This window comes from Ranitomeya imitator, chromosome 6 (assembly GCF_032444005.1).
Source record: "Ranitomeya imitator isolate aRanImi1 chromosome 6, aRanImi1.pri, whole genome shotgun sequence".
Lineage (NCBI taxonomy): Eukaryota > Metazoa > Chordata > Amphibia > Anura > Dendrobatidae > Ranitomeya > Ranitomeya imitator.
This window is the reverse complement of record NC_091287.1, coordinates 299,139,334-299,211,422: the sequence shown is the minus strand read 5'-3', so window position 1 is coordinate 299,211,422 and position 72,089 is coordinate 299,139,334.

Here is a 72,089-nt window from a genome sequence, read left to right as displayed (position 1 = left end):
CTTGGAAACGATTTACAGTGAATCATCTTAGCCTCTCTGTAAAATTTTTACTTAATGGAGTCCTGGCATTTCTGATGAGCTGGGTGCTTAATTTTATAGAATAACCTATTGAACAAGCTGTTCTTGGACATTCCCATCTCAACTAAATGTTAAAAGTATTAAAATTCACATTAGCGTACAAAGAAATTTTGCATGGGTAATCCTTTAATACAGTGTTTTATGGGTCTATTAGCTGCACAGCAGCTGGTGACATGATGAATTTAATCCATTAAAATATTCAGTAAGAGGTTTAAAAGTCATCTTTTTCAAACATAATCATGCTGCAGGGGAAGTGAACTTCTCACAGGGCAAAAATCAAGGTGCCGGCTTCACACTGTCAGGTGGAAAAAAGTGCCACTTGGAAAATATACAGTGGAGATGAACAGAGTTTAAAACTAATGAAACTTTACTGCTACTTATTCTATAAATTACACATGGACATGATTCCAGGAAATGTTTTCAGCCCTGTAAATATGAATTTGAAATATGTTTGTTATTTTTGTTTTGCCAGTTAATTTGATGATTATTAAAAGCTTGTGTTATAATTAGATGCTCTGGTAATTTAATAATTCATTCTTGTGAAGAAGGGCATGGCAGAATTGAGATACATTGTATACACAGCTTATTTTCATAGTTTTATATATAAATGTTATTTGTTCTTCTCGAAATCAATATCCATTGTAGGGATGAGGAGTCGGTATAATAAGGTTCATCTGGGGTATCACTGAGAAAAGATGATATAATAAAAAATTCTAACATGAGTGAAGGATGGAGATTAGTGTCAGTTGCGAGAGGTGCATGTACAGTACTGAGAGAATGTTTAAGCTGGGGTGCTTAAAAAATAGAAATGTTAATTATTTGTATCAATTAACAAAACGCAAAGTGAGTGAACAAATGATAAATCTAAATCAAATTAGTATTTGGCGTGATCGCCCTTTGTCTTCAAAACGGCATAAATTGTTCTAGTTATACTTGCACAAAGTCAGAGATTTTGTAGGATTATTGTCAGGTGTATGAGTAACCCATTACACCAAACAGGTGATAATGATCATCATTTTCATATGAACAGCAATTAAATGAAAAAGCTCTATGGGAGCCTTAAAACTGGGTGAGGAACAGGCAAACTCTGCTACAAAGGTGAGGTGGAAAATAGTTTCATATCACAGGTCATACACAATAGCAAGACACACGGTAGTTATACTACATCAGCAAGGTGTCTCTCAGGCAAAGATCTTAATGCAGACTAGAGTTTCAAGATATGATGTTCAAGCTCTTTTGAAGATGCACCAAAAAATAGGCAACGCTGCGACCTATAGACACAGTGGCTTGCCAGGAAAACTTAGTACAGCAGATGAAGCACACATCATTCTTTCTTTCCTTTGATATTGGAAGATGTCCAACTGTGTCATCAGTTCAGAACTGGCAGCAACCAGAGGGAAACAGAAGGGTTTGTTCAAGCCTACATCCACAGAAGATCTGTGGTTAGTTTTCAAAAATGTTTAGAACAACCTCCTTGCCTAATTTCTTAACATAAAGGTTGTAAGTGTACATACATGAATTGATGCTGTTTTGAAGGCAAAGTGGGGTCGTACCAAATACTGATTTGATTTAGACTTTTCTTTTGTTAATTCACTTAGTATTTTTTTATTAACAAAATACAATTAACACTTCTACTTTTGAAAGCATTCTTACTTTTAAATTTTTTTTTGTCCACACCTACCTAATTTTTTTATAGTACTTTATATGATTTTTTATAGTACTGTATATGAAGTAAGGTGCAGTACTGCATATATTTTTAATCAGAAAGTTCCTAATTATTTGTAAAAGGGAAGCACAATTGGAAGTAATTAATGAATGTTTATTAACATTTAGGCATCAAATGTATAATTCCTGTCTTGGGCAACAAGAGAGTTTGTCCCACCTCTGGCAATGTCTTCCCATGTCTAAGAAGTTCAAGCTGTACTTCCTAAGTGTATAAAAGCTAACAAAAATACAGTTGAAATTTGGAGAATATTGACAAAGTCCAACATGACAAACCCTCACCCGCTAATAAAAGGATATACTTTGTTAATACCATTTAAAAGTACCACAAAAATAAGTTTACACTTAAATACACAAAAAACTGGCACATACAATGGTATGTAAAATTTTGGGCACCACTGGTCAAAATTACTGCTTTTGTGAACAGTTATGCAAGTTGAAGATCAAATGATCTCTAAAAGGGCTAAAGTTAAAAATGACACATTTGCTTTGTATTTTAGGCAGAATGAAATATTGTCATTTTTTAATATTTTAAAAATTACAAAAAGGAAAATGGGTTTATGCAAAAGTTTGGGCACCCTTAGAGATTTGTGTGGTTAGATAACTTTGATCAAGGTTTCATATCTTAATTAGCCTGTTAGAGTTATGGCTTGGTCCACACAGTCAGAAGCGGTGCACTCACTATAAATTGGTGCTCAGAGGTAAAAAAAATAATCATATAATAGAAAAACCTCTAGCACTCAAAAGTAATACAACACTTTTTACTTTCTTGAGAAAAATATTGTTTATTGATCTTCAACATTCAGCCGATATTTGTCATAGACATCAGAAATATCCCAACGTTTCGGCACACTAGTGCCTTTCTCAAGGGAGTCTACAATATTAGAAAGACAGCAATGTAAATAATGGCATACATAGTAATCAGCAACATAAGTTGAGAAGGAAAAAGAAAAGTGAACAAGTCCACCCAGGACGTGAAGAAAAAACAAAGAAAAATAGAAAAAAATAAGTGTATAATAAATGAAAGTCCAGAGGACCAAGAGCCCTAATAATACTTATAAAAGTACCGGTGCAAAGAAACACGTAATCTCCACCAAACGAGAATAAGACCCCATCTTATAAACCGTCAGGAGGTGCATCCTATTAGAGAGTGTGACTATGAGGAAACCACATGCAAAACCATGTCATAACCACAACCATGCAGCGGAAAAGCCATATCTACCTATTCCACAGAGATAAGTTGCCAAAAAGAACCACGGAGCCCTCAGGCTCATCCATATACTGGCACTACATGGAGGAATAAGGCACCAAAGAAAACACTAATGAAACAGGGGAACTCCATACCAATGTGCACAAACACTGCGGAACAAACCTAGACATACCTGTAGTAATGTATGGAATCGGCGTGTGTCACAAGAAGACAGGAAGTAACGTGCAGTAAGTAGCCGCCCCGCGGCGTATAAATGCTAAAAGAACGCTAACGTCACATCCGGTATATGCTCGTTACAGGGCACGGAAAGACCCGACGAAAAACGAAAGTGCGCACCTGCGCACATCACCGCTGAAGGAAAAGAAAGCCCGGAGTCCTGACAAAACCGGAAGCACAGGTGCGCACTTTCGTTTTTCGTCGGGTCTTTCCGTGCCCTGTAACGAGCATATACCGGATGTGACGTTAGCGTTCTTTTAGCATTTATACGCCGCGGGGCGGCTACTTACTGCACGTTACTTCCTGTCTTCTTGTGACACACGCCGATTCCATACATTACTACAGGTATGTCTAGGTTTGTTCCGCAGTGTTTGTGCACATTGGTATGGAGTTCCCCTGTTTCATTAGTGTTTTCTTTGGTGCCTTATTCCTCCATGTAGTGCCAGTATATGGATGAGCCTGAGGGCTCCGTGGTTCTTTTTGGCAACTTATCACTGTGGAATAGGTAGATATGGCTTTTCCGCTGCATGGTTGTGGTTATGACATGGTTTTGCATGTGGTTTCCTCATAGTCACACTCTCTAATAGGATGCACCTCCTGACGGTTTATAAGATGGGGTCTTATTCTAGTTTGGTGGAGATTACGTGTTTCTTTGCACCGGTACTTTTATAAGTATTATTAGAGCTCTTGGTCCTCTGGACTTTCATTTATTATACACTTATTTTTTTATTTTTTTCTTTGTTTGTTTTTTCTTCACGTCCTGGGTGGACTTGTTCACTTTTCTTTTTCCTTCTCAACTTATGTTGCTGATTACTATGTATGCCATTATTTACATTGCTGTCTTTCTAATATTGTAGACTCCCTTGAGATAGGCACTAGTGTGCCGAAACGTTGGGATATTTCTGATGTCTATGACAAATATCGGCTGAATGTTGAAGATCAATAAACAATATTTTTCTCAAGAAAGTAAAAAGTGTTGTATTACTTTTGAGTGCTAGAGGTTTTTCTATTATATGATTATTTTTTTACCTCTGAGCACCAATTTATAGTGAGTGCACCGCTTCTGACTGTGTGGACTATTTCATTTTTTGAGCTGGTTGCACCGCTGTGGATCAAGAATTATGGCGTTTAATACTCTCTCTTATGGCCAAGCGGAGGTCGATGAAATCATGTCACATGTTAAAATTCCTGGTGAATTTCTTCACACTCCAGCAGAGGAAATCCGATCTAGAGACTGGGAAAGGGAGCTCAGGAAGAAGACTTCCCTGGAACTACACTATGTAACTTTGGCAGAATACCATAAAGTGAAACGTATCCCACGTGGTTTACGAGTGTCGTTACGTCCAACTTTGTTTCAAGATAAATCGGACTATTGTGTAAAATTTGAGGGGATCCTCAATAAGTGTTCAATGGACATTATCATACTTACCATAGAATATTTACAGAGAGAGATTACTGAGGTTGATAAGCAGATAGAGGGTATACAACAACAACTTAGTAGTACACTAGCATCTGATAAATTTGATACCCTCAAACAGAAGATAGATAAATCTATTGATGAGTTTAAAAATGTGTTACAAGAGAGGAAACGTAGTAAATTCCTCCGAGATACGGAGGATTACCATCGTAATACAGTGTATCGATGGCGTGATATTAATACCCAAAAGGATCGGCGCCAGTTTAGGCGCGATAATAATTTTTATACTACATCCTCTAGTTCTGACAATGAATCCGGTTCCCGCACAACCCTTCCTTTTTTAGAGCAAAGGCGAGGTCGGTCCAGCAGAAACCGACGAGGAGGGGCTCCGGATCACGCAAACGACATCTCCAGAGTCAGAACTCGGTCACAGGTAGGGATATGCTGGTCTACAACATCTCTTCCTACAACCTCTCACCACCAGAATTGACGGTATTGCAAAAGGGCCTTTCATTTTGTCCTACGCCATCTTTTAGAGAATTCCAATTAGATCAGGAGCTCCAAAGGTTTTTTAGGAACCTGAGGTTGAAGGCCCATTTTGCTACTGTCGATTCTGGTGCTGTCCACTCGAGTTCTATTTCAGTCTCCGATAGGAGTGTCTTCAGTCTTAAAGAGCTTAATCTGGCTTTGTCTAGTAATTACAATCCCCCAAAGACTTACCACCCAGTGGAGACATATATTTCTTTTGTCTCACATGACATACAGAGTAAGTGTGCTCTGATTAATCAGGGACTACTATCTATCAAAAGGAATTGTACCCCAATTGAAAAGAGGGCCCTGGAAGATCTTAAGAGTAATAAGTCTATTACTATAAAACCGGCGGATAAAGGGGGAGCGGTGGTGGTTATGGACACTTCATTTTATATTTCTATGGTCCGCCAGCATTTGGATGACGTGAATACATATATGCCAGTGGACAGGGATCCCACGAGGGAGATAACTCAGGAGATCAAACAGATAGTAGATTCCTTTAAGGAACAGAATGTTATTGATTCCAAATTGGCTGAGTACTTGATAAATAAACATCCAGTGGTTCCCGTCTTTTACGCACTGCCTAAAATTCATAAACATCAGACTTTACCTCCGGGACGGCCTATCGTGGCGTCGACAGATTCACTATTGGCACCACTAGCAAAAACGGTCGAGAAAATCCTTACCCCCCTCCTTGGCAATATAGTGTCCTTTATTAAGGACACTCCAGATTTTTTAGATGGACTTAATTCATTGGGTACTCTACCTAAGGGGTGTTTTCTTGTAACAATGGATGTAAACAGCCTGTACACTAATATTGAACAAAATAGAGGCCTTGAGGCTGTTAATTGTTTTTTGAATACATATACCGATTTCACATCTATTCAGACCAATTTTTGTTTAACATTATTACGGCTTATCCTTACCAAGAATTTTTTTCTTTTTTCTGATCAATTTTTTATTCAAAGAGTTGGGACCGCTATGGGGTCAAATATGGCGCCACCTTACGCCAATATCTTTATGGCTTTTTTCGAGGAAAACTGCGTATATACCCATACCCTGTTCCAGAGACATTCGTTGTACTGGAAGAGGTTCATCGATGACGTGTTTTTCATATGGGGGGGAGATGAGGTCTCTCTTACTCAATTTTTTCAGGATATGAATACTCAGATACCTAATTTGACATTTACGATTTCTAAGAGTCAACAGAGTGTTAACTTTTTGGATACATTGGTAACAATTAAAGATAATGGCCTTTTGGATATTGACCTGTATACTAAACCTTTGGATAGAAATAATCTGTTATTGTTTTCTAGTTGTCATCCTATTCATGTTAAACAGTCATTACCCAAATCCCAGGTGCAGCGAATCCAACATATTGTTACTAACCCTGGGTTGAAACTTCAACGTAGTTTAGAGATGACCAATAAATTTTCGGACCGCGGTTACCCATCCTCGGTTTTACAAAAAGCTTTGCAAGATACGCCTCGTCGTGTGGAGAGTTCTAAGAGGGTAGCATTTGTTACTACGTACCATCCTTATACGAATTTCTTTAAGAAGTGTATACTTGAACATTAGCCCATATTGGGTAAAGCTTACCCCTCTGTTCCTGAATTCTCCCTCCTTTATGGTGTTACAAGCGACCTCAGAATATTAAGGACATGTTGGTAAGAGCCGATATTGGTTCATCTCGGATGACGCAACGGCAGTCCCTCTTGGCGACTCAGAAATGTGGTACATTTCCTTGTTTACATTGCCCCCAGTGTTCCAATATTACTAAGGGCAGTACCTTTTCTCACCCAAGATCCGGGAAACTTTTCCACATAAAAGGTTTTTATACGTGCGATTCTACATTTGCAGTATATTTGATCAAATGTCCATGTGGTCTCGGATATGTAGGGGAAACCACCCAGCATATCCGGGACCGCATTTCTCAACATAAATCGACCATCAGATGTCAACGCACGTTACTACCTGTCCCTGCTCATTTTATCTCAGCGGGGCACACGGTTGCCCAACTGAGATTTCAGGTACTTGAATGTATTCCTGTTTCCAGACGTGGTGGTAACAGAGTCCAGAAGCTGAAGGAGCGGGAAGCTTTTTGGATATACACACTTCAGACACTTCAGCCACATGGGATGAATAGAGAGTATGATGCCTTGTATAGATAAATATATAGTTATGTGGTTCTGTTGTATTTTATATGATACTAACTGTGTATATATTTTTTGACTTTCCCTTATAGATGCCTTCATGACACTAATACTTCTCCTCAAGGTGGTTCTTCTACTGGGTGACACCCCTTTTCTTCTTCCTTTATTCCTATCGGCTGTGCAGCGTAGAGATCTATCGATGTAATGATTCTGAATGTTGTCATGTGTTCTTTTTTTCTTTTTGTTTATTTGTTATATATAATAAAGATTCTCCATGTCTTCTATGTGTATGTTTAGCGTATATGTATGTATGTATATATATATACATATATGTATATATATATGGAGTACCATTAGATGTGTGTTCCCCTTGGTCTGTGTCATTATATGTATCCCTGAGTGTTTTTTTGTATTTGGGATTGTTTACTCTGCCCTATATGTGGCTGTTAGTTCTTTTCTTTCCCTTATTTTTCGTGTTTACTCTTTTTTGATGGCAGGATATACGTGTTTGCGAGCTCTCTGTCGACCTGTTTCATTTGCCGAGTATATGGATTGGTTCTCTGAATGTTCTCTGAACGTTGCTTAATCTTTAGTACTGGTATACCTGGTACGCGGTGGTCTGGTATATTAGGAGAGCTTTGCGGCGCAGTGCGCATGCGCTGTATGTGCTTCCGGTTTTGTCAGGACTCCGGGCTTTCTTTTCCTTCAGCGGTGATGGGCGCAGGTGCGCACTTTCGTTTTTCGTCGGGTCTTTCCGTGCCCTGTAACGAGCATATACCGGATGTGACGTTAGCGTTCTTTTAGCATTTATACGCCGCGGGGCGGCTACTTACTGCACGTTACTTCCTGTCTTCTTGTGACACACGCCGATTCCATACATTACTACAGGTATGTCTAGGTTTGTTCCGCAGTGTTTGTGCACATTGGTATGGAGTTCCCCTGTTTCATTAGTGTTTTCTTTGGTGCCTTATTCCTCCATGTAGTGCCAGTATATGGATGAGCCTGAGGGCTCCGTGGTTCTTTTTGGCAACTTATCTCTGTGGAATAGGTAGATATGGCTTTTCCGCTGCATGGTTGTGGTTATGACATGGTTTTGCATGTGGTTTCCTCATAGTCACACTCTCTAATAGGATGCACCTCCTGACGGTTTATAAGATGGGGTCTTATTCTAGTTTGGTGGAGATTACGTGTTTCTTTGCACCGGTACTTTTATAAGTATTATTAGGGCTCTTGGTCCTCTGGACTTTCATTTATTATACACTTATTTTTTTATTTTTTTCTTTGTTTGTTTTTTCTTCACGTCCTGGGTGGACTTGTTCACTTTTCTTTTTCCTTCTCAACTTATGTTGCTGATTACTATGTATGCCATTATTTACATTGCTGTCTTTCTAATATTGTAGACTCCCTTGAGAAAGGCACTAGTGTGCCGAAACGTTGGGATATTTCTGATGTCTATGACAAATATCGGCTGAATGTTGAAGATCAATAAACAATATTTTTCTCAAGAAAGTAAAAAGTGTTGTATTACTTTTGAGTGCTAGAGGTTTTTCTATTATATAGAGTTATGGCTTGTTCACTATCACAGTTAGGAAAGGCCAGGTAATACAAGTTTCTCAGTTTTAAAAAAACCTAGCCTCCTCTAACTTTGTGCCAAAAAATAGCAGCTATGGGTTCTTCTAAGCAGCTGCTGAGCACCCTGAAAATCAAAATGGTGAAGGCCCACAAAGCAGGAGAAGTCTATAAGAAGATAGCAAAGCATTTTCAAGTTGCCCTTTCTTCAGTTCAAAATGTAAATAAGAAATTACAGTTAGCAGGAACAGTGGAGGTCATGATAAGGTCTGGAAGACCAAGCAAATTTTCAGTGAGAGCTGTTCCTAGAATTGCTAGAAAGGTAAAACAAAACCCCCCCTTGACTGAAAAAGGCCTTCAGAAAGATTTAGCATACTATGGAGTTGTGACACATTGTTCTACTGTTCAAAGACACCAGGATAAATATGGCCTACATGGAAGAGTCATCAGAAGAAAAGATCTCCTGCATCCTCACTATAAAATTCAGCGTCAGAATTATGCAAAAGAATATCTAAACAAGCCTGATGCATTTTGGAAACAAGTCTTGTGGACCGATGATATCAAAATAGAACTCTTTGGCCACAATGATCAAAGGTATGTGTGGATAAAAAAGGGCACAGAATTTCAGGAAAAGATCATCTTGCCAACCAAAAAGCATGGGAGTGGATCAATCATGTTTTGGGGCTGTGTTGCAGCCAATGGCATCGGGAGCATTTCAAGGGTAGAGTGAAGAATGGATTCAATGAAATTTCCACAAATTATTGATGCAAAAATACACCATCTGTAAAAAAAAACTGACATTGAAAAGAGGATGCCTTCTTTTTTTTTTCCTAAAATACAAAGGGAATGTGTTATCTTTAAATTTTCACCTTTTAGAGATCATTTAATAATCTACTTGCTTAACTCTTCATAACAACAGTATATTTGACCACTGCCCAAACTTTTACATGCCACTGTAGGCCACAAGTATAAATACCCTTTACAAATTAAAAAACAAGAGACAAATATGGTAATACACTATGCTTTCTCTATGAAAACACACCCTAGGAATTGAACTGCCTTGTTGTGGAGGTTGGCACCCTAAAAGAAACAACACCCAATATGGGTGGCCCTCTCACCAACGACAATCCCTATGAGACATTTGGATGCCCTAATTGTCAAAAAAGGACTTCTCATGTCAATATAAATCCCATCAATGACAGGCATAGATCTGCCAGAAAGATAATACATCAGCCACATGAATTTCAAAAGAAACCCATGTTTTCATTTCACATTGGGAGGTGCTGCATGGGGGTCCAAAGTAATCTTATGACAGACCCATATTACGGCAATGTGCATAAGGCAATGTAATGACTGTCTATATTATTTGCAGAACATCCTGAAATTTATATTCACAAATAAATTAATGTTCTTACATTACTTTTTACATTTATCCTTTTTTGGCTCATTCTGTTTCTGAATTCTGTAATTTGGGAACATGAAAAACATGCTTCTAATAATATTCTATTATGTGCCAATGTTTACATTTTTTTCTACTCCTTTGAAAGCCATAAATGATTGTCAAAAGAAGATTATAGCAGGAGATATTATAGTAAACTTTGTTTCACTTTTATGAATTTGTTCCAATGCAGTAACATTTTAGTGTGGTTGGATATGTAAAATATTTTTCTTAAATGTAGTACATAGTATTGTAGACCAGAAAATGAAGCGCTTTAAAAATGCAAAAATTCTATCTGGTATCTAACAAGCTGCAAAATTAAATGCAAAACTATGGTTGTAAAAAAGACAGCTTTTCAATTTTAAGTTTTAAATATTTCTCCAATATGCCATATGTCACTTTACTCATATCTCTTGCATAAATAATCAATTTGCACACATTTGGGACTGAGTATAACTTTAGCCCTTAAAGCAGACCCATCATTTCAGGAGATTTTTTCAGGAGAAGCTGAGGTGAGAAATAACACTATATCTGGTCATTATATGACTTGTATCCTATGTTTTTTTTTTTCATCAGTATTCCCCTCTGTATGCTCAATTGCTAACTACTCGTTTTTTATGAGCTAAGCTCCAAAGTGGGCAGAGACTAACTGCAGGTTGTGGAGACTCATTACATAATATGTTTTCTTTAGGGCTTGTGAATGGAGCCAAATTACCGCACTGATCAGTGTTGTCCATTGTAGATGCATGATCCGAAAGTGTTGGACCACAGGAACCAGAAAATACAAAATAATGATCCAGGACGGCAGCATTCTTCCAAAACCATTAATGGTTTTATGATACAGAAACATGCACGAAAAAATGGCTGAGACGGCAACGTTTCGAGCATGTCAGCTCTTTCTCATAGGCTCAAAAAAAAGCTGGTTTTAAAATGTAAAAAAAAATGATTACCCATTGAATTAGTGCAATCATTTTATACATTTAGTTAATAAAATCCATGTAAAAATTAATAATGTCAGATTATATCTTGTGTTTTCATGCCTACCGGTAGGAGAAATTCCAATATGCCTCTTTATGTAATATTTTACGTTGCTTGTCCCCATCTCTTATTCGTCTTGTGACCCTCTCATTTCCTGTACATCTTTAAGGAATATATTGGTCATGCTTGTACTTTCAATCCATCTACAGTTGCACATCATTTTAAAGATGTACAACTAGAGGAATATCCTGGTCCCAGGTTCAGAGGAATTGACAGGGTCATGAGAGAGATGGAAACAACCACAGTAAGTTATTTGATCGGGAAGCATATAGGATTTTCAATTTAGCAATTATGAAAATTTCATCACCAGGTCTCCAGTTTCTTGCGTATAATACAAAACCCGGCACTCAACTTTGCGGTGTGAAGAAACGAAAGATTTATTATCCCAAATCAGAAAACGTTTCGGTCCCACAGTTGGACCTTCATCAGTAACGTTTACTGGTACAATGTATAGATTCAAGTGGCTATATGGCCTGCCAGGAGGTTGCTACCAATATCGTATTGGATACCCAGAGAGAGAAGTTACAGCCTATATAGGTGCTGTCATCACGGCGTTCACCGCTGAATAGCTTTCGGAATTCCTTTCTATCAGAGTGAGCCTGTCAGCACTTTATGTTGACAGGCCAAAGCGCCATTCTGTTATGACCCACACGGTGACATTAAAACCCCACTCAGACAAGACACTAGTGGCAGGGCCCTCCAAGGCATAGAGGGACAGCTCATGGCAAGTGTCCAACTTTGAGACTCAATAGCTGAAGGTTGCATAGGAATTAGTGAGTATGCTGGCTTTGTCTGCCAGGTATTGCTTGACCATCTTTTAAAACTTTTCCCTCCTTGTCAGAAATACCTGGTCATCAGGCCCTGGACTCTCGGATGGTGTCATGAAATTGGCCCAAGCCATTCAAAGTGTACCCCTGCCTCTGCTGTGTGTCTCAATCGCCTTTAACCCCTTTACCCCCAAGGGTGGTTTGCACGTTATGGACCGGGCCAATTTTTACAATTCTGACCACTGTCCCTTTATGAGGTTATAACTCTAGAAAGCTTCAACGGATCCCGGTGATTCTGACATTGTTTTCTCGAGACATATTGTACTTCATGATAGTGGTAAAATTTCTTTGATATTACTTGCATTTATTTGTGAAAAAATGGAAATTTAGCGAAAATTTTGAAAATTTCGCAATTTTCCAACTTTGAATTTTTATGCAATTAAATCACAGAGATATGTCACACAAAATACTTAATAAGTAACATTTCCCACATGTCTACTTTACATCAGCACAATTTTGGAACCAAAAATTTTTTTTGTTAGGGAGTTATAAGGGTTAAAAGTTGACCAGCAATTTCTCATTTTTACAACACCATTTTTTTTAGGGACCACATCTCACTTGAAGTCATTTTGAGGGGTCTATATGATAGAAAATACCCAAGTGTGACACCATTCTAAAAACTGCACCCCTCAAGGTGCTCAAAACCACATTCAAGAAGTTTATTAACCCTTCAGGTGTTTCACAGGAATTTTTGGAATGTTTAAATAAAAATGAACATTTAACTTTTTTTCACAAAAAATTTACTTCAGCTCCAATTTGTTTTATTTTACCAAGGGTAACAGGAGAAAATGGACCCCAAACTTTGTTGTACAATTTGTCCTGAGTACGCCGATACCCGACATGTGGGGGTAAACCACTGTTTGGGCGCATGACAGAGCTCGGAAGCAAAGGAGCGCCATTTGACTTTTCAATGCAAAATTGACTGGAATTGAGATGGGACGCCATGTTGCGTTTGTAGAGCCACTGATGTGCCTAAACATTGTGCATCCCGCCCACCATTCTTAGGAGTAAGAAGCAATGAACATGAGCTCCTGAATTTCCATCACTTTATACCTTGTAATGAGGCAACTGTAAGACAAAACCTGGAAAAACTCAACTCCGTGGAACATAAAAGTGATCTGGACTGAACTGGACTTTAGTTTTTATGAAAAAAGGAAGAATTGGAGGACTTAAAGGACAAAACAAGAATCTCCTCGAGGACACAGACTGGAAGCAGCCGACATCATACATCTGACATCCTGATACCTGGACCTATAGAAGGTAGGAGAATTCTTTAACTACAACACAACCTATAGACTTGCTACAAATTAACCTCCTTAGAAACAAGGATTATAATTAACATATAACTACAAAATGGAAAGCACAAATTTAGAACAAGTAAATGAACAAAGCCCAGAGCCAGAGACACAGGAATGCTGGGGGCCAGATCAGGAGATAACACAGGGGGGCAATAAATCCAAGATGGACTACGTTAGAGAGAATCCAGAGACTCTTTATGCAGATTTCACAAAGGAAGAACGAAAAAGAAAAACCAATGTATTATTCTATACAGACCAACCCTCAACCTGGCACACTGCGCTGTGCAAACGATATAAACATGTATCTAAATCCAACGCTAATGGTGTCCAGCGGATTAAAATTACCAGCCAAGCAGATGAGGACACCAATGCGCTCACCATAAGCCTATACAAAAATGGCACAGTCATGGCGCAGGGGACGGAGGAGATTCTGCAGCAATTTGAAAATTGTTTCTCTGATATCAAAGAGCAGGCACAAACCTATAAAGGACTACAAGCCCCAGCAGCTACCTCTAATGCGACCTCTAATGCTCACATAGGGATTCCCAGACAGAGCTGCCTAACCCCCGACACTTCACACCTCTCGCCTGATAACATCAGAGACTTCTTATCTCAACTAGAAATAGACTTGGTCCAACTGAAATTAGAATGTGAAAGAAACTCACAAAGCAATGCAAATTACCAAGCAGCAAATGACAGGGCCATACAGAAAATAAGGGACGAAATGTGTGAACTGAAATGTCAACACAAGGCAGCACTACAGGAAATGGGGGAACTGAAAAAAGACAATGATCAACTCCGAAAGGAGATTACAGAATTAAAAGCCCATAGCCCTAGACATCTGAACCAGCAGGGGGCAATGGGCACAAGCGAGAGAGCAGACAACATGGCCACCACTGAACAGAATGTAGAGACACCAAACAGCATTAAAATAATAACCAACAATATGATGGAAGAGAGAAAAGAACCAGCCACCAGCAAAACCAGCACCACAGACCCCCATCAGCAGCACCGTAGCCCACCCAAGACATCGCAAAGTCCTGATATTGTCCTAATAATGGACTCAAATCCTGAAACCAGAGAGATGGAAGAGAGAAGAGATCCAGCCAGCACCACAGACCTCCGTCAGCAGCACCTTAGCCCACCCAAGACATCGCAAAGTCCTGATACTGTCCTAATAATGGACTCAAATCCTGAAACCACAGAGATAGAAGAGAGAAGAGAACCAGCCACCAGCAAAGCCAGCACCACAGACCCCCGTCAGCAGCACCGTAGCACACCCAAGACATCACAAAGCCCTGATATTGTCCTAATAATGGACTCAAATGGGAAGTACCTAAATACACAGCGGCTATTCCCAGGAAAACAGGTCCGTACAATCCGCTGTGCAAGTATTGAACAGGTGACAGAGGTCATCAGTAGACCACGGTTTACCAACCCAAAGCACATTATTATACACACGGGTACAAACAATCGGCCAGACCAGCAGATCGCAGAACAACTGATCAAACTGGCAAAGATGGCAAACCTAAAATTCCCGGACAGTAAAATCCTTCTGTCATCGCTGCTCCCAAGAAAGGACATACCCAGGCCAACCACCCAAGCCATCAATGCAGAACTGACTGAAAGGATCAAGACTGTGCCAAACGTGACCTTGGCACAACACCTCTCCATAAACATCAGTCACCTGCACGATGATAAACACCTCAACAAACAAGGGGTCAGCCTCCTGGCCAAAGAGCTGAAGGACATCGTGCTAAACAGAGACCCCGGGCCTGGATTCAACAGTGGCCATAATCACACTGAAAGACCCCCGAGAACGATAAAGCAGAAAACCCCAAGGCTACCTCCTGAAGCTGGAAACAAAGCTCTTCACCCAGTGTCGGACCATCGGAGGTGGAGACCTCCACCGAGGAGACCACCAAACCCACACAGATACATGCAGAGCAGAGATAGGGATGAGATAATAAACCTGCTCAATGCACTGCGCAGAATAATAATGTGACTGGATGGAACCAAGCACTTCTATAAAACTGTCAGAAATCCAGTTTGCCCACACAGCCATACTCATTACAAGGTATATACACACAAACCACACAGAAGAATGTCTTCACTTACAATCAGCAGCTGGAATATCCAGGGTCTCAACGCCTCAACCTTCGGATCTAAAACAAAGGACCCTGATTTTATACAAAGTCTGAAAAATATAGACATTCAGATCCTCCTGGAAACATGGACCAGAGCCGAAAACGAATCCCTGGTGCCTATTGGATACAAGGAATTCTGGGTCCATGCCCAGAAAAATAAAAACATCAAACAGGGCCGGGGCTCAGGAGGAGTAGCGATCTGGTATAAAGAGGAGCTCCATCAGTACATCAAACCGGTGAAGAAAGGAGGCAGCCACATATGGATCAGAATCAGCAGCTCCATCCTCTGTGCCACCTATATACCACCACCAGAGTCCCCCTACTTCAATCCAGACTGCTTCGAGATCTTACAAAGAGAAGCCGCCCATTATCAGGCCCTGGGCAAAGTTCTCATCTTTGGAGACCTCAATGCAAGAACAGGGAGAGAGAGAGACTTCCTGACCACGGATGGAAACATCTACATACTTGGAGCAGAGAATGACGGCCAAGACCCTGTACACACTGAGAGAAACAGCTATGACATTACAGTCAACAAAAGTGGCAGAAAGCTCCTGAACGTATGTAAAAGTTTAGGACTTCATATCCTCAATGGACGAAGCAAGGGTGACTCCTTAGGAAGGTATACACTAAACTCCCATGTAGGGAGGAGCGTAGTTGATTACGCCATTACAGACCTGAACCTGGCAGATGTCAGCGCCTTCATAGTCACCCCACAAACGCACCTGTCAGACCACAGCCAACTTCTTCTGTACATGAAATCTACAGAGAAACCATCCACTCAGAAGCCACAGCAGAGCGGCCTCTTCACCCAGCCTCCATCCTACAAATGGTCCAAAATGTCGGCACTAAAGTATAAAGAAGCTTCCAGCAGACCTGAAATACAGTGGATGCTCCACCACTTCTACAACCTCGAGTACATGCCAAACCCAGAGGGAGTGAGCCAAGCCGCAAAGGACCTCAACAATATATTCTACGCAATGGCCAGACTGTCCGACCTTAAAAAAGTCGACTACAAGAGACCAAAAGAAACACAGGTCAATGGCTGGTTTGACAAAGAATGCAAAGCTGTACGGAAGACCCTGAGAACAGCCTCCAACAAGAAACACAGAGACCCCAACCACCTGGGTCTGAGGGAAGCCTATGACTCCATACAAAAGCAGTACAAAACCATCCTCAGGAGGAAGAAGCAGAGTTACATCTCTACCAAGCTTAACCAACTCCAAGACGCCCTCCAAGACAACTCCTTCTGGGATCTATGGAACCACATGGGCACCAAAGACAAGAAAAACAACAACCATATCCAAAATGGCAACCTCTGGCTCCAATACTTCAGAGACCTCTATAAAGACATTCCAAAGGAAGGACTAAGCCAAGAACAGGAAAACATAATGGCGAAACTAAAAGCAATGGAGGAAAAAATCAAAAACTTCCAAAACCCGGTGGATACACCTATAACACTACAGGAAGTAACCGAGAGACTCTCCTCCATAAGATGTAGAAAAGCCGGTGGCCTGGATGGAATCCTACCAGAAATGCTGAAGTTCAGCCCACCAGAAATACAGGCTGCAATGGTTAAACTCTTCAATATTGTACTGAGTGCCGGCTACTTCTCTCGTACCTGGAACCAAGGCCTCATCACACCCATCCACAAGAGTGGGGACAGGTATGACCCAGCCAACTACAGAGGCATATGCGTCAGCAGCAACCTAGGAAAACTGTTCAACAGTATCCTGAACAAGAGGATCCTCACCTTCCTCATCGAGCACAACGTCCTCAGCAAGAGCCAAGCAGGGTTCATGCCGAACCACCGCACCACTGACCACATCTATACTCTGCACAGCCTCATTCAGAAACACGTCTACAATACAAAGAATGGGAAGATATACGCCTGCTTTGTGGACTTTAAAAAGGCCTTTGATTCAGTGTGGCACCCGGGCTTATTCCTGAAACTGCTGGAGAGTGGAATAGGAGGAAAGACCTACGATGTCATCAAAAGCTCCTACACCGAGAACCGCTGCAGCGTGAGTGTGAACGGCAAAAGAACGGCTTATTTCCAGCAGAGCCGCGGAGTCAGACAAGGCTGCAGCCTAAGTCCAACGCTCTTCAACATCTACATCAACGAGCTGGCTACCGCCCTGGAATCCTCCTCAGCACCAGGTCTCACCCTCCACGACGCTCAGGTGAAATTCCTGCTGTATGCAGGTAACCTGCTGCTGCTGTCACCAACCGAGAAAGGCCTCCAGGACAACCTGAAAATCCTAGAGAAATTCAGCTCCACCTGGGCTCTACCGGTCAACAAAAGAAAACCAACACCATGGTGTTCCAGAGGAGAAAGAGAAGATCAGACCAACACCCACCATTCGTCCTCAACAACTGTGACCTCACAGGAACTGACAAATATACCTACCTGGGCCTAGAGATTCACCGGTCAGGGAGTTTCAAACAAGCCATAGAGACCCTGAAAGACAAGGCCTGCAAAACCTTCTATGCCATCCGAAGGACACTCTACCATCTGAAGCCACCAGTGAGGGTCTGGCTAAAAATCTTCGACTCCATCATCACCCCAATCCTCCTGTATGGCAGCGAAGTCTGGGGTCCTCACACCTACCCAGACTGGTCAAAGTGGGATTCCAGTCCAACAGAAATATTCCACCTGGAATTCTGCAAGCACCTTCTCCAGGTCCATCGGAGCACCGCCAACAGTGCTTGTTGGGCCGAGCTGGGCAGATTCCCTCTACACCTAACAGTTCTAAAGAGGGTGCTGTCATTCCGGGCTCACCTGCATAGGAGCAATCCAAGCTCCCATCACCATAAAGCCATGATACATGTAGGTGAAACAGAAAAACCAGAACCCTCGGAACAGCCCAGCCAAACCCAACCGGACCAGAACACCAATCACAACAACCTGACAAAAGCCGGAATTAGGAAGATGGCAGACGAAGGCCAGGAGAGGTATGTCAGTGACTGGAAGAATGATATCATCAGCTCACAGAAACTGACCATGTACCGGAGCCTACAGAGAGACTACAGACTGGCCCCATATCTGGAGAAACTCCCGGACCCCAGAGACCGCCAGATCCTGAGCCGATATAGACTCAGCGCCCACAGTCTGGCCATCGAATGTGGCCGACACAGGCAGAGCTACAAGCCCAGGGAGGAAAGACTGTGCCAACACTGTGATCAGGAGGCCATAGAGGACAAAACCCACTTCCTGCTACACTGCTCCAAATACTCAGCAGTGAGGGACACTCACTTCAGGAGACTCGCACATCTCTTCCCAGACTTCATCACCATGAAAGAGGAAGAGAAAACATATATCCTGCTGGGAGAAGAAGAGAGCGCAGTGGAGATAGCAGCGCGGTATGTGAGCGAATGTCATAGACTGCGAGAAAGAGAACTATGATGCCATGGACTATAGCCCCCAACCTGGACCTGCCCCATCCACCTCCCCTATGCCATGGACTATAGCCCCCACCCTGGATCTGCCACCATCCACCTCCCCTATGCCATGGACTATAGCCCCCACCCTGGACCTGCCCCATCCACCTCCCCTATGCCATGGACTATAGCCCCCACCCTGCATCTGCCCCATCCACCTCCCCTATGCCATGGACTATAACCCCCACAATGGACCTGCCCCATCCACGTCCCCTATGCCATGGACTATAGCCCCCACAATGGACCTGCCCCACCCACCTCCCCTACAGCTCCTACCCAACATCCCCACAGTCCCTATCCCTATTGCCTTTATACACTTGCTTTGGCAAAACTGATGTGTATTTGGTCCTGCCAATAAAGCTTCTTTGAATCTTTGAATCTTTGAAACCCCCCACAAGTGACACCATTTTGGAAAGTAGACCCCCTAAGGAACTTATCTAGAGGTGTGGTGAGCACTTTGACCCATTAAGTGCTTCACAGAAGTTTATAATGCAGAACCGTAAAAATAAAAAATCGTTTTTTTCACAAAAATTATCTTTTCACCCCCAATTTTTTATTTTCCCAAGGGTAAGAGAAGAAATTGGACCCCAAAAGTTGTTGTACAATTTGTCCTGAGTATGCTGATACCCCATATGTGGGGGTAAACCACTGTTTGGGCGCATGGGAGAGCTTGGAAGGGAAGGAGCGCCGTTTGACTTTTCAATGCAAAATTGACAGGAATTGAGATGGGACGCCATGTTGCGTTTGGAGAGCCACTGATGTGCCTAAACATTGAAACCCCCCACAAGTGACACCATTTTGGAAAATAGACCCCCTAACGAAAATATCTAGATGTGTGGTGAGCACTTTGACCCACCAAGGGCTTCACAGAAGTTTATAATGCAGAGCCGTAAAAATAAAACAAACATTTTTTCCCACAAAAATTATTTTTTAGCCCCCAGTTTTGTATTTTCCCGAGGGTAACAGGAGAAATTGGACCCCAAAAGTTGTTGTCCAATTTGTCCTGAGTGCGCTGATACCCCATATGTGGGGGGGGGAACCACCGTTTGGGCACATGGGAGGGATCGGAAGGGAAGGAGCTCCATTTGGAATGCAGACTTAGATGGGATGGTCTGCAGGCTTCACATTGTGTTTGCAGAGCCCCTAATGTACCTAAACAGTAGAAACCTCCCACAAGTGACACCATTTTGGAAAGTAGACCCCATAAGGAACTTATCTAGATATGATGTGAGAGCTTTGAACCCCCAAGTGTTTCACTACAGTTTATAACGCAGAGCCACGCAAATAAAAAATATTTTTTTTTCCAGAAAAATTATTTTTAGCCCCCAGTTTTGTATTTTTCCAAGGGTAACAGGAGAAATTAGACCCTAAATATTGTTGTCCAATTTGTTCTGAGTACGCTGATACCTGATATGTGGGGGGGAACCACCGTTTGAGCGCATGGCAGAGCTCGGAAGGGAAGGAGCATAATTTGGAATGCAGACATAGACGGATTGGTCTGCAGGCATCACGTTGCATTTGCAGAGCACCATATGTACCTAAACAGTAGAAACCCCCCACAAGTGACCTCATATTGGAAACTAGACCCCCCAAGGAACTTATCTAGATGTGTTGTGAGAACTTTGAACCCCCAAGTGTTTCACTACAGTTTATATCGCAGAGCCGTGAAAATAAAAAATCCTTTTTTTCCCACAAAAAGTATTTTTTAGCCCCCAGTTTTGTATTTTCCCAAGGGTAACAGGAGAAATTGGACCCCAAAAGTTGTTATCCAATTTGTCCTGAGTACACTGATACCCCATATGTTGGGGTAAACCCCTGTTTGGGCACACGGGAGAGCTCGGAAGGGAAGCACTGTTTTACTTTTTCAATGCAGAACTGGCTGGAATTGAGATCGGACGCCATGTCGCGTTTGGAGAGCCCCTGATGTGCCTAAACAGTGGAAACCCCCCAATTATAACTGAAACCCTAATCCAAACACACCCCTAACCCTAATCCCAACGGTAACCCTAACCACACCTCTAACCCAGACACACCCCTAACCCTAATCCCAACCCTATTCCCAACCATAAATGTAATCCAAACCCTAACCCTAACTTTAGCCCCAACCCTAACTGTAGCCTTAACCCTAGCCCCAACCCTAGCCCCAACCCTAACCCTAGCCCTAACCCTAGCCCCAACCCTAGCCCTAACCCTAGCCCCAACCCTAGCCCTAACCCTAGCCCTAACCATAGCCCTAACCCTAGCGCTAGCCCTAACCCTAGCCCTAACCCTAACCCTAGTCCTAACCCTAACCCTAGCCCTAACCCTAATGGGAGAATGGAAATAAACAAATTTTTTACATTTTTAATTTTTCCCTAACTAAGGGGGTGATGAAGGGGGGTTTGATTTACTTTTAAAGCAGGTTTTTTATGATTTTAATGAATGGCAGCCATCACACACTAAAAGACGCTTTTTATTGCAAAAAATATTTTTTGCGTTACCACATTTTGAGAGCTATAATTTTTCCATATTTTGGTCTACAGAGTCATGTGAGGTCCTGTTTTTTGCGGGACGAGTTGACGTTTTTATTGGTAACATTTTCGGGCACGTGACATTTTTTGATCGCTTTTTATTCCGATTTTTGTGAGGCAGAATGACCAAAAACCAGCTATTCATGAATTTCTTTTGGGGGAGGCGTTTATACCGTTCCGCGTTTGGTAAAATGGATAAAGCAGTTTTATTCTTCGGGTCAGTATGATTACAGTGATACCTCATTTATATCATTTTTTTATGTTTTGGCGCTTTTATACGATAAAAACTATTTTATAGAAAAAATAATTATTTTTGCATCGCTTTATTCTCAGGACTATAACTTTTTTTTATTTTTTTGCTGATGATGATGTATGGCAGCTCCTTTTTTGCGGGACAAGATGACGCTTTCAGCGGCACCATGGTTATTTATATCTGTCTTTTTGATTGCGCGTTATTCCACTTTTTGTTCGGTGATATGATAATAAAGCGTTGTTTTTTGCCTCTTTTTTTTTTCTTACGGTGTTTACTGAAGGGGTTAACTAGTGACATAGTTTTATAGGTGGGGTCGTTATGGATGCGGCGATACTAAATATGTGTACTTTAATTGTTTGGGTATTTTTATTTAGATAAAGAAATGAATTTATGGGAATAATATTTATTTTTATTTTTTTTCATTATTTAGGATTTTTTTTTTTTTTTTTTTTTTTTACACGTGTGGAAATTTTTTTTTTAATTTTTTTTACTTGGTCCCAGGGGGGGACATCACAGATCGGTGATCTGACAGTTTGCACAGCACTCTGTCAGTTCACCGATCTGACTTGCAGCACTGCAGGCTTCACAGTGCCTGCTCTGAGCAGGCTCTGTGAAGCCACCTCCCTCCCTGCAGGACCCGGATGCCGCGGCCATCTTGGATCCGGGCCTGGAGCAGGGAGGGAGGTGAGCAGACCCTCGCAGCAACGCGATCACATCGCATTGCTGGGGGGGTCTCAGGGAAGCCCGCAGGGAGCCCCCTCCCTGCACGACGCTTCCCTGTACCGCCAGCACACCGCGATCATGTTTGATCGCGGTGTGTCAGGGGTTAATGTGCCGGGGGCGGTGCGTGACTGCTCCTGGCACATAGTGCCGGATGTCAGCTGTGATAGGCAGCTGACACCCGGCCACGATCAGCCGCGCTCCCCCCGTGAGCGCGGCCGATCGCGCTGGACGTACTATTTCATCCTTGGGAAGTAGGGCCCACCCCACATGGACGGAATAGTACGTCCATTGGCAGAAAGGGGTTAATGCTTGGCTGGGCAAGGAACCTTGCCCACTGCCGCCAGCACTGTCTAATGGTAATTTTTAACATATTCACAATGGCCTTCTGGTATAGCACCACTTTACAACACCTCTACGCCTCAAAAAGAGATGCAGTTCTTCTTGTAGCTTGGGACAAGCGAGGTGAACAACCAGTTGTCTTTTTTTAACCAAAATAAATGCAACGCGAGGGTCATGGGATTGGCAGCGAGCGGTACATAAAATCAGCCATATGTGCCAAGGTCCCTAAAGCCAACTCTTCCCTGTCTCTACCATGATGACTACTCTCTATCTATGCCTCCTCCTCCATCTCCTCCTCATTCCAATCCTCCGTCCATTCATGTAGGAGAGATAGGACGAAGGTTATGTGGGTACTAGTCTCTTTTTCAGCCAGCTCCTGTTCCTCCTCCACCTCCTTAGTCTCCACCTTCTCATTGTTCAATCTGCGCTGAACAGATGCGATGAGACTGGGCTGGGTAGTGTCTCCCTGTCCCATGTCTTCCTCCATCTCCACATGGTCTGCATACAAAGCTTCATATTTATTTAATTGCAGTGACTGTTTAAGTAGGCACAGAAGCAGAATCGTTGCAGTAATGATGGCGTCATCACCACTTACCTTCTTTGTGGAGTCCTCAAACTCTTGTAAAACCACAAAAATGTCAGACATTCATGCCCATTCTTCAGTTTTTATGTGTGGAGGCTGGTCAGAATACCGATGGGCATGTTAAATCTTTTATTCCACAATGGGGCTCTGCTTCTTACAAAGCCTTGCCAACATGTGTAGTGTGGAGTTCCAGTGCGTGATAATATCGCATGCCAGTCAATGAGCTGGCACTTGCATGTTCTGCTGCAGTACTGCCAGAGCAGCGACAGTTGTGCCCGATTTGTGGAAATGGGCGCTAATGTGGCGTAGCTTGATCAGAAGCTCTGGCAAATCTGGGTATGTTTTCAGAAACCACTGAACTATCAAGTTCAGCACGTGGGCCAAGCCTGGTACATGTGTGAGCTTGCCAAGATTCACAGCGTCAGCCGCCACCAGATTACGCCCATTATCACACATGACCATGTCTGGTTGGAGGTTCAGCAGCAAAAGCTACAGATCTGTCTGGTCTATTATTCCTTTAATTAACTCTGCCGTGATGTGAGGTTTGTCTCTTTACAAATTATCTTCAGAAGAGCCTGTTGTCGTTTCACTTAGGCAGTGCTGCAGCGCTTCCAACTTCTGGCTGATGTGGACTACGTGCTCTGAGTAAACACATTTGAGATGGAGGATGAGGAGGAGCAAAAGGGAATGCAGGAACTGGTGTATAACATGGAGGAAACCCTCAAACAAGTAGGGCCATCAATCTTTGGCGTCAGGAGCACATGTGACATGTCAGCCTCCACAATGTTCTCCCAGTGTGCCATCAGGGAAATGTAGTGTCCCTGGCCACAAGGGCTAGTCCACATGTCAGTCATTAAGTGGACAATCCCAGTAACTGTGTTGGTAAGGGTACAGGTGATGTTCCTGGACATGTGCTGGTGGAAGGAAGGGATGCCACACCAGGAGAAAAAGTGGTGGCTGACTATGTACAGATGGATGGCTGCTGCCATGAGTTGGCGGAAATCCTCCATGTCAACAAGCCTAAAAGGCAACATTTCTATGGCAATCAACATGGAAATGTGCCATTTTAGACTGAGCCTGTGGGTGAGTGGCTGGAAACTCCCTATTTCGTTCCAAGGCTTAGGATAGGGCTGAAAGTTGTGCTGGGACAAGGATTTGGAAGTGTCTGATGATGTTGAGTCAGAATGAGCAAGTACAGGTGCAGGGCATGAGGACTGTGAAGCACCTAGCACAGGGGAATAGGTAGTGGTGTCACCCGCTGGCAGTGCTGGCACCAATCGTGGACCAATTCTTTCGAACTATTGAATTGGGTGCTTAGATGACATGAGCCTGATCATGCTGGTGGTGGTTAGGCTCTTATTGGTCAGGCCTCAGCTGATCTTGGTATGGCACACGTTGTAAATTACCATTTTATTGTCTCAGATTGGGGAACACCTGACTCTTTGATGGATAAATTCCGTAGTGTCTTGCTCGGTGGAAAAGTTGCCCCTCTTCTCCCTCTGGTTACCCCACTGCCTCTTTGGTGTTGCCGACCCCTTCCTGTCAGCACTGCTGGCCTCACTCTGCACACCAGATTCATCATCCACCATCTTGTCTTCTACCGCTGCACCCTGGTCCTCCTAACTTGGTGATTTAACAACAACCTGACTTATTGGCAACTTTGTCTCATCACCATCTTCTTTATAAGAGACAAAATGTGCTGTTCTCCACTATCATTTTATTGTGACCATGGCTGCTCTAAGTTTTATCACTAAACAGCATCTTCTCCTATCCCTCTTGGAACATGCAGGATGAGAGGCCACAATTAGTATTATTTATTATTATAGTGCCATTTATTCCATGGCGCTTTAAATGTAAAATGATGCTGTAAAGAGCTCTTTGGAGTGTCCTACTGTGGGATCACTAGTGTCCTGGACTCAACATGGTGAGAGGAAGGAGGATCAGGGTGATGACTAATTGATCGAGACTGTTGGCTGTTGAGACTGGGCCACGGGGAAGACTGGGTGGTGCTGCTAAGCATGCTGGAAGCATTATCTGCTATCCAACAATCCATCTGTTTGCACTGCTCTGGCTTCAGAAGTGGTATACTGTGCCTTCCTGAAAAGTTGAACAGAAACTTATGTTTCATGGATCGGTGTGTTCCTTTTGCTCCAGCAACAGGCGCAGTCTCACCTGCCCTATGTCCTCGGTGTCTGCATGCACCATCATCAGCACTTCCACTTCCCGATCCTTTAAAGCATGCCTTATGAATTTTCTAAACCAAGTTAAAAAATGGTCACCTGCAGCAGTCAAAGCGATTTTTTTGGACTTTAATATCACCATTATGTGCCAAAAATCATGTAATGCTCTATGGATGAGTATTTGAATACAGAAAAAATTTCAACGCTTTTTTGGACTGTTATATAACACCAAAATGTACCACAGACCATGTTATAGTATATGGATGAGTAACTGAATACAGAAACATGTTCAAACACTTTTTTTGGACTGTTATGTAGCACAGCAATGTACCACAGACCACGTAATAGTATATGGATGACTAATTGAATCAGACAAATTTTTCAACAATTTTTGGAGTGTTATATACCACCTTAATGTCGCAGAAAGCACCTAATACTCTATGGATGACTAATTCAATTAAATGTACTTGAGCACATAATACTCTATGAATGAGCAATAAAAAACCAATACATTTTTTAACGCTTTTTTGGAGGGTTATATACTACAGAAATATACCCCAGAGGATGTAATACACTATGCATGAGTAATCAAATAGTGAAAATCTTTTGAATGCTTTTTGTGAGTGTTATATACCACAGAAATGTACCACAGATCACAAAATTCTCTATGGATGAGTAAGTGAAAACAGAAAAAAATTTCAACGCTTTTTTGAATGTTATATGCCACAGAAATGTATTCCAGAGCATGGAATACTCTATAGATGAGTAAATGAATACAGAAAATGATTCAATGCTTTTTTGGACTGTTATATAACATTGAAATATACCACAGACAATGTAAAAGTATATGGATGAGTAATAGAAAACGGTTACAACGCATTTTTGGACTGTTATGTAACACCTGAAATGTACTACAGACCATGTAATAGTATATGGATGAATATTTGAATACAGAAAAATGCTTTAATACTTTTTTGTACTGTTATGTAACATCGAAATGCACCATAGGCCATGTAATAGTATATGGAGGAGTAATTGAATACAAATTTTTTTAATTTTTTTTTGTCTTTTATGCCACAGAAATGTCACTAAAAGCAGCAAATGCTATATGGATGACTAATTGAATCCAGACCATTTTTTAAATGATTTTTTGGATTCTTATATAGCATTGAAGTATCACAGAAAGTACCAAATACTATATGAATGACTAACAGAATGCTTGTTTGGAGGGTTTTATACCACAGAAATATACCCAGGAGCATGGAATTCTCTATGGTGAATAACAATCCAGCAGCATTTTTTTAACCCTTTTTTTGGAGTGATATATGACACAGAAATGTACCCCAGAAAACGTAATACCATATGGATGAGTAAGTGAATACGAAAAGATTTTTCAACACTTTTTTTTAGTTATATACTGCTTCTCACTAGATTAGAATATCATCAAAAAGTTAATTTATTTCAGTTCTTCAATACAAAAATTTAAACTCATATTATATAGAGTCATTATAAGTATAGTGATGTATTTGAAGTGTTTATTTCGTTAATGTTGATGATTATGGCTTACAGCCAATGAAATCCAAAGTCATTATCTCAGTAAATTAGAATACTTTATAACACCAGCTTGAAAAATCATTTTAAAATCCGAAATGTTGGCCTACTGAAATGTATGTTCAGTAAATGCAGTAAATGCATTCAATTCTTGGTCGGGGCTCCTTTTGCATCAATTACTGCATCAATGCGGCGTGGCATGTAGGCGATCAGCCTGTGGCACTGCTGAGATGTTATGGAAGCCCAGGTTACTTTGATAGCAGCCTTAAACTTGTCTGCATTGTTGGGTCTGGTGTCTCTCATCTTCCTTTTGACAATACCCTCTAGATTCTCTATGGGATTATGGTCAGGCGAGTTTGCTGGCCAATCAAGCACAGTGATACTGTTGTATCATCGATGATATAGGACGGTAATGTCTGCACAAATGGACATGATACTCATCCACATAAAGACCTACTGCATGTTCCAAATTAAAATACCTCTCCTGACACAATGAGTCTGCCTTTTAAAGGGGTGACACCCTTGTGTACTTTGCGGATTGAGCAGAATTTTGCCCATGTAACAGTAACCTATATAGAGGTATTTATTGGTGAAGAGTGAGTATACTCGTTGCTCGAGATTTCCCGAGCATGCTCGGGTGGTCTCCGAGTATTTCGGCATGCTTAGAGATTTAGTTTGTTGATGCAGCTGCATAATTTGCAGCTGCTAGACAGCTTGATTTCATGTGGGGATTGCCTAACATGTATACAAGCTGTCTAGCAGCCGCAAATCATGCAGCTGCATCGATATAAACTAAATCTTTGAGCACGCCGAAATACTCGGAGACCATCCCAGCATGCTCGGGAAATCTTGAGTAACGAGTATACTCACTCATCACTAGTATTTATATATTTGTTACATTATTAAATTTGGCACACTGTTTTCTTAGATGAGTAATAATTTTGGTGACAAAGATCCATATTCCTTTATCTAGTTTTATTTATTAATTTGAATTACTTGTACGTATTAATACAGTGAATTTTGCAATTTCTTAAATATTGAATATGAATAATAGTGTGTCATTACAAAAAATACATGACCTTTGTTCTTTGTCATTCTGTATTTATAGAAATTTATATTCTTAAGGGCATGATTAATACTGCTTTCTATGGGCTCATTTGATCAGTCATTAATGCTTAAGATTTTAATATTTTTTTGTGCATATGAGGAAAAGCTGAGAAGAGGCTCAAGATGCAACCACATCAGCCATTGGTTTGTATGTAGAAATGAGCGAACTCAAAAGTTTGTGGTTTGTAGTGGATAGTAAAGGTACCGTCACACTTAGCGATGCTGCAGCGATACCGACAACGATCCGGATCGCTGCAGCGTCGCTGTTTGGTCGCTGGAGAGCTGTCACACAGACCGCTCTCCAGCGACCAACGATCCCGAGGTCCCCGGTAACCAGGGTAAACATCGGGTAACTAAGCGCAGGGCCGCGCTTAGTAACCCGATGTTTACCCTGGTTACCATCGTAAAAAAACAAACAGTACATACTTACATTCAGCTGTCTGTCCCTTGCCGTCTGCTTCCTGCACTGACTGCTGGCCGTAAAGTGAAAGCACAGCACAGCCACAGCGGTGAGTCACCGCTGTGTGACTCACCGCTGTGCTGTGCTTTCACTTTCACTTTACGGCCAGCAGTCAGTGCAGGAAGCAGACGGCAAGGGACAGACAGCTGAATGTAGGTATGTACTGTTTGTTTTTTTACGATGGTAACCAGAGTAAACATCGGGTTACTAAGCGCGGCCCTGCGCTTAGTTACCCGATGTTTACCCTGGTTACCAGTGAAGACATCGCTGAATCGGTGTCACACACACTGATTCAGCGATGTCTGCGGGGAGTCCAGCGACGAAATAAAGTTCTGGACTTTCTTCCCCGACCAGCGACAGCACAGCAGGGGCCTGATCGCTGCTGCCTGTCACACTGGACGATATCGCTAGCGAGGACGCTGCAACGTCACGGATCGCTAGCGATATCGTCTAGTGTGACGGTACCTTTAGTGTGAGTGTCCAATGTTAAACGCTAAACGCCAAACACAGACTTCTCCTGGAAGTCCGATGCAATGCTCGGAGTTCTAGGGGAAGTTCGTGAGGAGAGAGAGAATACTTTCCAGCTCAAAAGCTTGGGTCCTCATTGTTTTCAATGGGGTTCAGGTTCTGGTTCAAGTTCTGGTAACCAAAATGAACTTTGGAATAAAGTTTGGGTCGGGTACCCGAATCCAAACTTCCACAGGTCCAATCTTCCCTAGTTGTATGAGTTCCTGTACCAATGGGATAAAATACATTAATGGTTTTGCCAGAATGGTGCTGGGCTGAGTGCATCTTTTATTTGTTTTTCATAGAAACCTGGTTGCACGGTATCTACACCCTTTATAATGCAAAATAGCAGGAGGTCTGTATCCCATTGAACGCAGCTCTATGCAAATGGCCATGTGCGAGAGGCCTCAGTGGAAAAGTGCTCAAGAGCTCTATAGCCATATGTCTTAAATTATGCTGATTAGAACCAATAAGGGTCAGGCTGAAATGAACAGGCCGTTAATGTCTATGACAGAACAAATGTGAAACAACCAAGTACCAAATTAATGTTGGAAAAGTTATTGGAGCTTAACTCTAAACCTGTTTTGTAATCCTGTGGTTTAACCGTTTCCGACAAATTGCTGCCAGATGAGCATTTTCCATGGCATCGTTCATCAGCGCTAGAGAAAGGACACTTACATATATTGCACTGAAGTGGGAAATCACTGCACTGTTATGATAGCCCAAAGGCAAATGACAAGGGAGAATCTTCGAAGCATAACATGTGTAACTAGGGAATATGAACGCTTCCACCTGGATATGTGTAAAGTAATCATCAGAAGCCCTCTTTGTGATTACATCTACGCTCTGATACTCACTGGATTCGCTTATGAGATCTATACTCCTGACACTGTTGTATTGCTATTAAATATTATTATCCTCAGTCTGTATTGTTTGTCAGATACGCATTACATGCCGTGTGAACGCAGATGATTATTGTAACTTTAGAGGCGCATAAATACATATCTAGGATTTATTCTACATTTAACCCTTTCTGCTGCATTACCTTCATTTGTTCCTTGGCCGTTACCATTAAATGGAATTTATGTGTGTTCTGGGTGGAGGCAATTGCAATCTCCCGTACATGTCTGATTAAATGTAACATTTTTAATGGCGAGTTCCATTCAATTTGTAAAGGGACAAACCGTTATAAATGCTCTGAGATGTGTCAAGGGCATTTTATCCCTTAATGAGCAGATCGGAAAAAAAAGACATTGTTCAAGTGCAAAGGTTCAGCCTGAAACCAGCCACAAATCACATTTCACATTTCATTTATCAGGACCAGAGATGACAGGATATCATCTGATCCCCAGGGAGCCATATTCATTAAAAAGAAATCTTAAGTAATTACAACAATTAATTGACTTGAAACAGATTCGGATGGGGAAGGTTTACATAATTCATTTGCCAGGCAAAACAAGCTTGAAAATATATTTTCCCTTACTCTCTGTGAATATGTTTAATTACAGTCACACATTACAGTACCATCCAGACAGTGCACAAATACATCGTACACACAGGCACATAAAGCGCCTCAACTCTGGGAGCAAGTGAACATTGCTTATCGAAGAAAAAGAGAAAATGATGAAAAGGGGACAAGAATGTCAGAGCCTGAAGGGTAGTATTTATCCTTAAACATAATATCATTTCCTTAATCTGATGTTTGATTATCTCCTAATTCTGGTAGTACAATACTTGTTTTTACTCCATAACTACTTGATTATTTTTAATCTTGATCAAGCGGGATAGCAATTATAAGAACTGCTTAAAAACAAAGCAGTATGGTATTATATAATAAGTCTACCGGCATTCCTGCTTTATTTTTCTGGCTTATGATTGTCTACTGATTGACTGTGATGCTGGATTTAGAACAATGCATTAAAGTGCACTTGTATCTTCTGACAGGTCTTTGATACACAATAGAAGATAGCATTAGTCAATGAGCTGGAAGCTTCGCTGATCACAAAAATAATGGGCGGGCACTAGTGTTATACATAGAAAAGAGAGGTCCCAAAACAAAAATGAAACTGGGAGGCCCAATATATTTGACATTCAAAACTGAAGAGTCTAGTGATTGCCTCCTTCTTCATGCCCTTAGGATAAATAATTTGTCCCTTTGTTTTTCTTTAACTCCTTGATGACAGATGACACATATTTACGCCATCAGCCATGTCCCTGCCTCTAATGCGAACTCACATGCTGAGCCCACATCTTTCCCTGCACTTAATAAGCCATCAAGTGCCTCTAACAGCCACGGGTGGATCCAAGATCCACCTGCGGCTGTTAACTAGTTAAATCACTGACAGCGGCATTTAACATGTGCAAGCCAGAAGCAGATTTCTAGTCCTGCAAATTGGAGCTCCTGTCACATGATCACGGTGCGCCAATGGGTTGTCATGACAGCTGTGAGTCTGCAGAAGACCCCCGTGCCTGCGATCTCAATACTCCTGTGAAAGTCAACCTGTGGCTGGTGTTCACAGAAAATCGTGATTTTTGCGACACATAGTAATTTTTGCTACGTATAGAACAGAAGATTGGATCATCACTGCTTCAATCAATTAATTAATTATTGAAATGCAGTAGTTTATAAAAATCCCAATATTATCTGGCTGGGCTGATACAGCTTTACAATTGAATATGTACTTTTATTTGAATGCCATCCTGGAATTAATCCTAATGTATATACTATAAATGATAGGAACAGTTTTCGGTGCTGTGACCAATCTTTGCTTTGGCATATTAAAAAAGTCATCAGAAACAAAAAAAATAAGAACTAAAATATAAAGACAGCGAAAAATCTATTGAAAAAATGGTTATTTTCATGGGTTCTAACTAATCATTTCTAATCATTAACAAATGTATATCTACAGTGGGGCAAAAAAGTATTTAGTCAGTCAGCAATAGTGCAAGTTCCACCACTTAAAAAGATGAGAGGCGTCTGTAATTTACATCATAGGTAGACCTCAACTATGGGAGACAAACTGAGAAAAAAAAATCCAGAAAATCACATTGTCTGTTTTTTTAACATTTTATTTGCATATTATGGTGGAAAATAAGTATTTGGTCAGAAACAAACAATCAAGATTTCTGGCTCTCACAGACCTGTAACTTCTTCTTTAAGAGTCTCCTCTTTCCTCCACTCATTACCTGTAGTAATGGCACCTGTTTAAACTTGTTATCAGTATAAAAAGACACCTGTGCACACCCTCAAACAGTCTGACTCCAAACTCCACTATGGTGAAGACCAAAGAGCTGTCAAAGGACACCAGAAACAAAATTGTAGCCCTGCACCAGGCTGGGAAGACTGAATCTGCAATAGCCAACCAGCTTGGAGTGAAGAAATCAACAGTGGGAGCAATAATTAGAAAATGGAAGACATACAAGACCACTGATAATCTCCCTCGATCTGGGGCTCCACGCAAAATCCCACCCCGTGGGGTCAGAATGATCACAAGAACGGTGAGCAAAAATCCCAGAACCACGCGGGGGGACCTAGTGAATGAACTGCAGAGAGCTGGGACCAATGTAACAAGGCCTACCATAAGTAACACACTACGCCACCATGGACTCAGATCCTGCAGTGCCAGATGTGTCCCACTGCTTAAGCCAGTACATGTCCGGGCCCATCTGAAGTTTGCTAGAGAGCATTTGGATGATCCAGAGGAGTTTTGGGAGAATGTCCTATGGTCTGATGAAACCAAACTGGAACTGTTTGGTAGAAACACAACTTGTCGTGTTTGGAGGAAAAAGAATACTGAGTTGCATCCATCAAACACCATACCTACTGTAAAGCATGGTGGAAACATCATGCTTTGGGGCTGTTTCTCTGCAAAGGGGCCAGGACGACTGATCCGGGTACATGAAAGAATGAATGGGGCCATGTATCATGAGATTTTGAGTGCAAACCTCCTTCCATCAGCAGGGGCATTGAAGATGAAACGTGGCTGGGTCTTTCAACATGACAATGATCCAAAGCACACTGCCAGGGCAACGAAGGAGTGGCTTCATAAGAAGCATTTCAAGGTCCTGGAGTGGCCTAGCCAGTCTCCGGATCTCAACCCTATAGAAAACCTTTGGAGGGAGTTGAAAGTCCGTGTTGCCAAGCGAAAAGCCAAAAACATCACTGCTCTAGAGGAGATCTGCATGGAGGAATGGGCCAACATACCAACAACAGTGTATGGCAACCTTGTGAGGACTTACAGAAAACGTTTGACCTCTGTCATTGCCAACAAAGGATATATTACAAAGTATTGAAATGAAATTTTGTTTCTGACCAAATACTTATTTTCCACCATAATATGCAAATAAAATGTTTAAAAAACAGACAATGTGATTTTCTGGATTTTTTTTTCTCAGTTTGTCTCCCATAGTTGAGGTCTACCTATGATGTAAATTACAGACGCCTCTCATCTTTTTAAGTGGTGGAACTTGCACTATTGCTGACTGACTAAATACTTTTTTGCCCCACTGTATATGTAATTTACCTATCTTTAACAATAAAAAATTGAGATAGAATTGTGCTTCTAAAGTACTTCCAAGGCTCCTTTCATTCTATAAAACTTCATATATCCTTGAAATTGGATTGAGAAATACCATTAGAGGCTGAATCGTGCCTTTTTAAACTACTCCTAAATGAAGGTTAGTTATGTTTTATACAATGTATGGAGTCTTGGAAGATCCTCTGTTCCTTTTTACAAGAACATGTCTAGTCAGTGAGTCAGCATAACTCTATTATACTGTCTAATGTTACTCAGGTCTTCAGCAGAAAGATCCCGGTCTCGTAATCTCCATTATTTCATTCATTTTCCACCATATCCATTTTACAAAATTAGCTTTATTACGTGTTTTACTAACAGTAATAGATGGTGGACATATGTTTTCTAAATCCAGAAAGCTTCTTCCTCATTCTACAGACACAGATCTTTGGCTCACATGTATTAAGACTTGCACTTATGATTTGATTTGCACAAAATTTATGGAAAGGTGCTCATTGCTTCATACATTTGCCTTATTTGGTAGTGTATGAAATTCACAAAAATGATATCTACCGTAAGCATGTTATGAGCAGTTATAGATTTTTTCCTAAACTTCATTATCATTTTCTAGCTTTTAACTTAAAGAGCAACTAAAGTTTTTTTTATATGCAGGCATTGATCAGCCTTTGTAAAGTTATGAATCTTTGTAATATGCTCCATTGCCTTATTTTGCTTCCTTCTATCCTTATCGCCATGTTTAAAGCGATGGCTTATCTACATAGTTCATGCTTTCTTAGTAGCTAATTTGAACTTGAGCTTTAGCTCTGTGTGTGCTTCCTCGCTCCCCTCCTTAAGGCCACGTTCACACTAGCAGTATTTGATCAGTATTAGACATCAGTATTTGTAAGCCAAAATCAGGAGTGGAACAATCAGGAAAAATAATAAAAACACGTCACCACTTCTGTATTTTTCACTCATTCCTGGTTTTGGCTTTTCAAATACTGATGTAAAATACTGACCAAATACTGATCGTGTGAACGTGGCCTTATACTCAGACACTGTGCACCAAAACGCAGCTTGTCTGAGCACATGTGATGGGTGAAGGGAGTAGAGAAGCTGACACTTGAGTATGGATTTTGATGGACCTACAGTTCAAATCAACTATAAATATAGCATGAACTAGGGAGATAAGCCAGCAATTTCAACATGGTGATAAAGATAGGAAGTAAATAAGGTAATAAAATATATTACAAATGTTTGTTGCTTTACAAAGGCTAATCAATCAGTAATTAAATTAAAAAAAGTTCAGATACTCTTTAATAAATCTGTGTTCAATTTATAAACAACAGTCATTCCTTAGCAATCAGGCAGTTTCACTGTACCTGTGATAAATGAGATCACGTCACCCAATGACTACCATTGAAGCCTGCTACAGATTAATTGTGGCTTCAGTGACTGCGTAACATGGTCATTATAGATTCAACATTTCTATGGCCTAGTCAGCATATGGAACTGATGGGGAATGGTGACAAAGAGCAAAAAGAATTTAGTGGAAACCTATTTTAAGTGTAAGACGTTACTTAGATATTAATATGACCCTTTGTTAACTTGACGTTAACCCATCTTCCATGAAATCATTTATTCTTTAAGTAACATTTTTAAATCAGGTAGTGGGACAAAATTACAACCAACAGAAATAAAGATATTGAACATCAAAGTGACATATTAAGGAAATACAATAAAAGGAGATGTCCAGCATTTGTAACACATGGCTCTTTTATTTCAAAGCAGCACATACCCTGTACATGTGATTTATCCATACATTAAAAAAAAAAAAATAATATATATATATATATATATATATATATATATATATATATATATATAAAAATTACAACAGAATTTGTCTCATCACCTCTTTCTTCAATAAACCCAGTAGGAACTTTGAGTCAGTAAGACTTACTCCCATTGAGTACCTTTGAGCAAATACCTACAAACAGTTCAGATAGATATAAGAATCTCAAATTGGATTTCAAATTGATAGCAGACAGTGAAAATGATAGTGTTATTATTGCCTCGTTAGGAAACCCACAGCAAGCAATGCTATATTGGAAGCTCAATCGTGTCATCCGCCACATATAAAGTAAAATATCCCCTATGGAAGATTAGTTAAAATCAAACGTAATTGTTCAGATGATACTATTTTCCAACAGGAGACTGGAAATACATGTGACAGATTACCCAGACGAGGATATCCAGAAGGGTCTCTCATAAAAGCTAAAGCTAGGTTTCTAATATCAATTGGGAAGCTCTTCTACATAAAAACAAAGATATAATAATAGAGAAAAAACAACCTACCCCTATCGCATTCTCAACGGAATATAGCCCACAATATAAAAATATAGTCTCCAATATTCAAAAATACAATCCTATATTAAATCAGGATGACAAATTAAAACATGCGTTAAACTGTGGCATTCGTTATGTAGCAAAGAAAAAACCCACACTGGGTTCCTTACTGTGCCCGAGCTTTTTCTGTAGTGACAATATGTAGGGAGCACTACATGTCCCCTAAAAGTACGTATCCGAAGAAATGTCTCAGACACGGGTAACTCTCCAGCTATATCTTCTTCTGCAATATCTAGACATTTTGCGAACACTCAAAAGAGGATGTCAGCGGTTTAAAATTCTGTGGAATAGAGAAGGTCTAAAGACCTCGCAGAGGTGGAGACCACAGATGCAAACTACTAATTAGAGAGTCATACTGGATATTCACATTGGAAACCAGAATACCACTTGGTCTCAACCAAAGACAAGACCTCATACTGGAACATTGAATTTGTTTACAGTTTTTGTACATTTTATGCTTGTATCTGTATACATAGATTTTTCTTCTTTCTTGCTGTTCGCGCAGCTGCTGCTTTAATATGCTTTGAACACCTCCTAATTGGACCACCAAGTGCAACACACTATGGTGGTTATATATACTTTCCCAGTCACCTTGAGCTCAGACGCAAGTCGAAACGTGTTGGTGTGAAAACTGCACCTGTACCTTTGTGCTGACTAGAGTTGAGCGACCTTGACCTTTTTAGAGTCGAGTCAGGTTTCGCGAAACCCGACTATCTCAAAAGTCGAGTCGAGTGGAATCGGCCGATTATCGCGAAAAGTCGGGGATCGACCGAAACACGAAACCCAATGCAAGTCAATGGGGGAGCATAGTCGGCAGTGAGTAAAGGCCAGGAAAACATGTACAGAGCCCATTGTATTGGCAAAAACATCCATTCTTGCTACTGAAGCTTGTCAATCGTAATTTAGCTTATAATAATTGCAAGGCATTTGAAATTGGGGGTCATTTGGCTAAAGTTGTGGGGGGTAGGGCTGGTTCAAGTAATTAGTGTGCCCAGTAAATCTGGACCACTTCACGGCAGTGGAGCAGGGAGAGGTAAGTATTTCAACTTTGCAAGTGCTGTGATCCTGAGCAAGCAGGGGGGGCCCACTCGTTGGCATTGGCACTGGCACAGGGCCCCTCAAAGTACAGCGGTGTGTTTGCACGGCGGGGGCGCCTCCCACCGGCAGCAACACTTTTGCGTACTATGAGAGGCCCTGTGCCAGTGACGTCGCCAACGAGTATTCCTCCCCCCACCTGATGAAGGAAGCTGCACCTTCATCTGCACCTTCCTTTTTGTCCCCGTGTAATGTGGTATGGTATGCGGGAAGGGGGACCTGACTTTCAGCAGGGTCACAATCTTGCAGTGTAGCGTGCACGGGGAATGTTGTGTTATGGGTCAATGTACCAGCAGACTAATCTATCACTGGCTGGGCAATGGGCAGGATGAGGGGGAAACAGATATGGGCCCAAAGAATAAAGTGGGCTAAATGCAGTTCAAAATTGGTAACAGGACTAACCAGGGGGCATTGCTTTGTTCAGTGGAGGACAACTGGAATGAGAGGCTGACACAGAGAGTAGGCCCAAATCAGTAAGTATTCTAAATGCAGTTCAAAATTGGCAACAGTAGTAAACCGGCGGCACAGCTTTGTTCACTGGAGGAGAACAGCAAGGAGCAGCAGACACAGATAGAAGGCCCCAACCTAACTAGTAGGCCTAATGCAGTGTAGTTTTCAACAACTACTAAACGAGAGTCGGAAGACCGAAGCAATGGAGAGGAAACCTGGGGAACACCTTGGAGTGGAACACACCGTCTCTACACTACATACCCAATGTGCAGGCCTAATGCAGTGTAGTTTTCAACAACTACTAAACGAGAGTCGGAAGACCGAAGCAATGGAGAGGAAACCTGGGGAACACCTTGGAGTGGAACACACCGTCTCTACACCCCATACCCAATTTGTAGGCCGAATGCAGTGTAGTTTTCAACAACTACTAAACGAGAGTCGGAAGACCGAAGCAATGGAGAGGAAACCTGGGGAACACCTTGGAGTGGAACACACCGGCTCTACACCCCATACCCAATTTGCAGGCCTAATGCAGTGTAGTTTTCAACAACTACTAAACGAGAGTCGGAAGACCGAAGCAATGGAGAGGAAACCTGGGGAACACCTTGGAGTGGAACACACCGTCTCTACACCCCATACCCAATGTGCAGGCCTAATGCAGTGTAGTTTTCAACAACTACTAAACGAGAGTCGGAAGACCGAAGCAATGGAGAGGAAACCTGGGGAACACCTTGGAGTGGAACACACCGTCTCTACACCCCATACCCAATTTGCAGGCCTAATGCAGTGTAGTTTTCAACAACTACTAAACGAGAGTCGGAAGACCGAAGCAATGGAGAGGAAACCTGGGGAACACCTTGGAGTGGAAAACACCGTCTCTACACCCCATACCCAATGTGCAGGCCTAATGCAGTGTAGTTTTCAACAACTACTAAACGAAAGTCGGAAGACCGAAGCAATGGAGAGGAAACCTGGGGAACACCTTGGAGTGGAACATACCGTCTCTACACCCCATACCCAATGTGCAGGCCTAATGCAGTGTAGTTTTCAACAACTACTAAATAGTGTTGAGCGATACCGTCCGATACTTGAAAGTATCGGTATCGGATAGTATCGGCCGATACCCGAAAAATATCGGATATCGCCGATACCGATATCCGATACCAATACAAGTCAATGGGACACCAAGTATCGGAAGGTATTCTGATGGTTCCCAGGGTCTGAAGGAGAGGAAACTCTCCTTCAGGCCCTGGGATCCATATTAAGGTGTAAAATAAAGAATTAAAATAAAAAATATTGATATGCTCACCTCTCCGGCGGCCCCTGGACTTCACGCTGGTAACCGGCAGGCTTCTTTGTTTAAAATGAGCGCCTTTAGGACCTGCGAATGACGTCGCGGGTTCTGATTGGTTGCGTGCCACCAATGTGACCGCCACGCGACCAATCAGAAGCCGCGACGTCATTCGCAGGTCCTTAATTCCTAGAATTAGGAGTTTAGTGAATGAGAATGACGTAGCGGCTTCTGATTGGTCGCGTGGCGGTCACATGAGCGGCACGCGACCAATCAGAACCCGCGACGTCATTCGCAGGTCCTAAAGGCGCTCATTTTAAACAAAGAAGCCTGCCGGTTACCAGCGTGATGTCCAGGGGCCGCCGGAGAGGTGAATATATCAATATTTTTTATTTTAATTCTTTATTTTACACATCCCTATGGATCCGATACCGATACCCGATACCACAAAAGTATCGGATCTCGGTATCAGAATTCCGATACCGCAAGTATCGGCCGATACCCGATACTTGCGGTATCGGAATGCTCAACAGTACTACTAAACGAGAGTCGGAAGACCGAAGCAATGGAGAGGAAACCTGGGGAACACCTTGGAGTGGAACACACCGTCTCTACACCCCATACCCAATTTACAGGCCTAATGCAGTGTAGTTTTCAACAACTACTAAACGAGAGTCGGAAGACCGAAGCAATGGAGAGGAAACCTGGGGAACACCTTGGAGTGGAACACACCGTCTCTACACCCCATACCCAATGTGCAGGCCTAATGCAGTGTAGTTTTCAACAACTACTAAACGAGAGTCGGAAGACCGAAGCAATGGAGAGGAAACCTAGGGAACACCTTGGAGTGGAACACACCGTCTCTACACCCCATACCCAATTTACAGGCCTAATGCAGTGTAGTTTTCAACAACTACTAAACGAGAGTCGGAAGACCGAAGCAATGGAAAGGAAACCTGGGGAATACCTTGGAGTGGAACACACCGTCTCTACACCCCATACCCAATGTGCAGGCCTAATGCAGTGTAGATTTCAACAACTACTAAACGAGAGTCGGAAGACCGAAGCAATGTAGACGAAACCTGGGGAACACTTTGGAGTGGAACACACCGTCTCTACACCCCATACCCAATTTGTAGGCCTAATGCAGTGTAGTTTTCAACAACTACTAAACGAGAGTCGGAAGACCAAAGCAATGGAGAGGAAACCTGGGGAACACCTTGGAGTGGAACACACCGTCTCTACACCCCATACCCAATGTGCAGGCCTAATGCAGTGTAGTTTTCAACAACTACTAAACGAGAGTTGGAAGACCGAAGCAATGGAGAGGAAACCTGGGGAACACCTTGGAGTGGAACACACCGTCTCTACACCCCATACCAAATGTGCAGGCCTAATGCAGTGTAGTTTTCAACAACTACTAAACGAGAGTCGGAAGACCGAAGCAATGGAGAGGAAACCTGGGGAACACCTTGGAGTGGAACACACCGTCTCTACACCCCATACCCAATGTGCAGGCCTAATGCAGTGTAGTTTTCAACAACTACTAAACGAGAGTCGGAAGACCGAAGCAATGTAGACGAAACCTGGGGAACACCTTGGAGTGGAACACACCGTCTCTACACCCCATACCCAATTTGTAGGCCTAATGCAGTGTAGTTTTCAATAACTACTAAACGAGAGTTGGAAGACCGAAGCAATGGAGAGGAAAACTGGGGAACATCTTGGAGTGGAACACACCGTCTCTACACTCCATACCCAATTTGTAGGCCTAATGCAGTGTAGTTTTCAACAACTACTAAACGAGAGTCGGAAGACCGAAGCAATGGAGAGGAAACCTGGGGAACACCTTGGAGTGGAACACACCGTCTCTACACCCCATACCCAATGTGCAGGCCTAATGCAGTGTAGTTTTCAACAACTACTAAACGAGAGTCGGAAGACCGAAGCAATGGAGAGGAAACCTGGGGAATACCGTGGAGTGGAACACACCGTCTCTACACCCCATACCCAATGTGCAGGCCCAATGCAGTGTAGTTTTCAACAACTACTAAACGAGAGTCGGAAGACCGAAGCAATGTAGACGAAACCTGGGGAACACCTTGGAGTGGAACACACCGTCTCTACACCCAATACCCAATTTATAGGCCTAATGCAGTGTAGTTTTCAACAACTACTAAACGAGAGTCAGAAGATTGAAGCAATGGCGAGGAAACCTGGGGAACACCTTGGAGCGGCAGACACCGTTAGTAGGCCCTACCGATGTAGTAGCCCCAATGCAGTTTTCAAATTCCTAGAGGCTGAAAACAAGACTATTGACGATCTGCTTTTTTCAAAGGAGGACAGCTGTATTGAGTGGCGCAGACAGACACAGGTAGTAGGCCTTAAACCAAAAATGTGGCTCAATGCAGTTTAAAAAAGGTTACAGGGGTACACAGGCAGCATTGCTCTGGTCAGTGGAGGACAATTTTAATAGTGGACCGCAGACAGACTTTGTACGCCTACTATTAAAAAAAGGATGCTCTATGCAATTAAAAATAGGTTCCAGGGGTTCACGGGCAGCAGTGGTGTGGTCAGTGGAGGAGTATTGGAAGGAGGGACCGCAGACAGGCGTAGTAGGCCTAACATGACAAAATTAGGCTGTAGGCACTTTAAAATTGGTTCCAGGGGTACACGGGCAGCAGTGGTGTGGTCAGCGGAGGACAATTTGAATTAGGGACTGCAGACAGACTTTGTAGGCTGTCCCCTGTGGACCATGCATCCAACACATTAACCCAGTGCGCCGTAATGGACACGTAACTTTTTGTGGACATGCCTACTGGTCCATGCGTCTCTTGTCAGGTGCACCTTTCTACTGTTTGATTGCCTGAGTGCTATGACAATGCAGACTTTTTCATGCCGGTGGAGGGCTGGGATGGCTTTTCTCGCAAAAGAAATGTCGACTGGGTAGCTTGAACCGTGGTACAGCGTAGTTCATCTGGGCTTTCTAAATATAAAACAAAGAAAAAAAGGAGGCTCCATGCACTTTCAGCTGGGTTCCAGGGGTACACGGCCAGCATTGGTCTGGTCAGTGGAGAACTATTGGAAGGAGGGACCGCAGACAGGCTTCGAAGGCCATACATAATAAAATTGGGCTGTAGGCACTTTAAAATTGGTTCCAGGGGTACACGGCCAGCAGTAGACAGGTCAGTGGAGGCCTAGTGGAAGGAGGGACCGCAGACAGGCTTCGAAGGCCTAACATAATAAAATTGGGCTGTAGATACTTTAAAATTGGTTCCAGGGGTACACGGGCAGCAGTAGACAGGTCAGTGGAGGACTAGTGGAAGGACGGACCGCAGACAGGCTTCGAAGGCCTAACATAATAAAATTGGGCTGTAGGCACTTTAAAATTGGTTCCAGGGGTACACGGGCAGCAGTAGACAGGTCAGTGGAGGACTAGTGGAAGGACGGACCGCAGACAGGCTTCGAAGGCCTAACACAATAAAATTGGGCTCTAGGCACTTTAAAATTGGTTCCAGGGGTACACGGGCAGCAGTAGACAGGTCAGTGGAGGACTAGTGGAAGGACGGACCGCAGACAGGCTTCGAAGGCCTAACATAATAAAATTGGGCTGTAGGCACTTTATAATTGGTTCCAGGGGTACACGGGCAGCAGTAGACAGGTCAGTGGAGGTCTAGTGGAAGGACGGACCGCAGACAGGCTTCGAAGGCCTAACATAATAAAATTGGGCTGTAGGCACTTTATAATTGGTTCCAGGGGTACATGGGCAGCAGTAGACAGGTCAGTGGAGGACTAGTGGAAGGACGGACCGCAGACAGGCTTCGAAGGCCATACATAATAAAATTGGGCTGTAGGCACTTTAAAATTGGTTCCAGGGGTACACGGCCAGCAGTAGACAGGTCAGTGGAGGCCTAGAGGAAGGAGGGACCGCAGACAGGCTTCGAAGGCCTAACATAATAAAATTGGGCTGTAGATACTTTAAAATTGGTTCCAGGGGTACACGGGCAGCAGTAGACAGGTCAGTGGAGGACTAGTGGAAGGACGGACCGCAGACAGGCTTCGAAGGCCTAACATAATAAAATTGGGCTGTAGGCACTTTAAAATTGGTTCCAGGGGTACACGGGCAGCAGTAGACAGGTCAGTGGAGGACTAGTGGAAGGACGGACCGCAGACAGGCTTCGAAGGCCTAACACAATAAAATTGGGCTGCAGGCACTTTAAAATTGGTTCCAGGGGTACACGGGCAGCAGTAGACAGGTCAGTGGAGGACTAGTGGAAGGACGGACCGCAGACAGGCTTCGAAGGCCTAACATAATAAAATTGGGCTGTAGGCACTTTACTATTGGTTCCAGGGGTACACGGGCAGCAGTAGACAGCTCAGTGGAGGACTAGTGGAAGGAGGGACCGCAGACAGGCTTCGAAGGCCTAACATAATAAAATTGGCACGTAGGCACTTTATAATTGGTTCCAGGGGTACACGGGCAGCAGTAGACAGGTCAGTGGAGGACTAGTGGAAGGACGGACCGCAGACAGGCTTCAAAGGCCTAACATAATAAAATTGGGCTGTAGGCACTTTATAATTGGTTCCAGGGGTACACGGGCAGCAGTAGACAGGTCAGTGGAGGTCTAGTGGAAGGACGGACCGCAGACAGGCTTCGAAGGCCTAACATAATAAAATTGGGCTGTAGGCACTTTATAATTGGTTCCAGGGGTACACGGGCAGCAGTAGACAGGTCAGTGGAGGACTAGTGGAAGGACGGACCGCAGACAGGCTTCGAAGGCCTAACATAATAAAATTGGGCTGTAGGCACTTTATAATTGGTTCCAGGGGTACACGGGCAGCAGTAGACAGGTCAGTGGAGGACTAGTGGAAGGAGGGACCGCAGACAGGCTTCGAAGGCCTAACATAATAAAATTGGGCTGTAGGCACTTTAAAATTGGTTCCAGGGGTACACGGGCAGCAGTAGACAGGTCAGTGGAGGACTAGTGGAAGGACGGACCGCAGACAGGCTTCGAAGGCCTAACATAATAAAATTGGGCTGTAGGCACTTTGAATTCTCTTGCAGGGGTACACAGGCACCATTGGTGTTGTCAGCGGAGGCCGATTGTAATGAGTGTCTGCCAGTTAGTAGTCCCAAACAATAAATACATGTTAATGTCTCGCATTACAACAAAAAGAAACCACAAAAGGGTGCAATCATTAGGTACAGGGGTGGGCTCCTCTGCGTAGTTTCAGACCTAGTAATTTGGCGCAAAATATTTACTTGGGTAAATATAGGACACTGCCCCTGACAATGTTAAGTACCATCATACATGTCAATACAATGTTATTGTCAGTGGCAGGAATTTAAGGATGTCAGCGCATAGACTAAACATTGGTGGAACTGTGAGAGATAATTGTGCAAGTGGTAGAGCAATGTTTGAGCTGGGGGTGGGGAAACTCTCTTGTGGCCGGCGGTACAGGCCCAGGGCCTCTCATGTTACAACAGTTTGTCTGATGTTGGGTGTGCACCACCACCGCCAGAGACACTTTATTGTACTATGAGGGACCCAGTGGCAGTGCCATCGACCAAAAGCGGGCACACCCACCTCTTCAGACAAACAGCACTCTCATGGGTGCTTGCGCCAAGTGGCGATACCACGGCCCCGTGTGGGGAGTTTGGCCATTTAGGGAGGTGTAAACATATCGTATGCTGGACAATCAGCTGCTGCAAATTACGAGATTGGAAAAGTCATTCAGAATAGTCCACAGGCAAGACCTTTTCATAGGAAAGCTAGGTGTCGGCCGGGCAAGGTGGGGCAAAAGAATTCGAAATCCAGTTGTGGTTCATTTTAATGAAGGTTAGATCATCAACATTTTGGGTAGCCAGACGAGTCCTTTTTTCGGTTAATATTGAACCTGCAGCACTAAATACTCTTTCTGATAGGACACTAGCTGCCGGGCAAGTAAGCTCCTGCAATGCATATTCTGCCAATTCTGGCCAGGTGTCTAATTTGGATGCCCAGTAATCAAACGGGAATGACGGTTGAGGTAGAACATCGATAAGGGATGAAAAATAGTTAGTAACCATACTGGACAAATGTTGTCTCCTGTCACTTTAAATTGATGCAGCAGTACCTGTCCTGTTTGCGGTCATAGCAAAATCACTCCACAACCTGGTCAGAAAACCCCTCTGTCCAACGCCACTTCGGATTTCTGCACCTCTAACACTTCTGGTCTGCTGCCCCCTGCAGCTCGTGTGAGAACGATCACTGGCGCTGTGTGCTGGGAATGCCTGAAGCAAACGGTCAACAAGAGTTGATTGTTTGGTTGCTAATATTAGTTCCAAGTTCTCATGTGGCATAATATTTTGCAATTTGCCTTTATAGCGAGGATCAAGGAGGCAGGCCAACCAGTAATCGTCATTGTTCATCATTTTCGTAATGCGTGTATCCCTTTTGAGGATACGTAAGGCATAATCCGCCATGTGTGCCAAAGTTCCAGTTGTCAAATCTGCGGTTGTGCTTGGTTGAGGGGCAGTTTCAGGCAAATCTATGTCACTTGTGTCCCTCAAAAACCCAGAACCCGGCCTTGCCACGCCACCAATTTCCAGTGGCCCCGGAGAAGCTTCCTCATTAAAAAAATACTCATCCCCATCATCCTCCTCCTCCTCCTGTTCGCCCGCTACCTCGTCCTGTACACTGCCCTGACCAGACAATGGCTGACTGTCATCAAGGCTTTCCTCTTCCTCGGCTGCAGATGCCTGCTCCTTTATGTGCGTCAAACTTTGCATCAGCAGACGCATTAGGGGGATGCTCATGCTTATTATGGCGTTGTCTGCACTAAGCAGCCGTGTGCATTCCTCAAAACACTGAAGGACTTGACACATGTCTTGTATCTTCGACCACTGCACACCTGACAACTCCATGACTGCCATCCTACTGCCTGCCCGTGTATGTGTATCCTCCCACAAAAACATAACAGCCCGCCTCTGTTCGCACAGTCTCTGAAGCATGTGCAGTGTTGAGTTCCACCTTGTTGCAACGTCTATGATTAGGCGATGCTGGGGAAGGTTCAAAGACCGCTGATAGGTCTGCATACGGCTGGAGTGTACGGGCGAACGGCGGATATGTGAGCAAAGTCCGCGCACTTTGAGAAGCAGGTCGGATAACCCCGGATAACTTTTCAGGAAGCACTGCACCACCAGGTTTAAGGTGTGAGCCAGGCAAGGAATGTGTTTCAGTTGGGAAAGGGAGATGGCAGCCATGAAATTCCTTCCGTTATCACTCACTACCTTGCCTGCCTCAAGATCTACTGTGCCCAGCCACGACTGCGTTTCTCTCTGCAAGAACTCAGACAGAACTTCCGCGGTGTGTCTGTTGTCGCCCAAACACTTCATAGCCAATACAGCCTGCTGACGCTTGCCAGTAGCTGGCCCATAATGGGACAACTGGTGTGCAACAGTGGCAGCTGCGGATGGAGTGGTTTGCCGACTGCGGTCTGTGGACGAGCTCTCGCTTCTGCAGAAGGACGAGGAGGAGGGGGTGCGAACACCTACAGCCAACTGTTTCCTAGACCGTGGGCTAGGCAGAACCGTCCCGAAATTGATGTCCCCTGTGGACCCTGCATCCACCCAGTGTGCCGTGATGGACACGTAACGTCCCTGGCCATGCCTACTGGTCCATGCATCTGTTGTCAGGTGCACCTTTGTACTCACAGATTGCCTGAGTGCATGGACGATGCGCTCTTTAACATGCTGGTGGAGGGCTGGGATGGCTTTTCTCGAAAAGAAGTGTCGACTGGGTAGCTCGTAGCATGGTTCAGCGTAGTCCATCAGGGCTTTGAAAGCTTCGCTTTCAACTAACCGGTAGGGCATCATCTCTAACGAGATTAGTCTAGCTATGTGGGCGTTCAAACCCTGTGTACGCGGATGCGAGGATAAGTACTTCCTTTTTCTAACCAGAGTCTCATGTAGGGTGAGCTGGACTGGAGAGCTGGAGATCGTGGAACTAGCGGGTGTGCCGGTGGACATGGCAGAATGAGAGACGGTTGGAGACGGTATTGTTTCCGCCGGTGCCCTACATGCAGTGTTTCCTACTACGAAACTGGTGATTCCCTGATCCTGACTGCTTTGGCCTGGCAAAGAAACCTGCTCAGATACTGCAGGTGGTGCGGAAAATGGTGGCCTTACAGTGACGGCAGGGATGTAGCGTTGCTGACTAGCTTCATTGGCCGAGGGTGCTACAACCTTAAGGGACGTTTGGTAGTTAGTCCAGGCTTGCAAATGCATGGTGGTTAAATGTCTATGCATGCAACTTGTATTGAGACTTTTCAGATTCTGACCTCTGCTTAAGGTAGTTGAACACTTTTGACAGATGACTTTGCGCTAATCAATTGGATGTTGTTTAAAAAAATGCCAGACTGCACTCTTTCGAGCCTCGGATCCCTTTTCAGGCATTGCAGACTGAGCTTTAACCGGATGGCCACGCTGTCCTCCAACAGGTTTTGGCTTTGCCACGCGTTTTGTCCCATCTACGGGCCCGGCAGATGGAACCTGTTGCGATGTTGATGCCTGCTGCGGCCCCTCCTCCTCCGCTTCAGAACTACTGCCGCCTGCACCCTGTTCCCCCAATGGCTGCCAATCGGGGTCAACAACTGGGTCATCTATAACCTCCTCTTCTAGCTCGTGCGCAACTTCGTCTGTGTCACCGTGTAAGTCGGTGGTAGAGCGTTCGTGACGGGGCAACATAGTCTCATCAGGGTCTGATTCTGGATCAGTACCCTGCGAGGGCAATGTTGTGGTCTGAGTCAAAGGACCAGCATAGTAGTCTGGCTGTGGCTGTGCATCAGTGCACTCCATGTCAGATTCAACTTGTAATGGGCATGGCCTGTTAACTGTTTCACTTTCTAAGCCAGGGACGGTATGTGTAAAGAGCTCCATGGAGTAACCCGTTGTGTCGCCTGCTGCATCCTTTCTCTGTTGTTGTTTTTGCTGAAGAGGACAAGGAAGCGACTTGTCCCTGACCGTGAACATCCACTAACAACACGCTGCTTTTACATTTACCCATTTCAAAAGAGGAGACAAAAGAGCTAGAGGCTGAGTCAGCAAGGTAAGCCAAAACTTGCTCTTGCTGCTCCGGCTTTAAAAGCGGTTTTCCTACTCCCAGAAAAGGGAGCGTTCGAGGCCTTCTGTAGCCAGACGACGAACCTGGCTCCACAGCTCCAGACTTAGGTGCAATATTTTTTTTCCCACGACCACCTGATGCTCCACTACCACTACCATCATTACCAGCTGACAATGAACGCCCACGACCTCTTTCACCAGACTTCCTCATTGTTTTAAAAACTTAACCAAAGTAACGGTATTTGTTGCTGTCAAACAACTTACACGGTGAGCTATAACTTCAGTATGATTTAGATATCCCTTTACAGGTGGGTGAGACCGCAAGGAAAATCAGGCACAATGTTACACACTCTGTTTTCGGTGGCACCAAATGAGAGAGATGCCACACACGCAGGACTGTCACTCAAGCACAAATGTCAATATTGATCTCCCACTTTTTTTTTTTCAGGGAGAATTTAGAAACCAAATAAAAAAAAATAGGCTTTCTATGGCCCAGTATTTGAGAGAGAGAGATGGCACACCCAGGAGTCAAGACTGGCACACAAGCAGAAAGGCCAATATTAATCTCCCATTGATTTTTTTTAATTTTTTCAGGGAGAATTTAGAAACCAAATAAAAAAAAAATAGGCTTTCTATGGCCCACTATTTGAGAGAGAGAGAGAGATGGCACACCCAGGAGTCAGGAATGGCACACAAGCAGAAAGGCCAATATTAATCTCCCACTGATTTTTTTTATTTTTTCAGGGAGAATTTAGAAACCAAATTAAAAAAAAATAGGCTTTCTATGGCCCACTATTTGAGATACAGAGATGGCACACCCAGGAGTCAGGAATGGCACACAAGCAGAAAGGCCAATATTAATCTCCCACTGATTTTTTTTTATTTTTACAGGGAGACTTCAGAAACCAAATAAAAAAAAATGATTTTTTTCAGGGAGAATTTAGAAACCAAATTAAAAAAAATGATTTTTTCAGGGAGAATTTAGAAACCAAATAAAAAAAAAAGGCTTTCTATGGCCCACTATTTGAGATACAGAGATGGCACACCCAGGAGTCAGGAATGGCACACAAGCAGAAAGGCCAATATTAATCTCCCACTGATTTTTTTTATTTTTACAGGGAGACTTTAGAAACCAAATTAAAAAAAAAGATTTTTTCAGGGAGAATTTAGAAACCAAATAAAAAAAAAATAGGCTTTCTATGGCACACTATTTGAGAGAGAGAGAGATGGCACACCCAGGAGTCAGGAATGGCACACAAGCAGAAAGGCCAATATTAATCTCCCACTGATTTTTTTTATTTTTCAGGGAGAATTTAGAAACCAAATAATAAAAAAAAAATTGGCTTTCTATGGCCCACTATTTGAGAGAGAGAGATGGCACACCCAGGAGTCAGGAGTGGCACACAAGCAGAAAGGCCAATATTAATCTCCCACTGATTTTTTTTTTTTTTCCAGGGAGAATATAGAAACCAAATAAAAAAAAATAAATAGGCTTTCTATGGCCCACTATTTGAGAGAGAGATGGCACACTCAGGACTGGCACACAAGCCCAAAGGCAAATATTAATCTCCCACTGTTTTTTTTTTATCAGGGAGAATTTATAAACCCCACAAAAAAAAAACAGAAAAATAAAAAGGCTTTCTATGGCCCACTATGTGAGAGAGATGACACACACAGGGATGGCACTCTAGCAGAAATGCCAGTCTTAATCTCCCACAACTTATTTTTTAGGGAGAATTAAAAAAAAAAAAAAAACAGGGACTGTCCTACAATTACTATCTCCCTGCAGTAATCTCAGGCAGGTATGGCAGGCAGCAATAAGGAGTGGACTGATGCACAAATTAAATAAAAAGTGTGGACAAACAAACAAGATAGCTGTGCAGAAAGGAAGGAACAACAGGATTTGTGCTTTAAAAAAAGCAGTTGGTTTGCACAGCGGCGTACACACAGCAATGCAGCTATCAGGGAGCCTTCTAGGGCAGCCCAATGAGCTACAGCGCTGAGGAAAAAAAATGTAGCTTCCACTGTCCCTGCAAACAAAAGGTGGTGTTGGACAGTGGAAATCGCTACAGCACAAGCGGTTTGGTGGTTAATGGACCCTGCGTAACGCTATCCCTGCTTCTGACGAAGCGGCAGCAACCTCTCCCTAGGCTCAGATCAGCAGCAGTAAGATGGCGGTCGGCGGGAACGCCCCTTTATAGCCCCTGTGACGCCGCAGACAGCAAGCCAATCACTGCAATGCCCTTATCTAAGATGGTGGGGACCAGGACTTATGTCATCACGCTGCCCACACTCTGCGTCCAGCTTCATTGGCTGAGAAATGGCGCTTTTTGTGTCAATGAAACCCGACTTTGCCAAAAGTCAGCGACTTTTGAAAATGAACGATCTGTTTCGCTCAACCCTAGTGCTGACTAGTGTTGAGCATTCCGATACCGCAAGTATCGGGTATCGGCCGATACTTGCGGTATCGGAATTCCGATACCGAGATCCGATACTTTTGTGGTATCGGGTATCGGTATCGGATACATAGAGATGTGTAAAATAAAGAATTAAAATAAAAAATATTGATATATTTACCTCTCCGGCGGCCCCTGGACTCAGCGCGGGTAACCGGCAGGCTTCGTTGTTCAAAATCAGCGCTTTTAGGACCTGAGAATCACGTCCCGGCTTCTGATTGGTCGCGGGCCGCCCATGTGACCGCCACGCGACCAATCACAAGCCGCGACGTCACCGCAAGCTATTAACGCGCTCATTTTTGAAAAATGAGCGCGTTAATGACTTTCAAAGACGTAGCGGCTTGTGATTGGTCGCGGCCACGCGACCAATCACAAGCCGCGACGTCACCGCAAGCTATTAACGCGCTCATTTTTAAAAATGAGCGCGTTAATGGCTTTCAAAGACGTAGCGGCTTGTGATTGGTCGCGGCCACGCGACCAATCACAAGCCGCGACGTCACCGCAAGCTATTAACGCGCTCATTTTTAAAAATGAGCGCGTTAATGGCTTTCAAAGACGTAGCGGCTTGTGATTGGTCGCGTGGCCGCGACCAATCACAAGCCGCGACGTCACCGCAAGCTATTAACGCGCTCATTTTTAAAAATGAGCGCGTTAATGACTTTCAAAGACGTAGCGGCTTGTGATTGGTCGCGTGGCCGCGACCAATCACAAGCCGCTACGTCTTTGAATGTCATTAACGCGCTCATTTTTAAAAATGAGCGCGTTAATAGCTTGCGGTGACGTCGCGGCTTGTGATTGGTCGTGTGGCGGTCACATGGGCGGCCCGCGACCAATCAGAAGCCGGGACGTGATTCTCAGGTCCTAAAAGCGCTGATTTTGAACAAAGAAGCCTGCCGGTTACCCGCGCTGAGTTGAGGGGCCGCCGGAGAGGTAAATATATCAATATTTTTTATTTTAATTCTTTATTTTACACATCCCTATGGATCCCAGGGCCTGAAGGAGAGTTTCCTCTCCTTCAGACCCTGGGAACCATGAGAATACCTTCCGATACTTGATGTCCCATTGACTTGTATTGGTATCGGATATCGGTATCGGCGATATCCGATATTTTTCGGGTATCGGCCGATACTATCCGATACCGATACTTTCAAGTATCGGACGGTATCGCTCAACACTAGTGCTGACTATAGTTTGTGGACCATTTACTTGTACCTATTTTTAAATGGCTCAATAAAAGCTATATGTTATTTCAACAAGGAAGCCTTGCCTACACCACTGAATCAATACTCCCTTTTTCTCAGTTTTCCTTTGGTGGCTGCTCTGTCCAGTTCCATGCGGGACTCGGATTCTATCTAGGTACCACTAACCGGTTCAGGTAAATTGACTAACATATATTTTTATAATTATTCTATCCACATACAATATTAGGTTCATAAGTTGTGATGTATTTTTTCAGCTTGTTTAGATGGACCGATAATTGAGAACAATTTTGTTCATTAAGGCTGTGTGCACACGTTGTGTTTTTTTCGCGTTTTTTCCCGATAAAAACGCTATAAAACCGCAAAAAAAACCGCATACAATAAGCATCCCATCATTTAGAATGAATTCCGCATGTTTTGTGCACATGATGCGTTTTTTTCCACGAAAAAAACGCATCCCGGTAAAAAACGCAGCATGTTCATTAATTTTGCGTTTTTTTTTTGCGGATTTCCCACTACAAAATGCATTGGGAAGTGTCCGGAAAAAACCGTGGCAAAAACGCATCAAAACCGCGGCAAAAACGCATGCGTTTTTTTTGCGGATTTTTTGCAGAAAATGTACGGTTTTTCTCAGGAATTTTCTGCGAGAAATCCTGAACGTGTGCACATAGCCTAAGTCTATCTATTTATATGTTTCTTATCAACAGGTAATTGTCTGCAAAATATCCTCTGTCTATAAATTTTCCTATCAACATTATTTATACATTACCAACTCATCCTTAATTTTGCCGGTCTGTCGACCTATTCAGTTAACATTTTATCAATTTTAAAGCACCACTCCATTTTTTTTATTTCACAGCTGAAGTGGTGCTAAAAATCCAAGTACCCTGCCCCCTGTCTTGTACTCACCTTCTGTCATTTTCATCTGTTTTCGCCGCTCCGTCCGTATTCTGCAGTTTGTGACCTGCCAGCTGCCCCAGTGTTTCCTGAAGCCCAGCCAGAGGTCACTTTTCAATACAAGTCTGTGAGAGTCTCATTCTCGCTCTCATAGGCTTGAATAGAGCTTGTGATGTAGCTTTCCCCGCTCTGACACTGTGGGTGCGCGATGACGTCATATCATAGCACACCTGCTGTGTGTCGGGCGGGCAGACTGCAGCCGCTGAGACCAGAACTGGGAGCAGCGCGGGGCACGAGGAGAGGTGAGGTGAGTGTTTTTTTTTTTAAATATATCAATGAGAGATAACTGGATTGAGGGGGCTGTATTACATTCTTCTGTGGGCTGTGCTGTGTTACATTCTATGGGGGGCTGGCTGCATTACATTCTATGGGGGGCTGGCTGCATTACATTCTATGGGGGCTGGCTGCATTACATTCTATGGGGGCTGTGCTGCATTACATTCTAGGGGGGCTGTGCTGTATTACATTCTATGGGGGATGTGCTGTATTACATTCTAAGGGGGCTGTGCTGCATTACATTCTATGGGGGACTGGCTGTATTACATTCTATGGGTGCTGTGCTGCATTACATTCTATGGGTGCTGTGCTGCATTACATTCTATGGTGGCTGGCTGCATTACATTCTATGGGGGCTGTGCTGCATTACATTCTATGTGGGCTGGCTGCATTACATTCTATGGGGGCTGGCTGCATTACTATCTATGGGGGCTGTGCTGCATTACATTCTATGGGGGCTGTGCTGTATTACATCCTATGGGGGCTGTGCTGCATTACATTCTATTGGGGCTGTGCTGTATTACATTCTATGGGGGCTGTGCTGCATTACATTCTATGGGGGGCTGGCTGTATTACATTCTATGGGGGATGGCTGCATTACATTCTATGGGGGCTGGCTGCATTACATTCTATGGGGGGCTGGCTGCATTATATTCTATGGGGGCTAGCTGCATTACATTCTATTGGGGGCTGGCTGTATTACATTCTATGGGGGCTTTCCTGCATTACATTGTATGGGGGCTGTGCTGTGTTATATTAAATGGGGGCTGTGCTGCGTTACATTCTATGGGGGCTGTGCTGCATTGCATTCTATGGGGCTGTGCTGCGTTACATTCTATGGGGGCTGTGCTGCATTACATTCTATGGGGCTGCACTGCATTAAATTCTATGGGGGGCTGGCTGCATTACATTCTATGGGGGCTGTGGTGTATTACATTCCATGGGGCTGTGCTGCGCTACATTCTATGGGGGCTGTGCTGCATTACATTCTATGGGGGTTGTGCTGTATTACATTCTATTGGGGCTGGCTGCATTACATTCTATGGGGCTGTGCTGTATTACATTCTATGGGGGTTGTGCTGTATTACATTCTATGGGGGCTGGCTGCATTACATTCTATGGGGCTGTGCTGTATTACATTCTATGGGGGCTGTGCTCTATTACATTCTATGGGGGCTGGCTGCATTACATTCTATGGGGGCTGGCTGCATTACATTCTATGGGGGCTGGTTGCATTACATTCTATGGGGGTCTGTATTACATTCTCTGGGGGCTACATTATATTTTATGGGGGCTGTATTATATTCTATGGAGAGGTGGGCTGTATTACATTCTATGGGGGGGCTGTTGTGAATTCTGCTCTTTGGTTCCCTCCAGTGGTTGTAGGTGGGAATGCAGTTGTCTCTGAGTCACAGTCCTGGCCAGGTGTATCTGCTAATTGCTGTTCTGACTGGGATATTCAAGTGTGCAGGATTCATTAGCCCTTGTCAGTTGTCAATGTTTCTTTGGAAGTATTGGATCTCTGCCTGGCCTCACCTGCTTAGCTGCCAGTTCAGCAAAGATAAGTGTCTGTTTCTTTTTCTGAAGCACACTTGCTGTGTGCTTATTTTCAGTGCTGATCTTTTGTTTCTATTTGTCCAGCTTAGACTGTGTCAGTTGTTTTTCTCAGTCTGGTTGGATTCTCTGGAGTTGCAGTTATACTCTCCTCATCTTTAGTTAGGTGGTGGAGTTTTGTATTTTCTGCTGTGGATATTTTTGTAGTATTATTATGCTGACCGCTTAGTATCCTGTCCTGTCCTTTTCTATTTAGCTAGAAGTGGCCTCCTTTGCTAAGCCTGTTTTCTGCCTGCGTGTGTCTTTTCCTCTCCAACTCACAGTCATTATTTGTGGGGGGCTGCCTATCCTTTGGGGGTCTACTCTGAGGCAAGATAGTTTTCCTATTTCCATCTTTAGGGGTATTTAGTCCTCCGGCTGTGTCGAGGTGTCTAGGTTTTGTTAGGCACACCCCACGGCTACTTCTAGTTGCGGTGATAAGATCAGGGTTTGCGGTCAGTATAAGTTACCACCTACTCCAGTGAAGGTTTTCATGCTGCTCCAAGGCCACCTGATCATAACAGTACAACTGGCCAACAATGAGTTAAATGCATCTCAGAAGAAGGGAGGAAAGGTCTTGAGCCATTTTTTTTTCTTCAGTCTGTTTTGTCTTCTCCTCCCTCTTTATCTCTGGGTGGCTGAAGAGCCTTGTGCTAGCATGAATGTTCAGGAATTAGCTTCTCGTGTAGACCAGCTTGCTGCTAGGATACAGGGTATTTCTGATTATATTGTTCAAACTCCTGCTTTAGAACCAAAGATTCCTACTCCTGATTTGTTTTTTGGTGACAGGTCCAAATTTTTGAGTTTTAAAAACAACTGTAAACTGTTTTATGCATTGAAACCTCGATCCTATGGTGATTCCATTCAACAAGTTAAAATCATCATCTCCCTGCTGCGTGGTGATCCACAGGATTGGGCATTTTCCCTGGAATCTGGGGATCCTGCTTTGCTTAATGTAGACTCCTTCTTTCAGGCGTTAGGATTACTGTATGATGAACCTAATTCGGTGGATCAAGCTGAGAAGACCTTGTTGGCCCTGTCTCAGGGGCAAGAGGCGGCTGAATTGTATTGTCAGAAATTCAGAAAATGGTCTGTGTTCACTACATGGAATGATGATGCTTTGGCGGCAATTGTCAGAAAGGTTCTTTCTGAATCTGTTAAAGATGTTATCCCACACCCTCCAATCTGAGTGATTCTATGTCTCTGGCCATTCTGATTGACCGGCGCTTGCGGGAGCGCAGAACTGTGCGCGCTATGGCGTTATCCTCAGAGCAAATTCCTGAGCCTATGCAGTGTGATATGATTCTGTCTAAAACAGAACGACAAGGTTTCAGACGTCTCAATAGGTTGTGTTATTATTGTGGCGACGCTTCTCATGTCATTTCTGTCTGCCCTAAGCGGACAAAGAGCATCGCCAGTTCATTTACCATCAGTACTGTACAACCTAAATTTCTGTTATCTGTGTCCTTGATCTGTTCATTTTCTGTCATGGCGTTTGTGGATTCAGGCGCTGCCTTGAACTTAATGGACTTTGACTTTGCTAGGCGTTGTGGTTTTCCCTTGCAGCCTTTGCAGAACCCTATTCCTTTAAGGGGCATTGATGCTACACCCTTGGCTAAAAATAAGCCCCAGTTTTGGATACAGGTGACCATGCGCATGGCGCCAGCCCATCAGGAAGATTGTCGATTTCTGGTGTTGCATAATTTGCATGATGCTATCGTGCTGGGTTTTCCCTGGTTACAGGTACATAATCCTGTTTTGGATTGGAAGTCCATGTCTGTGACTAATTGGGGTTGTCAGGGGGTTCATAATGATGTTCCTCTGATGTCTATCGCCCCTTCTTCTTCTTCTGAAATTCCGGAGTTTTTGTCTGATTTTTAGGATGTATTCGATGAGCCCAAGTCCAGTTTCCTTCCACCGCACAGGGACTGCGATTGTGCTATTGACTTGATTCCAGGCTGTAAGTTTCCTAAGGACCGACTTTTCAACTTGTCTGTACCTGAACATGTCGCCATGCAGAGCTATATTAAGGAGTCTTTGGAGAAAGGGCATATTCGGCCATCTTCTTCACCGATGGGAGCGGGGTTCTTTTTTGTTGCTAAAAAAGATGGTTCCTTAAGACCCTGTATTGATTATCGCCTCTTGAATAAGATCACGGTCAAGTTTCAATATCCTTTACCTTTGCTTTCCGATTTGTTTGCTAGGATTAAGGGAGTTAGTTGGTTTACTAAGATTGACCTTTGGGGGGCTTATAATCTTGTTCGTATTAAACAGGGTGATGAATGGAAAACTGCGGTTAACACGCCCGAAGGCCATTTTGAATACCTTGTGATGCCATTCGGAATCTCTAATGCTCCATCTGTTTTTCAGTCCTTCATGCATATCTTCCAGGATTATCTTGATAAATTCTTGATTGTATATTTGGACGATATTTTGATTTTTTCCGATGATTGGAAGTCTCATGTGCAGCAGGTCAGGATGGTATTTCAGATCCTTCGTGACAATGCCTTGTTTGTGAAAGGGTCTAAGTGTCTTTTTGGGGTGCAGAAGGTTTCCTTTTTGGGCTTTATTTTTTCTCCCTAGTCTATAGAGATGGATCCGGTTAAGGTTCAGGCCATTCATGATTGGATTCAGCCCACATCCGTGAAGAGCCTTCAGAAATTTTTGGGTTTTGCTAATTTTTATCGCCGTTTCATTGCTAATTTTTCCAGCGTGGTTAAACCCTTGACTGATTTGATGAAGAAGGGCGCTGATGTGGCGAATTGGTCCCCTGCGGCTGTCTCTGCCTTTCAGGAACTTAAACGTCGTTTTACTTCTGCTCCAGTGTTGTGTCAACCGGATGTTTCTCTTCCGTTTCAGGTTGAGGTTGACGCTTCTGAGATTGGGGCAGGGACTGTTTTGTCTCAGAGGGATCCTGTTGGTTCTTTAACCCCTTAGCGACCGCCGATACGCCTTTTAACGGCGGCCGCTAAGGGTACTTAAACCACAGCGCCGTTAATTAACGGCGCTGTGGAAAAAGTCCATAGCGCCCCCCAGAGGCCGATTTTCTCCGGGGTCTCGGCTGCCGAGGGTAGCCGAGACCCCAGAGAACATGATTCGGGGTTTTTTTAACCCACCCCGCATTTGCGATCGCCAGTAATTAACCGTTTACCGGCGATCGCAAAAAAAAAAAAAAAATGCGATCTCTTTTTAATTTCTCTGTCCTCCGATGTGATCGCACATCGGAGGACAGAGAAAAGGGGTCCCAGGTGGCCCCCCAATACTCACCTAGCTCCCCCGATGCTCCTCGTGTCTCCCGGTGGGCGCCGCCATCTTCAAAATGGCGGGCGCATGCGCAGTGCGCCCGCCACCGGGAGAATCTTTGGGGTCTCGGCTGCCGGGGGTAGCCGAGACCCCAAAGAGCACGATGTTTTGCGATCGCCGGTAATTAACTGTTTACCGGCGACCGCAAAAAAAAAAAAAAGTAAAGTGTAATTCTCTGTCCTCTGATGTGATCGCACATCAGAGGACAGAGAAATAGGGGGATTCGGGGACCCTAGCATACTCACCTAGGTCCCTGGATCCTCTTGCTGCTCCTCCTGGCCGCCGGCAGCAGAACATGGCGGACGCATGCCCAGTGCGCCCGCCATCTGTCTCCATCTGCCGGCCGGCAGGAGAACAGCAGTTGGGGCTAAAATTAGGGGTAGGGTTAGGGTTAGGGGTAGGGTTAGGGTTAGGGGTAGGGTTAGGTTAGGGTTAGGTTAGGGGTAGGGTTAGGGGTAGGGTTAGGGGTAGGGTTAGGTTAGGGTTAGGTTAGGGGTAGGGTTAGGGGTAGGGTTAGGGGTAGGGTTAGGTTAGGGGTAGGGTTAGGTTAGGGGTAGGGTTAGGGTTAGGGGTAGGGTTAGGGGTAGGGTTAGGGGTAGGGTTAGGGGTAGGGTTAGGGGTAGGGTTAGGTTAGGGGTAGGGTTAGGGGTAGGGTTAGGTTAGGGTTAGGGGTAGGGTTAGGGGTAGGGTTAGGGGTAGGGTTAGGTTAGGGTTAGGGGTAGGGTTAGGGGTAGGGTTAGGGGTAGGGTTAGGTTAGGGGTAGGGTTAGGTTAGGGGTAGGGCTAGGGTTGGGGCTAAATTTAGGGTTAGGGTTGGGGCTAAATTTAGGGTTAGGGTTGGGGCTAAACTTAGGGTTAGGCTTCTTTCACACTTACGTCGGTACGGGGCCGTCGCAATGCGTCGGCCCGACATACCGACGCACGTTGTGAAAATTGTGCACAACGTGGGCAGCAGCTGTAGTTTTTCAACACATCCGCTGCCCAAGCTATGTCCTGGGGAGGAGGGGGCGGAGTTACGGCCACGCATGCGCGGTCAGAAATGGCGGATGCGATGTTCAAAAAAACGTTTCATTGAACGTTTTTTTGTGCCGACGCTCCGCCAAAACACAACTGATCCAGTGCACGACGGACGCGACGTGTGGCCATCCGTCACGATCCGTCGGCAATACAAGTCTATGGGCAAAAAACGCATTCTGCGGGCACATTTGCAGGATCCGTTTCTTGTCCAAAACGACGGATTGCGACGGAATGCCAAACGACGCAAGTGTGAAAGTAGCCCTAGGGCTAGGGTTAGGGTTGGGGCTAAAGTTAGGGCTAGGGTTGGGGCTAAAGTTAGGGTTAGAGCTGGGATTAGGGTTAGGGTTTGGATTAGGGTTCGTATTAGGGTTAGGGTTGGCATTAGGGTTACGCTTGGGATTAGGGTTAGGTTTGGGATTAGGGTTAAGGTTAGGGTTGTGATTAGGGGTGTATTGGGATTAGGGTTAGGTTTGAGGTTAGGGTTGAGATTAGGATTAGGGGTGTGTTGGATTTAGGGTTTTGATTAGGGTTGATATTAGGGTTGTTTTGGGGTAAGGGTTGTGATTATGGTTAGGGTTAGTGATTAGGATTATGGATGAGGTTGGGATTAGGGTTAGGGGTGTGTTGGGGTTAGGGTTGGAGCTAGAATTGGGGGGTTTCCACTGTTTAGGTACATCAGGGGGTCTCCAAACACGACAGCCAATTTTGCGCTCAAAAAGTCAAATGGTGCTCCCTCCCTTGTGAGCTCTGCCATGCGCCCAAACAGTGGGCTACCCCCACATATGGGGCATCAGCGTACTCGGGATAAATTGGACAACAACTTCTGGGGTCCAATTTCTCTTGTTACCCTTGTGAAAATAAAAACTTGGGGGCTACAAAATCTTTTTTGTGAAAAAAAAATATTTTTTATTTTCACGACTCTGCATTCTAAACTTCTGTGAAGCACTTGGGCATTCAAAGTTCTCACCACGGGGGGGCGTGGCCTAGCAGGAGATGTGAGAGGACGCTTGCCGGACCTCTCCCGCTGCCCGAACGGAGATTTAAGTGATTCTGAAGGCGCCGCCGAACGCCAAACACCGGAGGAGCAGCTCCTGAGTGGCCGGGGAGCAGGGAGAGCGAAAAGCGCGCTGCAGGAGCCGGGGGAAAATGACGCGCAAAAGGCAGAAAGAAGCCGGGGTGGCCGGCTGCACGCGCTCCCAAGATGGCGCCGACAGCGCAGCGGAGGAGGCGGCAAAGGCAGGCGCTGCTTACCAGAAGCGGCTAGAAATACTAGCAAAGCTGGAGCAGTTTGCCAGAACAGAGGAGGCAGGACGGATGATGCAAGGAGCTGAAGGAGAGGTGACAGGAGGAGCAGTGGACTCAGTGGAGCAGACGGGTGAGCAGGCTGGGGCACAGAGGGAGGTGGTGGAGAGCGAATCCTGCTTAGCACCCACCATAACACCAGCCATAAGCAATGCCCCACTAGATAAGGGGGCTGGGCTGGCCCTGGATTGTGCAGCACAGCTGGGAACTGTATGTATTGATGAGGCTGCGGAGCCGACCCTGAGGGACATTTTCTCTGCTATATTGTCTTGCAAGACTGCTTTAACAACCCTAACTGCTCAGGTGGATGGCCTGAAGGGGGAGGTCTCCTCGTTTCGCTCAGCCATGCACAAAATGGAGGGGAGAGTTGAACTGTTAGAGGAACGTGTAGGGGGAGCGGAGGACCAAATTGCCGAAATGACTAAAAGGGAGAAAAAATACATCCAGCGCATTTCAGAGTTGGAGCTTAAAACTGACGATCTGGAGAACCGCTCACGTAGGAATAACTTGAGAATTGTTGGTGTGCCTGAAAAGGCAGAAGGAAACAACCCCACGGAATTTATTGAAACATGGTTGAAAACTAAGGTGGGAGGAGATAGTCTCACTAAGTTATTCGCGGTTGAAAGAGCGCACAGGGTGCCGTCCAGACCTTTGCCCCCTGGATCCCCTCCAAGGACTTTTCTGGCTAAAATCCTGAATTATAGAGACCGAGATATTCTGATGAGGAAGGCCAGGAATATGGAGGAATTAACCATCGATGGAAATCGAGTATCCATCTATCCTGACTATTCCACAATTGTGCAGAGGCTTAGGATGAAGTTTGGAGAGACTAAAAGACGTCTGCGTGAACTGGGCCTGGCTTATTCTATGATGTATCCGGCAAAACTACGCGTGGTGGCTATGGATAAGGTCCACTTTTTCCAGAGCCCTGAGGAAGTGTCACACTGGTTGGATCTGAACGCGAAGCGTATTGAAGCGAAAGGGAACCGCTGAGGAGGATCAGGAGTGATTTTCTGTCTAAAGTGTTCATCTGACAGAATTAACTGAGCTACGGGTTCACTGTGACAGAATACTGGAGTAACTTGTTTTGAAGGACTAGTGCGCTTTGGTTGCGTTCGGCGGCGCAACTGTTTTTACATTATGTTTCAGATGGGCGGGGGGAGGGGAACGACTGTTGGATAGTGGGAAATTTATTGTGGGTGAGTGTCGGATTCTAAGTCACTGGTAGGAGTGTTAGTACGTTCCCCTTTTTCTCATATAGAGAGGGAGTAGGAGTTTTGTGAGGGAGGAGGTTATTGAGGGAGGGAGAGGTAAGGTTTAGGTTAATTTGTAATAATGAGGGATGGGGGGGAGGTTTGGGGGGGGAGGGGTCAGTTTAGGGGAGGGGGGAAGAAGATCAAAGGATGGGAGAAGAATATTTTCATTGTTTGGCAATATGATGGGAGATAAAGTTAAAATTTTGAGCTGGAACATTAGAGGTCTATCAAACAATACAAAGCGTACGGCGATTTTGCAATATATCTTGAAACAGAGGCCCTCGCTGATATGCCTTCAGGAAACCCATTTAGTAAAAGAAAAAGTGGATATACTGCATAAAAGATGGGTGAGGAGGGCGTACCATGCGACGTTCTCGAACTATGCTAGAGGGGTGTCGATTCTGGTGCACACGAACGTACCGTTTGAGGAGGTGGAGGTGACGATAGACAGTGATGGACAATATGTATTCCTAGTGTGTAAAGTATTCGCTAAATTGATATGTGTAGTGTCGGTATATATTCCTCCACCGTACTCGGGGAAAAAACTGCAGGAAATTCTTAATATAGCCGGTAGATGGGGAGGAGCTCCTTTGCTTATATTGGGAGATGTCAATAACATTATTAACGATCACTGGGATAAGGGTCAACACGCACCGCTAAGGGCGGAAGGGAATGAGACAGCGTTTGGTAGTTATTTGAAAGAAGTAGCATGGAGGGATCTGTGGAGAGTCCGTAACACTGACACGTACTGCTTTTCCTGCTATTCGGCGACACATGGCTCGTTGTCTCGCATCGATTTGGCCCTGGGCAATGAAGGAATGGACGGGCTAGTGGAGGAGGTGGCGTATATGGCTAGGGTAGTCTCGGACCATAGTCCGCTTGTGGTAACACTGAAAATTGAAAGCCTGGGGGAGATAGCTAAGCGGGGGTGGAAAATTAACCCTTTCTGGTTGCAAATTCTGGATATGGGAAAGATAGGGGAGGAGCTGGAGGAGTTCTTTCTAATTAATAAAGGTAGTGCAGCGAAATATGTGGTGTGGGATACCATGAAGGCATTCTTGAGGGGGATATTATTTAGAGAGATATCTAGGCACAAAACACGAACAAGGGAATCTGATAAAGCGATAATGGAAGAATTGAAGGTAGCGGAGGCTGCATTGAATGATCTGCGCTCACAGGACACCATAAAACGTATGAAGAAGGCTCAGGAGGAGGTGAATAAGTTACACTTACGTAGAGCAGAAAGGACAAGGAATTTCCAAAGAGAGGCATTTTATGCGGAGGGAGAGAAAGTGGGGCATCTGCTGTCGGTGGTGGCATCGGCGCAAAGGGAATCGGCACATGTACATGCCCTAGAATTGGAAAATGGCAGTATTGTTACACAGGGGGCCCAAATTATGGAAGGATTTAAGGGTTTTTACAGCAAACTATATACATCACGATTGGAACAGGGAGAAGAAGAAATTGACAGGTTCTTAGAGGTGGCAGACTTGCCTAGAATAGAGACAGAGGATAGAGACTGGTTGGATAGGCCGTTTACGGTGGAGGAATTGGAGGGGGCCTTGAGGTCCATGGCGGGAGGGAAGGCGCCGGGGGCGGACGGCATTCCTGTCGAAATATACGGCAACTTTGCTGAGGAGCTGATGGCTCAGTTGTTGGAGGTCTTTGAGGAGTCACTGGAGAGGGGTATATTGCCTGATTCCATGAGGGAGGCCATTATTGTGGTCATCCCCAAACCAGACAAGAACCCAAGATTGCCGGAGTCATATAGGCCGATATCACTCCTAACGACAGATGTCAAGATTCTGGCTAAGGCCCTGGCGAACAGGCTGACCCGGGTGATAGAAAAAGTGGTTCATTCGGACCAATCAGGCTTTATGCCTAATAAATCAACTGCCATTAACTTGAGAAGGCTATTTCTTAATATGCAAATACCGGCTGATAATGCTGGCAAGAGAGTGGTGGTTTCCCTCGATGCACACAAGGCCTTTGATAGTATAGAATGGCAATACCTGTGGTCGGTGCTGAGTCGTTGTGGGTTTGGGCCAGTCTTTGTGTCATGGGTGAGACTCCTATACTCCTCTCCGGTGGCCAAAATCAGGGTGAACAATATGATGTCAGACAGCTTTCAGCTTTTTAGAGGTACAAGGCAGGGGTGCCCGTTATCCCCGCTGCTATTTGCTTTGGCGGTGGAACCGCTGGCAGCGACTATCAGACGGTCTCAAATGGTGAAAGGGTTTTTATATGGGAAGATGGAGGAAAAAATCGCCTTATATGCAGATGACATACTGCTTTTCCTTGAGAGCTCTGGGGAACCACTAAGAAATGTAATAGCATTAATTGAGAGATTTGGGCAAATTTCAGGGCTAGTTATTAATTGGGACAAATCGAGCGTTATGCAGATAGATAGAGAAGTGGATTGTACAAGGGAGGTGGAAGAAGATACAAAATTAAGGGTGGTCACTCAGTTTAAATATTTGGGGATTCAGGTAGCTCTTCCCTTAACTAGATTTGAGGAACTTAATCTCGAGCCTTTAGTAACTAAGATACGCACTAAGATCTCAGCTTGGAGTAAGCTAAATTTGTCAGTGGTAGGAAGAGTAAATCTCCTTAAGATGGTGGTGATGCCTCAGATCCTGTATGTCCTACATAATTCTCCGGTATGGATCCCGATGAGAACATTCCGTAAGCTGAAATCGATATTTGGAGAGTTGGTGTGGGGAAAGAAGAGCCCGAGGATTAGGCAGGAGACTTTGCAGAGACCCAAAGATGAGGGGGGGCTTGCGTTACCCAACCCATGGTTATACTTTCTGGCTGCACAGAGCCAACATCTTAGGGGATGGGGGAAAGGGTTAGTGGAAGAAATGGGTCACAGTAGTCTGGTGCATATTAGCGGGGTATGGCCCTTGAGTTTGGGTCTGGAATCAGGACTATTTAGGAAATTGGGGAATGGCTTTCCCACCATGAATTTAATTCATAGAGTATGGCAGATGCTGAAGCGTATTAGGGGAATTGGGGGCTTCACGGAATTTTCACCTATCTGGGATAACTCATCTCTTCAAGAATTTAACCATATGGAAGGAATGGGAGAATGGAGAGAAAAGGGTATTAGGCTATTAGGACAATTGATTCACAGTGGGAGTCTTAGATCTTATGATGCGCTTCGGCAGGAATTTCAGTTTCCGGGATTAAAATGGTATCAATATAGGAGAGTTCAGCACGCTTTTCAGGCACAGAGGAAGAGGGGGCCCATAGTGGTTCAGAAAGATCTCATGTTAGACTGTATTCTAAATAACAATGGAACAAAGGGGGCTATTTCGGAAGTATATGGGGATTTACTACACACATTCTTGGAGGATTACCCGATTAAAGCTAGAGGAAAATGGGAGGCCGAACTGGGGGAAATAGACGATGACAAATGGGGGTCTATTCTGGAATACATACCTAAATTGTCAATGAGTGAGCCTGGGAGACTCTCGCAATTGTATGTGGTTAATAGGGCCTATAGGACACCTGACTTGTTGTTCAAAGCCGGAGTGAGATTGGATTCTGAGTGCCCTAGGTGCACTCAGACTGAGGCGGGTATGCTCCACATGTTGTGGGTGTGCCCCAGGCTCTTTTCATATTGGGTAGCAGTGTTGAACCAAATTGGAGTGCTTTATGGATGTGCGATTCCCAGGGATCCAGTGGTTTGTATACTTGGGTATGTGGAGGAGTTGTCGGCCGATGAAACTGCCAAAATGGCAATAGCTAGATTGCTCTTCGTTGCAAGGAAAGTGATTGCGAGATACTGGATTAGGGAGGAACCTCCAACCAGACGAGAATTTACCGCACAGGTGAATCATATTGTCCAGCTCGAAAAAAGCATTTATACCAAGAGGAATAGGATGGGGTTTTTTCAAAAGCTATGGCAGCCATGGCTAAACGGGAATAATTGAGGGGTTGTGGTAAATAATGTTAATTATACAATTTGTCTGTAATAAAAATGATCTTCTTGGGGAGGAGGGGGGAAAGTTGGGGTTGGTTATCTGAAGGAGGGAGGGGGGAGAAGGGGTATATTTTCTTGTTAAAATGAAAAACACAAATGCACTTTGTTGTATGAATAGATAACATTTATTATGTTCAATAAAAATTTATCTGATAAAAAAAAAAAAAGTTCTCACCACACATCTAGATAAGTTCCTTGGGGGGTCTAGTTTCCAAAATGGGGTCACTTGTGGGGGGTTACTACAGTTTAGGTACATCAGGGGCTCTGCAATCGCAACATAATGCCCACAGACCATTCTATCAAAGTCTGCATTCCAAAAAGGCGCTCCTTCCCTTCCGAGCTCTGCCGTGCGCCCAAACAGTGGTTTACCGCCACATATGGCGCATCAGCGTACTCGGGATAAATTGGACAACAACTATTGCAGTCCAATTTCTCCTGTTACCCTTGTGAAAATAATAACTTGGGGGCTACAATATCTTTTTTGTGGAAAAAAAAATATTTTTTATTTTCACGACTCTGCATTCTAAACTTCTGTGAAGCACTTGGGCATTCAAAGTTCTCACAACACATCTAGATAAGTTCCTTGGGGGGTCTAGTTTCCAAAATGGGGTCACTTGTGGAGGAATTCTACTGGTTAGGTACATCAGGGGCTCTGCAAACGCAACATAATACCCGCAGACCATTCTATCAAAGTCTGCATTCCAAAACGGCGCTCCTTCCTTCCGAGCTCTGCCGTGCGCCCAAACAGTGGTTTACCCCCACATATGGGGTACCAGCATACTCAGGACAAATTGGACAACAACTTTTGGGGTCCAGTTTCTCTTGTTACCCTTGTGAAAATAAAAATTTGGTGGCTAAAAAATCTTTTTTGTGGAAAAAAAAAATATTTTTTATTTTCACGGCTCTGCATTATAAACTTCTGTGAAGCACTTGGGCATTCAAGGTTCTCACCACACATCTAGATAAGTTCCATGGGGGGTCTAGTTTCCAAAATGGGGTCACTTGTGGGGGATTTCTACTGTTTAGGCACATCAGGGGCTCTCCAAACGCGACATGGCGTCCGATCTCAATTCCAGCCAATTCTACATTGAAAAAGTAAAACGGCACTCTTTCTCTTCCAAGCTCTGCGGTGCGCCCAAACAGTGGTTTACCCCCACATATTGGGTATCGACGTACTCAGGAGAAATTGCACAACAACTTTTGTGGTCTAATTTCTCCTGTTACCCTTGTGAAAATAAAAATTTGTGGGCAAAAAGATCATTTTTGTAGAAAAAATGCAATTTTTTTTTTTCACGGCTCTACGTTATAATCTTCTGTGAAGCACATGGGGGTTCAAAGTGCTCGCCACACATCTAGATAAGTTCCTTAAGGGGTCTAGTTTCCAAAATGGTGTCACTTGTGGGGGGTTTCCACTGTTTAGGCACATCAGGGGCTCTCCAAACGCGACATGGCGTCCAATCTCAATTCCAGCCAATTCTACATTGAAAAAGTAAAACGGCACTCCTTCTCTTCCAAGCTCTGCGGTGCGCCCTAACAGTTGTTTACCCCCACATATTGGGTATCCGCGTACTCAGGAGAAATTGCACAACAACTTTTGTGGTCTAATTTCTCCTGTTACCCTTGTGAAAATAAGAATTTGTGGGCAAAAAGATCATTTTTGTGTAAACAAAAGCGATTTTTTATTTTCACGGCTCTACGTTATAAACTTCTGTGAAGCACTTGGGGGTTCAAAGTGCTCACCACACATCTAGATAAGTTCCTTAAGGGGTCTAGTTTCCAAAATGGTGTCACTTGTGGGGAGTTTCCACTGTTTAGGTACATCAGGGGCTCTCTAAATATGACATGGTGTCCGATCTCAATTCCAGCCAATTCTGCATTGAAAAAGTCAAACGGCGCTCCTTCACTTCTAAGTTCTGCGGTGCGCCCTAACAGTGGTTTACCCCCACATATGGGGTATTGGCATATTCAGGAGAAATTGCATAACAAAATTTATGGTTACATTTCTGTTTTTACACTTGTGAAAATAAAAAAAATGGTTCTGAATTAAGATGTTTGCAAAAAAAAGTTAAATGTTCATTTTTTCCTTCCACATTGTTTCAGTTCCTGTGAAGCACGTAAAGGGTTAATAAACTTCTTGAATGTGGTTTTGAGAACCTTGAGGGGTGTAGTTTTTAGAATGGTGTCACACTTCATTATTTTCTATCATATAGACCCCTCAAAATGACTTCAAATGTGATGTGGTCCCTAAAAAAAAATGGTGTTGTAAAAATGAGAAATTGCTGGTCAACTTTTAACCCTTATAACTCCCTAACAAAAAAAAATTTTGTTTCCAAAATTGTGCTGATGTAAAGTAGACATGTGGGAAATGTTATTTATTAACTATTTTTTATGACATATCTCTCTGATTTAAGGGCATAAAAATACAAAGTTTGAAAATTGCAAAATTTTAAAAATTTTCGCCATATTTCCGTTTTTTTCATAAATAATCGCAAGTAATATCGAAGAAATGTTACCACTAACATGAAGTACAATATGTCACGAAAAAACAATCTCAGAATCAGCGGGATCCGTTGAAGCGTTCCAGAGTTATAACCTCATAAAGTGACAGTGGTCAGAATTGCAAAAATTGGCCCGGTCATTAAGTACCAAATTGGCTCTGTCACTAAGGGGTTAATGAAACCGTGTGCCTTCTTTTCCCGTGAGTTTTCGCCTGCTGAACGCAATTATGATGTCGGCAATCGGGAGTTGTTGGCTATGAAGTGGGCATTTGAGGAGTGGCGACATTGGCTTGAGGGAGCTAAGCACCGTATTGTGGTCTTGACCGATCATAAGAATCTGATTTATCTCGAGTCTGCCAAACGGTTGAATCCTAGACAGGCTCGATGGTCCTTGTTTTTTTCTCGTTTTGATTTCGTGGTCTCGTACCTTCCGGGTTCTAAGAATATTAAGGCTGATGCCCTCTCTAGGAGTATTTTGCCTGATTCTCCTGAGGTCTTAGAGCTGGTCGGTATTCTGAAAGAAGGGGTGGTCCTTTCTGCCATTTCCCCTGATTTACGACGGGTTCTTCAGGAATTTCAGGCTGACAAACCTGACCGCTGTCCTGTGGAGAAACTGTTTGTTCCTGACAGATGGATTAGTAGAGTGATTTCTGAGGTTAACTGTTCCATGTTGGCTGGTCATCCTGTCATTTTTGGTACCAGAGATTTGGTTGGTAGGTCCTTTTGGTGGCCTTTATTGTTGCGTGATGTGCGTTCTTTTGTGCAGTCTTGTGGGACTTGTGCGCGGGCCAAGCCTTGTTGCTCCCGTGCTAGTGGGTTGCTTTTGCCATTGCCAGTCCCTGAGAGGCCCTGGACGCATATTTCTATGGATTTTATTTCCGATCTTCCTGTTTCCCAGAGGATGTCGGTTATCTGGGTTGTTTGTGACCGATTCTCTAAGATGGTTCATTTGGTGCCTTTGCCTAAATTGCCTTCTTCTTCTGATTTGGTTCCGTTGTTTTTTCAGCATGTGGTTCGGTTGCATGGTATTCCGGAGAATATTGTGTCCGACAGAGGTTCCCAGTTTGTTTCTAGGTTTTGGCGGGCCTTTTGTGCCAGGCTGGGCAAAGATTTGTCTTTTTCCTCTGCATTTCATCCTCAGTCAAACGGCCAGACCGAGCGAACTAATCAGACTTTGGAGACTTATTTGAGATGCTTTGTGTCTGCTGATCAGGATGATTGGGTGGCTTTTTTGCCATTGGCCGAGTTTGCCCTTAATAATCGGGCTAGTTCAGCTACTTTGGTTTCGCCTTTCTTTTGTAATTTTGGTTTTCATCCTCGTTTTTCTTCGGGGCAGGTTGAGCCTTCTGACTGTCCTGGTGTGGATTCTGTGGTTGACAGGTTGCAGCAAATTTGGGCTCATGTGGTGGACAATTTGGTGTTGTCTCAGGAGGAGGCTCAGCGTTTTGCTAACCGTCGTCGGTGTGTTGGTTCCCAGCTTCGGGTTGGGGATCTGGTCTGCTTGTCTTCCCGTCATGTTCCTATGAAGGTTTCTTCTCCTAAGTTTAAGCCTCGGTTTATTGGTCCTTATAGGATTTCTGAGATTATTAATCCGGTGTCTTTTCGACTGGCGCTTCCGGCCTCTTTTGCTATCCATAATGTCTTCCATAGATCTTTGTTGCGGAAATATGTGGAGCCTGTTGTTCCCTCTGTTGATCCTCCGGCCCCTGTGTTGGTTGATGGGGAGTTGGAATATGTTGTTGAGAAGATTTTGGATTCCCGTTTTTCGAGGCGGAAGCTTCAGTACCTTGTCAAATGGAAGGGTTATGGCCAGGAGGATAATTCTTGGGTTTTTGCCTCTGATGTCCATGCTGCTGATTTGGTCCGTGCCTTTCATCTGGCTCATCCTGATCGTCCTGGAGGTCCTGGTGAGGGTTCGGTGACCCCTCCTCAAGGGGGGGGTACTGTTGTGAATTCTGCTCTTGGGTTCCCTCCAGTGGTTGTAGGTGGGAATGCAGTTGTCTCTGAGTCACAGTCCTGGCCAGGTGTATCTGCTAATTGCTGTTCTGACTGGGATATTTAAGTGTGCAGGATTCATTAGCCCTTGCCAGTTGTCAATGTTTCTTTGGAAGCATTGGATCTCTGCCTGGCCTCACCTGCTTAGCTGCCAGTTCAGCAAAGATAAGTGTCTGTTTCTTTTTCTGAAGCACACTTGCTGTGTGCTTATTTTCAGTGCTGATCTTTTGTTTCTATTTGTCCAGCTTAGACTGTGTCAGTTGTTTTTCTCAGTCTGGTTGGATTCTCTGAAGTTGCAGTTATACTCTCCTCATCTTTAGTTAGGTGGTGGAGTTTTGTATTTTCTGCTGTGGATATTTTTGTAGTATTTTTATGCTGACCGCTTAGTATCCTGTCCTGTCCTTTTCTATTTAGCTAGAAGTGGCCTCCTTTGCTAAGCCTGTTTTCTGCCTGCGTGTGTCTTTTCCTCTCCAACTCACAGTCATTATTTGTGGGGGGCTGCCTATCCTTTGGGGGTCTACTCTGAGGTAAGATAGTTTTCCTATTTAAATCTTTAGGGGTATTTAGTCCTCCGGCTGTGTCGAGGTGTCTAGGTTTTGTTAGGCACACCCCACGGCTACTTCTAGTTGCATTGATAAGATCAGGGTTTGCGGTCAGTATAAGTTACCACCTACTCCAGTGAAGGTTTTCATGCTCCTCCAAGGCCACCTGATCATAACAGGGGGCTGTATTACATTCTATGGGGTGCTGTATTATATTCTATGGAGGGGCTACATTATATTCTATGGGGGCTGCATTATGCTCTATGAGGGGGCTAGCATATATTATATATGAAGGGGCTGCATTATACTATATGAGGGGGCTGCATTATATTCTCTAGGGGGTTACATTATACTTAGGGGGCTACAATATATTCTGTGGGGTGGCTGCATTATACTCTGGGTTCATCATTATACTATATGTGGGCTGCATTATACTGTATTGAGGACTATGGGGAATACATTATACTATATGAAGAACTATGGGGTGCATTATACTATGGGAAGTGAATTGTACTACATGGATGACAATGGCGGGCCATTATACTATATGGAGCACTATGAGGAATGTATTATACTATTTGGAGGACTGAGGAGTGTATTATACTATATAGAGGACTGTGGCAGTACATTATACTATATGGAGGACTGAGGAGTGTATTATACTATATGGAGGAATTGCAGTGTATTTTAATATATGGAGGACTATGAGGAGTGTATTATACTATTTGAAGGACTATGGGGAGTGTATTATACTATATGGAGGACTGAGGAGTGTATTATACTATATGGAGGACTGTGGAGTGCATTATACTATATGGAGGACTGAGGTGCACATTATAACATATGGAGGGCTATGGGGTGTATTATACTAAACAAGCAAAATGCTGCCTATTCTTCGAGTGATTGGATTGTTTATGTGGGAACAGAAATCCTTGTTCTCAGCAGCACATCACCGGTATAAACTGTAGATATGCTGTTGATAACATGATACTGTATGGGGAAAGATTGATTCAATTGTGATTGTTCTGTCCCCATCATTCTTTCTCAGTTGGTGTAAAGAGACCAGGAAACAAGCAAATGACTTCAGTATTGTCGATAACACTCGTTTAGTGGCCTGAGATTAGCGCATGTAAATACATCAGAAATGCTTCGCAGGTAGACCAGGCAAGGATGATGACAGTTGTAGTTAGCCCCCGGAGCCTGAGAATAGCGCTAACTCTACTGCTTTTCCCAGCCGCCAGAGCATTTAATTCGGGTATGTGTAATGATTTTTAGGGTTGATGGCAGCTGCGTAATGTCAGATGCTATCAATCCCTGGTGTAAGTAATGGAGAGGTGTCTATCAGATACCCCCATTACTAGCCCAGACCTGGTGAGATCCAGCGACTCTGAAGAGCGGTGACGGTAGTAACAATACCGCTCTTCACAGTTGCCGAGCTCTGTGCAAGACCCAGAATATCTGAAGAGTGGTGACCTTATGTGACGTGATGTCACCGCTCTTCAGAGTCAAAGGGTCTCATGCTGCGCAACGGAACCAAAAGTGGCTGTAGGC